Source organism: Amphiura filiformis, chromosome 14, assembly GCF_039555335.1.
Source record: "Amphiura filiformis chromosome 14, Afil_fr2py, whole genome shotgun sequence".
Classification (NCBI taxonomy): domain Eukaryota; kingdom Metazoa; phylum Echinodermata; class Ophiuroidea; order Amphilepidida; family Amphiuridae; genus Amphiura; species Amphiura filiformis.
Genome location: NC_092641.1, coordinates 5,597,614 through 5,669,702, shown reverse-complemented (window position 1 = coordinate 5,669,702; position 72,089 = coordinate 5,597,614). Strand labels below are relative to the sequence as shown.

General features: G+C 36.3%; 2 protein-coding genes across 2 annotated transcripts; one reads left to right on the top strand and one right to left on the bottom strand.

The window, feature by feature from the left end:
• Positions 1-49,782: 49,782 nt before the first annotated feature.
• Positions 49,783-55,422, top strand: LOC140169136 (coadhesin-like). Its single transcript, XM_072192394.1, has 9 exons — positions 49,783-49,843; positions 50,472-50,744; positions 51,513-51,653; positions 52,499-52,651; positions 52,873-53,025; positions 53,586-53,738; positions 54,016-54,168; positions 54,424-54,576; positions 55,229-55,422. Exons 1-9 carry the CDS (start codon positions 49,783-49,785, stop codon positions 55,420-55,422), a joined length of 1,434 nt encoding a protein of 477 aa, XP_072048495.1.
• A 9,374-nt stretch (positions 55,423-64,796) lies between these two features.
• Positions 64,797-68,783, bottom strand: LOC140169135 (uncharacterized). Its single transcript, XM_072192393.1, has one exon. The coding sequence runs from the start codon at positions 68,781-68,783 to the stop codon at positions 64,797-64,799; it is 3,987 nt and encodes a 1,328-aa protein (XP_072048494.1).
• Positions 68,784-72,089: the final 3,306 nt, after the last annotated feature.

Here is a 72,089-nt window from a genome sequence, read left to right as displayed (position 1 = left end):
GTGGTCTAATCAATGAAAACACTGCGCTAGTACGTTATCGTGCTTATCAATTGAAGCACGACGCTATTTCTCTTGTTCGAGAACGCTTTGTGTTCAAATAAATAGGGCATGCAATGGAGCAAACTGCAACTTTTGAAATTGCATCTTCCTTATGTTTTAAAATAGTTGTGTCTCTATTTCTTGAACGATTTCAATAAATGATTTTTTTTTTTTATGCGATGGGACAGTACTAGTTGTAGCGGTGACTCCTCTGATCGTGACTGTTCATGCACCGTTTTAGGATGACCTATGTTAATTAAACCCTTTTTAAATAATTTAAATGGACCTTAAGTTGTTGAGTATAGTTTTTTTTATAAACAAACGCAAATTACAAAAGCTATCAAATACACGGTGTCCTAGAATGATTTGCCCATTTTTTGGTCATTATTGTGTTACGATCTAACCTCTATGTACTTTCAGCTTTCTCACTAATTTCAGATTGTAAGAATTAGACTTTCCTTATGGAAAAATTATCTTAGAATATTGATATTGTCCATGTATGGTCGAAAAAATCACTGTTTTGAAAATCACTGATTTTTTTATGTTGTGTAGGTATTCGCATTGATTTTTTTTTTTCTAAATGCCACTGAAAATGTCGATATCTATGGATTGTTGGGATGTTTACAAAGTACGTGGCATAAAGGATTTACTTCACTTGAGTGACCTTATGCTTTCCTTTTTTTGGATTTTTTATATAATTACCCCTAACGCTACCATGGCTACAAAAGGCGCAAAATGGGTGAAAACCGGACCGAGAAAACAACTTAATGTGATAATTTGGTTCATTATTTGTAATACTGTTAGAGATTATCTAGTTGTATAAAGAAGATGGTTCACATTTGAAATGCTACATGTAGCAGATATTATAAACTGGTAAAAGAAGATTTGTTTATCCTTTTACTTTCGGTGATATCATTTTGGTACAAATAAGAAATGAAGATACATTTGAATAACTATAAACACTAAAAACATTAAATGTCGGGTTGTAAAGAGGTCATGAACACGTTTTTAAAGCGTTTTGTATGATATTGACAACACACTGCAACTGCATTTTAAAAATGTTGTCTAACTGTTGCAAAATATGTTTGCAAATTATTATACCACTACGGTATACTATTTGGGGAAGTTTTCATAAAGTTTGTTTTAAATGTTATGAAAATGTTTGGTACCCTTTATGTCTTTTGTATACTAACCCGGCATTTAATCGTCTCCTAGTAACTTTTTTAACCTTTTGAAAATAATGTCAAAAACGTTTCCTGTTTGCTGGGTTGGCTGTCTGACTTTGGGCGGAATTTAAATCATTAATCCACTCTACATCTCAAACCATGATGAATATTAATGCCTTATTTGCATATTCATTGTATTCACAAACATTTGTTTTGAGGGATACCGTAACTGTGTAATGCGTAAACCTAGTTTTGCCATTTTTGTATAACGGATGGATACAATTTATAGCCCATCCAATCTGAGATGTTGCCACTGATGCTTCAGCTTAATTTAGCAGAAGTGCCTTTCGTAGAGGCTATGATGAGTTAATCGAAGATGCACTAATTTTGTCATATTTATTAGCCCCTTCATCCTTGTTCAGAATGTCCTTGCCCCTCCTTCGAATTCAAATAGATTCAATCCTCAACGGAGTATAGGGTCTGTCCGATTCTCTGTCTATGACTTCACGTGGTGACATTTTTTCTAGAGGACGGTTCCATGGGGTCACTTTTTCACCTTGAATGAGGGATATTATATGGGGGGGGGGTCATAGTTTTAGACTTCCCTTTGGCCTGTTTAATACAAACAAATTCAACTTGATTTTAGGCGCAATTGCCTCGGTAGAGTCGAGTCCAGCATGTCCACTCTAAATATTTGCCCTGTCTGTGTAGGGGAAGGGGCGTGGATCAAAGCAATAAACTAATAAAAAGAGGGGATCATAAAATTGTGAAGTATCATATAGTGGGTCATAACATCTTTAATTCTGTGTGATGTTTGATACCATGCAAAATTAATGTGGAAGTTAAAAAAAATGCATTACAATTTCTACGAAATATTCCGAAAACTTTGAGAAATCCTTTTAAATCAGCTGGAATTTTTTTAAGCAATAATTCGTTATGCAACATTTATATCAACATGAAACTGAGTATTGTCTTACTTTAAGCCTTTATTTTTAATATCGTGAAGGTTTTCAAATTTGAACAAAACCTAATTAAATGTTTTGCAAGAAACATATTGTTTAAAAAGAACGAAAGGATTTCATAAAACAAAACATGAAGCCCGTTGACAGTTAACCACTATAGTGCGCATTGTGTTGAATGACCTTTCTTTCAAACTTGGAATGAAGTGAATTGACGCATGCGTTATGTAATCGCTCATTTGTTCGTGATCAGTCAAACGATTCCAGTAATATTGGCGTATATGATGCAAAATAAGATGGGCTACACGCTGATGTTTAGATTTTGGGATTTTGATGTCTATTTCTCAACTTACGTCCAAGTTCATTCACCCGGTATTTTTATGGGACACCCTGTATTTGTAAACATGTTACACGATTTGCTGATGATGTGTTTATGGTTATGTCAGCTTACACTCTTAGGAAAAAGGTTTTAAGTAGAACACAAACTCACTTCTTAGCTGTCATATGTAGAACATTAGAGAGTTATGTGAAGAACTAAAAGAACTAGAAGGTTCTTCAAAGATCAGAAAGAACCATTTTATTCATGAAAAAGGCTCTTTAAATGTTAGAAGAACCAATTTGGGTTCTTGCAATTTTATGGAACCCTTTCTCTTGCGCTGTCCTGTATGTAGAACCTTTTTTTTCTTTACTTCAAGTAACAAGCAATTTTTGACAAGCCGAGAGAAGGGGGAAGCGATTTTTGGCACACATTCTTGGGGCGCCTTTTAAATAAAACGCTCTAAAAAGGAAAGCAGTACGGAAACGCTTAAATATGCAAATTTTCCTGCTCGCGGCGCTAGCAACATGTATCTAGACCAGGTTTGTAAATTGATATCCGAAAAATTGGCATGCGCATGGGGGAGGGGGCAATGAATTTTTGGCAGACCGAGAGGGGGCAAGCGATTTTTGGCGGACCGGGGGGACAAGCGATTTTTGGCGAGCCGTTTGGAAATTTTACCACCCCGGGCTCATAATTATTGCACAGCCCCTTAAGATATTGAGGTCAAAGGTCACACACGGGGATAAAATTTTAACTGCTTTAATCAAGTATATGATTTCACAAATGTTCGTTTGATCCTAATTTAAGCAATAAAAATGTAGATGATCATGTCTCTTCAGGATACCTAATAATGGGCTGTACGTCAAAATACTAAGGAGGTCCCCAAATGGGTTGTAGGTCAAAAAGGGTACGAAGAAAATAGTACAGAGGTAACATTTTCAAACTGTTCCAGTTACAATAAAAAATATTATATTTTAAGTCAATTTGGATCATTTGGAGAAAATTTGACACATGTTTATTGTTATTAATAGAGAGCTTGCGATTTCAAAACGTACGTATCATACGCCCGTGCATCTATTTAAAATCACTCTCATGTGACGGGATTTTGAATAGATGCATGGGCGTATGATAAGTACGTTTGGAAATCGCAAGCTCTCGATTACCTTACCAAATTGACCTTTTTATTTCTTGGGACCATACCTGTGATATTTTATAACTTTTAAACTTAAAGTTTAATCCACGTGTGTGACTTTTGAACTGTTAAACTTAATAACTCGGTTTACCCAAAGGTTCCCTCTTGGCACCCGGATATATGAAAACTACATGTAATATCTGATGCGATTGCGATCAAGCAAAATGAGTCTGATGTCGATCAAAATCAAACTTCAGTTTTCAATTTTATTACGTGAGTCATTTTCAGAGCTTTATTTTGCATCATAAATTAATTTACGGTTCTAGAGATATGGCCATTTTTATTGTTGCTCATAACAATAAACAAAAATAAATACTATTGTTGGCTATATCTCAAAATCAATATTATAGGCCACAATGATAATTTCATCTATTAGTCCTGCATTTTATCATTATTTGTAAGTCATGTGGAGTAGAATGAATAAATAAATATATATATATAAATGTCCATTATTTTGTCACTTGATGTAATTTATTGGTGTGATGAGAGATTTATTATACTATAGGTGAATAATATGATACAAAATCCTGCATTGCACACAATGATAATTGCATTTATTAGTCCTGCAAGTTCACTATTTGTAAGTCATGTGGAGTAGAATAAATATATCAATGCACATTGTAAATGTCTCTTGATGTGATTTATCGATATGATGACAGACTAGAGTACACGTATATTATAAAACTTGTTAGTTTATATACCATTCTTAAACACTTGAGAACGTTCCAGCAATCCTATTGGTTCTTACCCGTGTACTCGCTATTTGAACCAATCGGAGGCGCATAGCAACAACTAGACTTTGTAGCAGTCAAGTTAGCTCAATCGATAAGGCGTTCGACTATGGTGCGAGAGGTTACGGGTTCGAATCCTGGCGGTGCCTATGGAAAATTTGAGTTAGCTTGAAATTCCCTCGGACAAGGAACTCACTGCTAATTTGTCTCGTTGTAACCTGTACGAAACTCGGTGAGCTGATCCTGGTTGCGAAGGTTATTTGTGGAATGTCTAAGGTGTGCGCTCTTGAAGCAGCAAAGTCCCTGATTTGTTGTTTAATGGTTTGTGGAATGTGCTGAGGCTTGTGGATCAACGTCTAGGCGTTGTGCCTGTGTGTAGCGCACTATAAATCACTGCGCTTTTATTTTAGACTGATCGATTTTAAGCCTTAGGTAGTTCCTTGTAAAGTGTAGGATTTTAATTGATTAATACTTAAGATATTTCTATTTAAATTGAAGTGTTTCAGAATGAGAATAAAGGTATTGTTTTAGCCGCTGTCGTACATCTATCCTCTCATATGACATCATTATTTTTGGCGTAAAACAACTCGGCTTCGTCTCGTTGTTTTACTTAAAATAATGATGTCGCCCCGTGTTAAATGAGACGATAGATGCACTCCAGTGGCTAAAAACAATACCTTTATTCTCTAATTCAAGTCCTGTAAGTTCATTTGTAAGTCACGTTTGGAGTAGAATAAATATATAAATGTGCATTATTTTTACCTCTTGATGTGATTTATCTGTGAGGTGATTTATTTCACTGTGAAGAATAGAATGCACACTTTATAGCATACTTGATGTTGGTGATTCCACCTACTGCTTGTGTAAAGAAAATCAATAAATATTTTGAAAGTTATGTGGTGTATAGGTTTATATGTTTTATTTACATCGTAAATAAAATGAATTGATATTATTATTATGTGCATGTGCATTGTACATTTTCATACGGGGGATAGATTTCCGATATCAATCATGATAATAATTATGTTAGCACAATAGGCTATTGTATACGTCTGGTTATATACCCTATACTCTGTCCTCCCAGCATAATAGTGTTATGATTGCAGACCAGATCAGCTCTACTTTTTAATCCCTTGATTTTTGGTTTCTGAACAAAAGAGAAACCAAAACTAAAGATTTGAAATGAGGGAATCCCTCATTTCGAATCTTTAGTTTTGGACTAGAACTCACGAGTCTAGAACTCACGAGTCTAGAACTCACGAGTTCTAGGCATAGAAATCATATACATGGCCGTATATTGAAGGATGGGGTGGGTGGGGCTTTGTTTGTTTGTATGAAACATAAACGATGCATGGAGATGACTTAATTATGAATTAGTTTAGTATCCCCGGGAAGCACAAACCATAAACACCAACACTCTGAAGCCCCGAGAGCAAGATCGGGTGATTGACCGTGTCAAAGGCCTTTTTCAGGTCTAAAAAAATGGCCCCCACATAACTACCACGATCAATGTGATTTACAATGTAGTATGTTACATCAACAAGAGTGGTGAGTGTTGAGTGTTTGGGCCTGAAACCACCCTGTTCAGGACATAAAATGTTATTTTGTGACAAAAAAACATAAAATTGATCGTAGACAAGTCTTTCAAAGATCGTCATGATCACCGGAATAACAGAGATGGGCATATAGTTGCTGGTGACATTACGGGCCCATCTTTATAGATAGGACTCATCTACTTTGTTTCCAAACTGCAGGAACAACACCTGTCTGAAGGCTGAGATTAAAAATATGAGCAAGAGGTGTAACAAGAGCACTAGCACCCGTTTTGCAGAAATTTAGTATTGACACCATCAAGACCAGTGGCCTTTTCAGTGGGAAGTGATCAAAGAATCTTTGAAATACTTTCTTCCGTAATAATATTAAAATTAAAACTAGCCACACAATTTGTCCTGGTTGGTAAAGGTAAAACATTTGTGTTGGTACCAAAATTATCATCCAATTTCTGCCCAATGGTGGAAAAGAACTTATTCATGACACTGGCAATTTCCATTTTATCACTGACAGTGTTATCTCCGTCAAGCATAGAGGAGATAGTTGACTCTGTGTTCCCAGGAAGCAGGGTTTAATGGTTTTCCACAGCTTACGAGGATTATTCTGGTTGCTGGATATTGTATTACAAAAATAGTTTCTCTTTAAGATATCAGCCATATTATTGAGTCTATTACGCAAAAACCGTGCCTGCTTCCAGTCATCAGGATGACTAAAACTAAACATTAAACTAATGAAAAAAAATGAAAAAAACTAATGAAGGAAACTAAAACTAAACATTTGAAATAAGGGATTGCCTGACTAAAATTGTAGATTTAATTTCTTGCTTTTGACAAGTATCTCCTTCCCTACTATTATAAAACAACACTGAATTTAGTACCACACCCCCTGACGTTGGGGTTAGGTCTCACACAATCAACATTATATTTATCTTTTTTGCTGGCTCTGCTGAATTAAACGTGTAGGCTCTGCCGAATTAAACGTATCTTTTCTCCAATTATACCCAAAGTTGGTCAAAATGTTTTAATAACATTAAATGTTGTGTTATATAAAGTTTATGAAACGTTTTTAAACTGTTTTTTATGAATAAACACAACTATAGTTTAAAAATGTTGCCAAAATGGTCATTGAAAATAACATTATGCCAGAATGCTTTGCAGGATGTTTTCAACAACAACAAAATGTAATTAAAATAATAATAATAATAATGTGTATGAGATGTCACGGTAGATTGCAATCATGTTTTTTTAATGCATTTGAGTAGTCCGCCATACACTCTTATCCCAGAAGTTAAGATTGCGCCGCTGTTTACGACATAAAGTTTACGATTTTAAGCAATATCTGTTTAAATGCACACATTTTCTTTTAAACAATTTTTAACAGGTTAAAACAAGGGTAATAATATAATAATAATAATATCTTTATTTATTCACGGTAAAACATGTTCAATATAAAAGTCATTGTTCTTCCACATGTCCGTCGTGGCATATACACATTAAAGTAACAGAATTATAAATTAGTACGTACACTTATTAAAACATTATTAAAACAATAGTCAGTATATTACAAAATTATGAAAGCATAAAAACATATAATATTTAAAAAAAATTTTAAACCCAGTAAAACTCATTTCAGTATGACATCAAAATCTAAGAAAACAGGCAAGAAGATAAATATAATCACCAGAATAAATAAAAGTTCTGGACCTTATATTGCAACATATATATCTGAATACCACTTACACATTCACTAAGTTCACACTCGCACTACAAACGCCTATACACACTCCAAGTACACCCCAACTCCAGCACACCCCTAAATAACCACACACCCCTAGGCTTGCACCCACATCTTACTCCCATAGCGCACCTTCATCCTAAATCCACAAGCATGCATCCATAACACAATGACACGGTTTTTAAAATATAACATAGGTTATAAGCTATATTATAATGTACAACAATATTAATTAAAAGAAAAGCACCAGCAATATAGGAAAATTAAAGCACATTGACAAAAGTCTATATCAAATCCAGAATTACGGCTATTTTACAAATTGCACTAAACTAATACACATTTAAGGAACATCATATTGTACAGGAGCAAGAAGTCAAGATTGAATTTCTATGACACATAAATAAAAAAACATTCATATAATACTATCAACATGGTTAAAGCAGTATTTAAAATGTTTAACATTATTGGCAGCTTTTAGATGGTCATCTAGCGCATTCCAAGAAACAGCACCCCGGTAACTTAGACTTCTCTTCTTAAAATTTGTATTAGGTTTAGGAATGCTTAGCGCCCGATAGCCACGAAGGTTATATCTCTCATTATTTCTCATATTAAAACGATCACTTAGATAGGGTGCCGTGTCGTTATTCATAATTTTGAACATTGTAACAACATCATGATAATCACACCTTTGCTTAATACAATCCCAACCTAGAACTGACAGTGCGTTTGAACTAGAATCAGACCATTTAGCGCCAGTGATAATTTTGGCAGCTCTGTTCTGGAGTTTTTGAACAATATCCATATCATTAACATTACAAATATTACATCACAGTAGTCTATGTGAGGTGCAATAATACTTTTAAAAATAAGAGACATTGTTTCTGATGGTAATACATTTTTACATTTTCTGAGCATGTATAGACCTGAAAGAACTTTCTTCCTGATGTTGTTTACCTGGTCATGCCAGGTCATACTATCATCTACAATGACACCAAGATGTTTACAGTTGTGTACCTGACGAAGTTTAACACCATTTATGTTGACATTGATGTCGTGGTCTTTGACTACAGCAAGACGTTGTCTTGACCCCATTAACATGAATTCTGTTTTCGACACATTCAAACTTAATTTATTACATGCAAGCCAATCACTGACATTTACTAAGTCTTTATTAATAATGTCAACTAAGTCATCAATATTGTTACTAACAGCATACAATGCAGTGTCGTCAGCGTACATACTAACATTAACATGTGAAGTACAAAGAGGTAGATCATTGATATACATAATGAACAACATTGGTCCCAAAATGGAACCTTGAGGTATGCCACAAACACGATTTGCTGGCACAGACATATTACCATTAATTACAGTGTTATGACTTCTTCCAGTCAGATAACTATTAAACCAATTTATGCTTGTCTCGTGAACATTAAAAGCTTTCAACTTCTGGAGTAATATTCCATGATTAACCGTATCGGAAGCCTTTTTTAAATCAATCATGACAAGGCCAACATATTTACCTTTGTCAATGGCTTCATACCAGTCCTCAGTAATATTAATTAAGGCAGATAGAGTGGAGTGCTGGGGTCTAAAACCAGACTGCTTATCATAAATCATGCCATTAGTATTAAGGAAAGGGTATATTTGATCAAACACCGCTCTCTCAATAACCTTGGAAATTACAGGCAAAATGGAGATGGGTCTGTAATTACCTGGATCCGTAGCGTCACCACCTTTGTAAATAGGACAAATCCGGGCATTTTTCCAGGCATCAGGAAAAATCCCGCTTTCCAAAGATAAATTGATCAAATAGGCAATGGGTTCAACGATTGATGCAGACGCCATTTTGATGAGTTTAGAAGGAAGATCATCTGTGCCTGTAGCCTTTCCCTCCGTTTGGAATCTTAGCAGCAAGATCAGGACCTATATTGGCAAAGAATGTATTTACCAGGAATAATCTGTCTAATTGTATTCCACACTTGCTTAGTGTTGTTACTATTTGTTTGAATACTATTAGCAACATATGATTTTTTACTATGCTTGATTTCATAGTGAACCCTATTTTTCAGTGAACTGAGGTCAGACCAATCTTTACTTAGTCCAGTCTTAATAGCTTTCTTTTTCAGACAATCGCGCTCACGCATTAGCTTAATGATATCATCGGTGAGCCATGGTTAGACATAAAAGATTAAGATCCGTTAACTTTTGGCAAGTTAAGGGCTGGGGTATGAACGTTTGGACAGTATTTATTGTGGGACATTAGAGCACATCAGACATATCGAATTGCATTCTGAATACGAAGAATGTCATTATGATATCAAATAATTTTGATTTTTTGAAATTCGCAATTTAATACACATTTTATGGCAAATCATTAAAAATTGATATTTTTGATATTTAAGAGTACTTGAAGTAAACTTTGTAAATCTGATGATGTATACTTAAAGTGTATGTAGGTGGGATGAAAAGCCGACGATCAATTGAAAATTTTGACCTTTCGTATTGAAGATATGGATTTTTTCCCAAAACACCAACAAAAATTAGGTCTTTTTGGGAAAAAATCCATATCTTCAATATGAAAGGTCAAAATTTTCAATTGACGTCGGCTTTTCCTCCTGCTACATACACTTTAAGAATATGTCATTAGATTTATATAATTTACTTCGAGGACTGTTATATATCCAAAATTTGAAAAATATCAAATTTTTATAATTTGTCATAAAATTTGTATTATATTGTGTTTTAAAAAAAATTAAAATTATTTGATATCAGAAAGACATGCTTCGTATTCAGAATGCAATTCGATAGGTCTGAGGTGCTCTCATGTCCCACAAAAAATACTGTCGAAAAGCAATAAACGCTCATTTTAGATCCCCTAAAGCATCGCGTGTCGCGTAATTTAACCAATTATTGTTTAAAATGACAAAATGCGATGGCGAACACACATGTGAAACTCTTGATACTCCAAAGGTAGGTTTTGGGTCATTCAAGCTTGAACCAAAGTCGAGATTCGTTTGATAGGATATGCATGGGCTTCTTTAGGACATTAAAGATGGATATTTATGGGTTCATTAGCTAGATTTTGCCGGGCAACATTGGAATTACTAAGCCAAAAAAGAAACTTAAAATTTTTCACAAGGTCGTATCTTAAAATCCTGTCCATCAAAATTAACCAAAATGACACACATGATTACCTCAATACTCCACTCTAAACACATGTCAATAACCAAGCAGTTGTCCAACTGACACAATAGCAAAATGCAGTGATATGGAACAGCTTCCTGGACCACATTCACAGCCCTATTGGTACTCAGCAAACGAAATCTGTGAGAACGGCATCTTGAAGCACAGGTCACAAACTTACCAGGATCATCATGTCACATGTCCAAGCAAATAATGAAGTCCTTTAGTAACGGGTATGTCCACCGTGCGCTTGCACGCATGCTGTGCACCTGCTTCTCATGCTTCCAACCAAGTTCCTGATGATATCCTGGGGAAGATTGCCCCACGCTTCCCGTTACTAAAGGACTTCATTATTTGTTTGGACATGTGACATGATGATCCTGGTAAGTTTATTTTGACTCTCTTTAATGTTTTTAACTTAATGTTGTTAAAATTGTTGGCTGTGACCTGTGATTCAAGATCATTCTCACAGATTTCTTTTGCTGAGTGCCAATAGGGCTGTGAATGTGATCCAGGAAGTTGTTCCATATCAGTGCATTTTGCGGTTGTGTCAGTTGGCCAACTGATTGGTTGCTGACATGTGTTTTGAGTAGATTATTGAGGCAATCATGTGTGTAATTTTAGTTAATTTTGATAGACAGGATTTTAAGATATGACCTTGTGAAAAATTATAAGTTTCTTTTTTGGCTTAGTGTATATACAATACGTGTATCAGTCAGTGCATAATGTTAGAACATGTCGAGATAGCGATGTTCAGTATACAATGGTATTATGCCAATAGTATTAGCTCATATAGCCAAAAAGGTGGAAATGTTTTGTAACAAGCTGGTTTTTCTCAGGAATAGGTGTAGAAACATGTTTACTATCACTGACAAAAAGTCCCCCCCCCCCAATCCCCTGTGGGCGTTTTTCAAAATCCAAGATGGTGTCCAAAATGGCCGCCATTTACATGTTATTATCATAATTTCCAAACCATACTAGCTAGAAACACAAGTAAGGTATCTACACATATGTTTTGAGCTATGATGAATCTTTATAAATCCACATTAAGATGATTCAACACATGCAAGTATCCAAAATTCAAAATTTGTCGCCGTTCCAAATCCCGGATCTGGATTTTCAAAATCAACAAAAGTCAATTTGAGATCAAACTACGGCATTCTGGGGATAGCAACTTTTCAGACAGACCATAGAGCAGTTCTTGGTGCGGACACTGAAAACATCAGGAGGAGGAATGACATATGGACGGGGCATTACAGACAGCACATTGACCAAGTGGGTTCATGCTCTTCCTCGATGTGCTCCTATCTGTGACGCATTAGAGCAGTTCACTAGAGTTCATACTGGCACACCAGGGCAACACAAAGATCTACGACAGAGTTCACAGGCAAAAGACACTAAGGATCGCGGCATTTTTGAAAAATGGTTAAATGCTCATCTACTGTTTGCTGGTTATGATGCTAATTAGCTCGTGTCTGTGTCAACTACGATCGTTGCAGCTGAATCTGTAAACGGTGACAGAGCTGTTGAAATTGGTAGTAAGGCAGCATCAGATAGGACGGGCAAGAAGTTCAGAAATGTTTCACTACGCCGAAATGACAAGGTTACAACAATGGGGTCAAAGGAAAAACGGTGACCGTCAGAGGACAACAGGTAGAGGTGAATCCAAGTCTCTTGTTTAACAGAATCACCTGTGTGCTAAACAGCAGCACTGAGATAAGGGTATTTCTGGCATATGAACTCGCTCCTCAGCCACCTTCTTTGTTTGAAGGAGGACTGATGCGCAAACCCCCTAAGAGTGCCTTGGGTCTTCTGCTGAAATCGTTCACAGAACGCTATGACTTGCCACATAATAATAGTGCCTCTTCGTAGTAGACGATGGTCACCTACTTCGACATGCAATTTGGTCTAAGCCATCCACATATGCTGGTGTTTGTCTAACTTACACTTCACATATCCTTTATATAAGTATATATAAATGTACCTTTTTGTCTCTTGATGTGATTTGTCGGTGTGATGACAGGCAAGTGCATAGGTTCATTATAAACATGAGGTGACCCAGTTATTGTACTACGGTATTTGGATAACGATACCAGTCAATGATGAAAGTACCAAGTTGAAAGTACTATCGGGCCGTGATGTGTCAGATATGACAACCACATTGAGCTACTCATCACGGTTTCTTGCTGCTAAATACGTAGCGAGTCCATATGTACATTTTGTTATCACACGGAGCTTCCACAAGCTCCTTCAAATATCATTTCAAGAGCAATTTGCTTTCTAAACCGGTTTACCAGTAATTATTCTTTGACTCCTGTTCACATCTTATTTTTTGTTGTAATATCTTGTCTTGTCCTGTTTGTATTTGTATTTTCGTTTGTACTGTTTGCCGGCAACCCGCACCCACGAGCTTGCTCCCAGCGTGTTGCCCCACAACTTTATTTTAGGTTTTTTATTGATGCCCCTCATAATCTTGTCTCAGGCCCACTCTTGTCCTGTCTCTTGCCTTTTAATAGGTTGTTTGTTCTTACGTGATCGCATTTGACTGTCATCAGTGGGCCTGTGATCGGATTCACTACTTTGCTTTGTATATAATTGGTTTGGAAATTATGGCATTTGTCATTTATACTATGTATTTTTGAAGTTGTGAAATAAATGTTTCTTGAATTGAATTGAATTGAATTGTGTGTATGCAGAGAATATTTCTTAATCTTCTCAAAATCCTTTGCAACATGATACATCACCTAGTTTCATCACACTCCCATTTCATTTGTACAGATTCCCTTTCTTTTCGCCAGCCCATAGGGCTGGTACCTAATTCTGAGATGGGGATTGTGTACACTAAAGATTAGCTAAGATTATAGCCTTCTTCTATTGGTATGAATTTTTTTTTTACTTCTCGTGGTGGAAATGTTTTTGATGTCTGCTAATTCGATTTGCAAGGAAAAGAAAGTATGTTTTGCCGTTTCAACGAACGAAAACGATTGAGTATTGCCAAAGTTATGTTTGAATTAATTATGACTTAAAAAGTTATCATAGGTTAGGCCTACACATATAAACATAAACTTGTTCAGCAATCAGCATATCAAAAAAATGACATGGTCAACATGGTCAAAGCGGGGGAATGATCACGAGGTCATATCAGTGGACTACTGAGCATAGCATAATGTTTGGTTGCCTGTGAGTGCATAATTGATATGTTGATAACAGATCTAATAATGTTGTAGAATCAAAATCTTCATTATATGGACCACATTGAAGTCAAAGTAATTATCTATCCTATCCTGTATCGTTTTATGGATAAAATTGACTCAAAATGTTATTGATGATATTATTGCTATCTTTAACATCAGTTTTGTCTTTTCAACGGGAAAAATCCGATTGAAAATAAAGTTTTTAGGGCTAGCTATAATATTGAACAATATATCCCATATTTTGACATGCACTTATAGAAAATAAATAAATTATTGTCTTACTTTATAAATTATAAATACTGTAAATTGACACATAACTAAAGTGAGGCCACTTTCTACATGTTCTATCTTTTTTATTTGATTCATAAAATTACATTCAACAAAATGATTGAAGACTGAGAAAACACACAATGCAGACTATTACAGAATGGAGTAGGTAAGATGCCATGTCCATAGCTTTGCAGGAGTTTCGGACTAACAATCAACACATTCAAAAAATACAGTTTAAAAGTGAAGATTGTAGTGAATGATCAGTCCTTTATCATGTGCTTGCCACTATCTACTTTATACATGTAGTAAACTATACATTGCGAAATAATATAAAATTATTTTAAAATAAAATGTGCATGTAAGTTGAGTTAACATAGCGAATTAACTAACAACTGCAGTGTATTTCTTGATTTTAATAATAAGCATGGGTAAAAAGCAGTAAAGACAAAAATACATAACAATTTGGAGTAATGAATTAAAGAGTTGACAGGAGTTATAGGAGTTAATGTTTTTGCTGTTTCAGTGTGCATGTTCTCACCATTGATGGTTTGGTGAACTGTCATGTAACATGGATGTAAGCGTGATCCTAAAAATGCCTTTCACGGTGACCCAAACTATTTACAAGACCTCTTCTGCATTGAGGCTGGCCTTCCCTTTTAAAGGGTATTTTTTTTCATTTTAATAATAGCTTGCTAAACATGGGCCAATAGGCACGATATAAACATATTTTTGCAAGTTCTGGATGTGCGCTGTTCATTGAGGTAAATTTTGTCAATATCGACCCATGTTGCACTGGATTTTCATATTATCATTATCTCATAACCTACCAATTTTGCAAATTAAACCCATTCTTGGTCGTAACACTGTACGCATGCGTTGGTGTTCATAGCAACGGATTACTTTGCTAACAGCGTCGTTTTGGTCGTACTTACACTAGGCTTTTTGACAATTCACATCAAAACCTGTTTTGTCTCAATTCGGAATGAGGACTGGAGGAATACATGCTAATTAAATGGAGTAGATCTTACAAAAAGGTAAGTTTTGTTATTTATTGTTTGTTTTTTTCATTTATGATCCACCAGCACACAAGTTAGTAAATTAAATTTACTTAAAGCCTTACAGCGGAGTGCACCAAATCCGCGTAACTTACTAGTTCAGTACGTTATTTCTTTAGTAGTTACTCCACATTATTTTTTGGGACTTGTTCTCAAGCTTAGCTGGCGATTGGCTATTTCTTAGACCGTATTAGCCCCTTTAGTATTAAGTTTTTAACTAAGCGGTCTTAGGTCGGCACTTTTTATTCAATGCTAACAATAGGTAGTGTTTTGCCACCAAAATCAGTAAGCTATTATTGTATTTTGCGTGCCTTCTGATTTCACAGTACTATATGGTAGGCCTATAATATGTTTATGGTTATATCTATCTGCCCCACCATGGCATAAGGGCACAAGCCGCATGGAGGAGTGTGGTCTTTGTAAAAATCCTTCGTGGTGTCCAAGTGTGTTCAGGCGTATCAGGGTCAGTTGTTTGAGAGGACAAAGTTTCAATTGTACACTATTTTTGCCTAAAATAAAGGTAACATCTTGTGTTTACTGGGCCAATTGTAAATTCTACACTATGAGAGGGTGCAATGGTTGCCTTTTTACTCTTCGGGGTTACTTTTAGTTGTTGAAATTTTCTTTGGGGGTTGAGTTAGCAAACCAACTCATTTAAAGGGGCTGAACCCCGCAGTCCAAATGACCATACGTCATAATGAGCCGCAAATATGAGTCTCATTTTGCGGCTCCTTGTATAACAATGACGGTTATGCCCCCCTTTTTATATACAAAATTGTATTTTTCAAAAATATCACAAATTTCACCTAAATGGAGCGTAATTATTTTTTAATGATTTTGTAACAATGTCGCGATTTAAATTTAAATTTGGCCAAGATATCTTACTTTTACGGGCCGTAATAGCCTTTTCAAGTACCTTTCTCTCTGGCTCTCTGTGATAGTAAGCAGAGATTGCATTAACCAGTTGGTAGAATGGTGGTGTGTAGAGTTTTGTGACATTATGTGATTTCCAGACCCTGCAAAAAAGGAGAATTGGCAATGGTAGAAACAACATGATAATGGGGCACATAATTCCCCAGGGTTCGGGAAATATACTTAAAAATAAAATTCCCATCAGTCCAATCGTATTGGGACAGCATAGATCTGCCGTTATCAGGTTAAAATATTATTAATGATTTTTTATTAATGGAGGGAAGAAAAACTAATTTCTGTGATTGTTTACAGCCATGTGGAGGGAATATTTATTATTAATTAATGAATAATTAATGAGATCCAGCTAGGTTGCCACTACATTAGAAATACACATTATCATCCTGAGTAAGTGGTGTCATCATTACTTATTCTGGGAGAGGGAACAATTAATTATTTACTTAATTACTTAATTAATTACTTAATATAATCCTGAAGTAGTCAGAGTTACACCTGACGAAAACTTAAAACGCGGTATCGTAATAACTAAAGCGTATAATGAATGTATATGACCAAATAGAGCCGTTTTAGCGATCTCAATTTTGAACTAGCGAACCCTTTACTACCGAACCTTAATTTCGAACTAGCAAACCTTAGGACTAAGTATACAGTCCCTGTTTCATTATGATAAGAGCAGAAATAAACGTACATTATTACTGATTCTTATACTTTCAGCTCGTTTATCATGTGGGTGTTCAACCGGCATAACACCTTACTGATGATTCAACTGTTGTATGTTATGACAGGTAAGTAAGCATAGCCTACAAAAACAGGCACACATACATGGGCAGTCAAGTTAAGGGGTGGGGTATGAACGTTTGGACAGTATTTATTGTGGGACATTAGAGCACATCAGACATATCGAATTGCATTTTGAATACGAAGAATGTCCTTCTGAAATCAAATAATTTAGATTTTTTGAAATTCGCAATGTAATAAACATTTTATTGCAAATGATTAAAAATTGATATTTTTGATATTTAACAGTACTCGAATTAAACTTTATAAATCTGATGATTTATACTTAAAGTGTATGTAGGTGAGATGAAAAGCCGACGATCAAATGAAAATTTTGATGATTTTATTTTCAATCTATAAGTCGTTCGAATATGGTACGAGAGCTTGCGGGTTCGAACCATGGCGATGGTTAGAACGTTCTCGTGGAAAATTGGGTTAGCTGGGGCTTTTCAAGCACCTTTTGTTTCAAATTCATCATGATTTAACCCATTCAACTCACCATTTATTTGTCCAAAGGCCGAGACCAAATTCCGGACTTGACCATTCTTGTGGCGTCAACTTCGACCATGCCTCGACTTAAAATTGTATTTCTTACCTTCGTCCTCATACTGTAATTGCTTGATGCTTCAAATCACTTGTGAAACAGCATTTAACATTGTAACTTTTAACATAATAATGATGTTCTTAAAATGTGTATATTTCCATCCTGGGCTTGAGGAATGCCCCGTTGTTTTTATTCTATTTCATTGTATTTTGTATGCATTTTGTATATACTTTTTGTATACATTATAGTATAGTTTGTATAGTGTTGAAATGAATGTAATGAGTCTCGTTAAATTAGTTTCTATTTGAGATTCCCTTTCTGCATTGAATTGTAGTTTTTTATCTAGGTAGACACATGCAATAAATAAATAACTGCTTGTCGCTAGAATATTTCCACTATAACAATAGAAGGTCGTTGGTAATGGTAACGGAAATGACAAAAACCTAAAAATATTTTACTCTAATCAAGCTAATTGAAGCAATAATAAAACCGACGCATGAAACATTTTATCAAATAATTTATTTATTATTCATGTAATATTCATAACAAGAAAATAACCACATAGGCAGTACTCTACTTGAAGCAATTTTAAACATGTTAAACATTTTAAGCAGACGCCTACAATTAAAATGACACTTCCCCTATATTTCCACTTTGTTTACAAGTTGAAATTCCCCGGGAAATCCTTGTGTTCTTCGTTTATTTATTTATTTTATTCATTTGGCAATAAACATCAAAGCAAGAAAAAACATAAGAAGGCCTCCTGAGCTGCCAGGGAGCACTGAGAAGCACAGGAAAGCACTGTCACCAAAAGGCGCAGTGCCCCCCTACTCAGCAAACCTCAAAATAAGCTTACACATAAGTTATATACAATTAAACACAGGGTACAAGATAAAATTGCTACAGTGATGGAAAAATTGTGTGAGCCCTGAGTTGTTTTTTAAATGTGGTAAATGTTGTTTAAATCACCACTGTTTCAACTTCAATAACACGGTTTTCTTTGTCATCATACTGCTTGATTGGGACACATACTATGCTGTCTGTACAGAAGATGAAAAAGGTGCAAAAGAGATTTTAAAGCACCGGATGACATTTCCATTATACAATTATTTTGAGCAATATGTGATTTTCATCGCCAGCTCAGCTGCTGAGCCTATGAGTCCTCAATTACATTGTCATCTTAAAGCTATGACCTACCCTCTCTGAGGTGTAATCAACAGCAGAGCCGGATTTACCATAGGGCCAGATGGGCCCGGGCCCAGTGCCCCCAAATTGTTGGGCCCCCAAAAATTGCCCTGTGTGTTGCCCTATAGCGATCCTATATGACTTGTGTCACATTTGAGTGCTCATTCGGATGATCGTAAAAATCATCAAAACTCATGGTGTTGCACTTTTGTTCGTAGCATAGGTCTAGATGTAGCTATTATATTAATTTTCAATTTTTTTAATGTTCTATCGGAAGCAATGAAAACAATATTTCCGGAGCTGTTCAACGCTAATTGTAACATCTCATCATTTTTTATTCATACCTTAATTATGTACGCTAGCAATTTCATTTGTGCCTAATATTGTCAAATATGAGTGCGTGGTGTCTAAGTACATCATAACAAGATAAGTAGGTAATGGGGCTACTCATCCTGCACAAGAACAAATAAACACAATATGAAACGATTGCTCGCTACACGAGAAAACTGAATATAATTTATAAGAAAGAAAGAACAGTTTATAAACCCAAAGTGTTATAATTAAGCAAGACAACAAATAATCACAAATCCCGACTAGCAAACAACACATCTTGAAAAAAAGCAAGGGCATGTGTGGCATGGGACTCGAACCCATGACCTCCCGATCTCTAGACGGACGCTCTGTCTATTAGCCTACCAGCTCCCACTGATAAACGGTGGTTAAGAATTGGGTCTAATGTAAGCTGTCGAGGTATACAATACATACAAACAAATACAAGTACAAGACTCTTAAGGGGGTACTACACCCCTGCCCAATTGTGAGCCTTTTTTTTGCATTTTTCTCAAAAATTATAACATATTGGTGACAAGTAAGATATGTATATTATAGGGGCAATGACTACAATTACTGCACTGGAATTTTTATTTCAGCACAGACAACAGTTGTGGAGTTACAGTCAAAATGAGGGAAAACTAATATTTGATCAATAAGTCAATAACTACTTGCCTTGAGTTGCTGAATTTTCAGTGCAGTAGTTGTAGTCCTTGTCCCTATAATATACATATCTTACTTGTCACCAATGTGCTATAATGTTTGAGAAAAATGCAAAAATGGGCACAACATTGGCTAGGGGTGTAGTACCCCCTCAATCGTTTCCCCAGCATAATACAAATACAAATAAAGTAGGCTACAGGGCTGCGCATCCCGCACAAGAACAAACAAACACAACGGGGAACGATTGCTCGCTACAAAAAAAAAAAAAGGGGGGGGAGAGGGTTGTACTGTTCTATTTGGTACCACTGGATTCACTGTGGGTCTCCACTATTTAGCGATACCAAAATAAGTACCAACATTCCCTGTGTAATATCGCTATGACGTTATAACCTAAGTGCACCCGCATAAAGTGTAAGGCATCTCCAGGGAGCCAAAATAGATTTTTGGCTAAAAGATCTTAACACAGGTGATTGTCACTTAAAAGAACACGGTGTATTGTTGGTCGAAGCAGACAAAAAAAAATATTCATGATCTTAATCAATATATTATTGAAATTTCTTAAGGGGGTACTACACCCCTGCCCAATTTTGTGCCTATTTTGCATTTTTCTCAAAAATTATAGCCCATTGGTGACAAGTAAGATATGTATATTATAGGGGCAAGGACTACAACTACTGCACTGGAAATTTTATTTCAGCACAGACAACAGTTGTGGAGTTACAGTCAAAAGGAGGAAAACCAATATTTGATCAATAAATTAATAACTACTTGCCTTGAGTTGCTGAATTTTTAGTGTAGTAATTGTAGTCCTTGCCCCTATAATATAGCCTACATATCTTACTTGTCACTAATGCGCTATAATTTTTGCGAAAAATGCAAAATTAGGCACAAAATTGGCCAGGGGTGTAGTACCCCCTTAAACACTTGAGAACGTTCCTGCAATATTATTGTTTCTTTCCCGTGTGATATGACACGATATCACACACTTTACTGCGTGTGCATCGCGATACGCGTACTCGCTATTTGAACCAATCGGAGGCGAATAGGAACATTAGGACTGATCGATTTTAAGCCCGGGGTAGTTTCTTGTAAAATGTAGGATTTAATTTGTATTACTTATGATATTTTCATTTGAATTGAAGTGTTTCGCCTCGTTGTTTTACTTAAAATAACGATGTCACCCGTGTTTATGAGACGATAGGTGCACTCCACCGGCTAAAAACAATACCTTTATTCTCTAAATAACACTTTGATGTTTTACGAAATTTTTGTTGTTTCAGCCCTCTTTGAAACATAACTCAATATTAAACCACAGGACCTACAAAACTATAATCTGTGATATTTGAATTCTTCTACACACTCGCTATGAAATGATCAAGACAATTTTTGCCAAAGCTCACTACCATTCGCAAGATACTGTGAACTACCAAATCGCAACTGTTTAAAATAGTTGCTAACCTTAATCGCTAAATATGAAAGAAAACACATACTTAAAACAGTCAAAATCACTAAGAATATTTTTATAAGAGCAAGAATAAATACATATTTCGGTTTCAACAACCCCGTCATCTAAGATTACTCTTTAATAAATTTCATGTGGGGGGGTGATTGAACTTGTCAATTATGAGTCATAATTTGGAGGCAAAAAAAAAATTGGAATTGAATGAAGGCGTATCAGGGAGCCAGACTTGACTGCATATGCCACCCAGGCTGGTAGGTCAGTGAGGGCAAGGGATGTTAGCCATTGAATCATTTGAGCGCTTATTTGTGCGTTTTACCAGAAAAAAATGGGTGTATAAACCATTATTTACAAAAATTGGAAAATTATATCCAACAGTATTTCGGTATAAAAATGTTATAAACATACCTTGTACTACATCGTAGTACTTTCTCAAATTGACTGATCAACTCTCACACTCATAGTCTGTTTCCTGTTGGAACTCGACGTTGGTGGCGTTTTGGAGTGGAGTAATTGGTCGTAAATGTGGGGTAGGAAGTGGTTGCCCTCGTCTCGGTTGAATGTGTTGGCCTCCTTTTGCCGGATCAAGATGGCTTCCTTGTTTTTATTGTAAATAGGCCTACATCAGTCCAAATTCAAATTTAACCATGCACGTCTATGCAGTGGGCGGGCAGTGGTGTCATGTTCACTCACACAGCTGTGCTAACCGCAAGACTTTCTGGGTAGTGCTTAAATCATCCTCTGACTTAAATCCAAGCCAAAATAAAAAAATAGAACCCTGCAACTCCATAAAAAAGGATATTGCACATGATATCGTAATATAAACAGCATGAAATGCGCTAGAACAAAGCAATTTAAAAACACTCCTAAAAATCTGGCAAGTCAATGTTTAAAGACAAAAATACATCGGAAATACGGTAGTTGTGATTAAGAAGTATTAACAATTAATAACATTTGATTTCAGTGCATTTATTTACATTTGAGGTTTACAAATTCAACGCGAGTTTTAGATAATAATTTAAGAGTATACGCTACCATTTTACTTGTGCCTAATGTTGTCAAATGTCACTAAGTGCTGTCTACGTCATAAAAAGATGACAATTAGTTATCGCAATTCCGGACTGAATATCAGATTAAATTTAAGTCTGATGAAAATAAATATTAAAATCTTGTCTTGCCAAGGTTTATGTTGGTAACACGCTTTATTAAAAGTGGCAGGAGGGGATTAGTTGGTCCAGTAATATCCAGTAATACCAAATAAGTACAAACACTCCCCACGTAATATCGCTATGACGTTATAGCATAAGTGCACTGTAACCCAACACCTTGCGGGAGCCATAAATTGATTTTTGACTAAAACACCTGGGATTATGTACTAAATGAATACCGAGCTATTAATCAATATGACAGGCGGATGATCCGATTAATAACCTCATCCCCTCCACGTTACCTCATCAATGTAGTATCAGGTGGAAGTTCATTACTTTTCTCATAATTCCAGTGAGAATTTAGGCGTGAAATGTGTTTCGCTGTTTAACTGCAAGTTCCTGAATAGTTTCGTGAGTCTTGAGCCACAGTGTAGTCTCGGTTCAAGCCCGTATTAGACTGCGGAATTCAGTCTTCAATGATAGTCATTTATCTACTGATCGTTATATGACTATCATAAGGCTTTTTGATCTCTCTCTGTGTTTAAATTTCAGACCACACAATTCCTGTTCGAGGACACGTATGCGAAGTTGGTCGAGAAAAAGATAGAGATGATGTTTGGCGATGGGTTTTGCCTTATGAAGATCCGTGCCGATGTGAGAGCATCAGGTTTGGTGGGTCGAATCCACAAACACCTGTACGACCATTTGAGCCCAAGTACGTTGACAGACCATGGGTTGGTGATGACTTAGTGAAGATCTGGGATCATTACAACTTGACTTGCAATGGTAAGAATCTATTAAACCTGTAAATCTGTTCTAAATGATACTCCGTTATTAGTTTGTATCTCTTTCTATTGCGATTTTGATTTGAATATACTGATTAGTCCTGACGAATATTTGTAGGTGTACAGGTGAACTTTGGCATAAACTACTGGTTAAATTATGATTTTAAGACGATGTTTGACACTATGTTGCTAGACATGTTTTGTTTTATTTTCACAAATAAGAGCACACTTTCATTGATGTATTTAGTTTTTAGCTTTGAAAGTAAGGTGTAAATTATATGTTCATTTAGGGAGAGTACATAAATACCTTGACGGGGGAGGGGGCGGACAAAGTACATGTGGGACAAAATTGTGTTTGACAACTTGAAGGGGGAAAAGTTTTCAACTTGCATATGCAATGCCGTATCTGCATTTTTGCCACAATTATTTGTTTTCAATATGTTTTTGTTAACTTTAAATTTGTTATTTTTGTGGGTGTGGAGAAAATATCTGGAATAGTACAGGTATATCCCATTGTCATCGATAGATATTTGACTCCGTCATGTCCGTGGAACGGGTTGAAAATGAAGTAGTTCCGTAAAATACTTTTATTTCATAAAAGGAGCGGTCAATTGTCAAAATTCAAAAAGTATGTGATAGCTGACATATTCCTCAATCACATCAATAATTTAGTTTTGTTTGGTTTATGTGTTAAAATACTAAAAAAACCATATCCCGAATATAAATCAGTCATTGTACGTGGATGTTGCGTTTGCGCAGTTTGATCGGGACGCACGTGACCATTCAATAGTTCATTACCATGACCGGACAATAGTTCATTTTGAGGGCATAGTTAATTTAATGACCACACTTTCAACTGATCAGATGACTATAATCTATATATGAGGTATGTAAAAACTTATATGAGCATATCGTTTTCTCCAGAAATCGTTGTATATATTAATTTTCTTGTATAGCTTGGACATTATGGGGAGCATGGGGTACATGTTCTGCATCATGTTGTGGTGGTGAGCAATATCGCACCAGAACATGCCTTTCAAGTGATGATTCGTCAACCGATTGTGTAGGTGAAGAAAGTGAAAAGCAGGCATGCAACACGCATGGATGTGCAGGTATGATAAAGGTCTAAATATTAGGATGTTTCTGCTGAGGTTTTGTCAGAAAATTCGCCAAATACACTTTCTTGATAAATAGTGCCTACGCGTGTGCCATGTTATGTACGTTTTTTTGGGTAATTTATGGTTGAATCTTGCAAACACTCAGTACCTCATAATGTAATAGAGTGGTACGGCCATTCTAAAGGGTTAAAAAATTACTTCCCCCTAAAATTACAAACCATGTCTTCGCCTGACTTTACATACATGATACATTTTGTTGATTTGATTTTTTTTAAACCTGTGAATAGATGAAACATTTTTCAACCCTCCCAAAGTTGTCCCTTTCTTTGTCAAAAATAATCACATTTTTCAAAAATAGCTTTCAGAAACAGTTGCACTTGTCAACATCCTATGCCCGTAATGTACAAAAACGTTCTCGATATGATCAACGTGATCAATGTTTTGATTGAATTGTATGTATGTTTGTTTTCTTTAATTCCATGTATCCGATAACTTAGTCACCAATGCAATAATCTTTCAGTATAAAACAATGATTCATACAGGAATTTGGCAGACGTTTCAAACATGGTAAGATCACTATACAATAGGAGGAGAGCAGTAGAAAGTTTGTAGTGTGATACTTAGTTCTTTCGTTGATGAGAAAAGAATAAATTTACTTGTAAACGGTAGACTAAAACAGATACAACGTTCTAGAGGAATGCACTCTTGGATAAAGACTTACCCAGTGAAAGAAGAAATGACCATTAGAGATTGGTGGAATAATGAGGTTAGATGTCAGCATACGACTCTCTAACTGCAACCAATCTCTTGTGGCCAACTTATGATTGCTACGCATTCATCCAAAAAAGACATCATTTTAGTATAAGATACAAAATTCAAGATGCTTCAGCCTACCCATTACAGATAAGTGTTCACCCTTTTGGTCAACTGTATGCGTGAAGAACACCTATTCTTCCTTAGCGATTTTATCATTGTGAAACAACGGCTAATTAAGAACTTCAAAGAAAACCTCATTTGAACAAATCATTGTTTTGTACTGAATGATTGTTGCATGGGAAATTGAGGGATCAGAGACAAAAAGGTGAAGGAAAAATTTAATAATTAAATCAATCATAACATGTATGGGATGTTGAAAAGTGCAACTATTTTGAAGTATGATAATGGTATGATAATGGTCTAAATTATTTGAGTGCGGAAAAAGGGACATTTCTGTTGAGTATTAATCAGAAAGGTTTATGACAGACCTTCTTAATAAAACATTAAGGAGACCCTTTTCAATCAGATATATTTCCGTTTCCAAAACATCAAAATATGTCGACCTTTACCAACTAAATTATATTACGAGATTTGTCAAATTGCTGTGATAAATGATTGATTGTGGTGTGGTAAATTAGCACGTCAACTGGCTGCTCTGGGTCTAATAATACCACCTGCAATCCTGGTACGAGGACTGTCCTGGTACGAACCTGACATAGTTCCTAACGAATTCACTAAAATATTTTAATTTAGGTTAAGTAGCACTTTCGCAGTAAATTAAACAAAATATGAACAAATTATGCAGTATGTTGCCTGCGCAGGCAACATGATATCCCGCAATACAATGCTCTAACGCTATCAAATAGAGCATCCTCTAACAGACTGTTATTTCTGGTTTAGAGTATAAAAGAAATAGGTACGTAGAATATATATCAATGGATGAACAATCAGTGGTATTTTTTTCATCAATTTTAATTGAAATAAAGGCAATGTGCATATCTAAATCAAATTGTCAAAAAAGTTAAGTTAGAAATTGTTTTGTTATTTGAAATATTTTCATCCTCGTGAAATAGGGTTTTTTTTTGCCCGGTGGAAAATAATTCAAAGAAATCTTTGTAATATCCAAAAAAATATCAGAAAGACAAGAATGACAAATAAGTAGATATGCTTTCACGACGGGTACCCTAAATCGTGCCATAGCTGTACATAGCTGACTATTTTATATTTATTTGCCCAATCCATCTCAACTAGGCAATCTAAATTGTACTCACCATTTACATCCAAAGGTATTTTAGTATATCCACCTCACACATTTCCATTATATATCCAGTAACAGACAAAATATCAAAATTGATGCCTCATTATGACATGTATGATATCAAAGACTATCACGTGTATTCAAAATTGATGCCTGAATTTGACCTGAACCAATTGACCTATAACCTGACCTTTGATGAACTTATAGCCTTTTTTAATCTCTTTTCCTAACAACACATTATAGAAGATACATACATGGTGTAGTATTAAATTGTCTATGTGGAAGAAATTAGGCCTATTTAATTTATTCAGTGTTATAATCAGTAAGTACATTTCTATAGACAGTATAACAAAGGATTTAATGTATTCTATTCATGTATTCTACTTGGACATGTTCAATAGAATAAATTATGGTTTGTTATGAAACACACACCTCAGTTACTAGGATACAGTAAACAAAAAAATATATGGGGCTAAAATGATTTTCTAAAATGGTTTAAAAGCACTTTGTATGTAGAGATATTTTATAAGTTCAGGACATGAGATGATGAACATATTTATATACTTAATAAATTTGCAACAAAAAAAGAAGATGGGTACTGATGAAAATCAGGGTATTATACACCCTTAAAGGAGAATTTATGCTGAGGCTATGTCAGAAAAATTTGCAGGCTGACCTTTTTGATAAAACATTTATCAGGGATTTGTCCGTATTCGATATATCAAAAAAATGTCTAAGCTCGACCTTCGATAAAAGAAAAGCATTACAAGAATATTCCCATATTAGTAAAATTGTTTACAAATTGTTAATTATCAAATTTGAATATTTTTTTTAATTCATTCGTTTTCTTGTATAGCTTGGACATCATGGGGAGCATGGGCTACCTGTTCTGCATCATGCTGTGGTGGCCAATCCCGCACAAGAACATGTCTTTCATGTGGTGACCCGTCAACTGATTGTGTCGGTGCTGAAAGTGACGAACAAAAATGCAATACACAGGAATGTCCAGGTATGATATTTAGGGTCAACAAATTAGGCTGTGGTTAAAGGAGAATTTCTGCTGAGGATCTGTCAGAAAAATTTGCCGGCAGACCTTTTTGATAAAACATTTAACATATATTTATAAGGGATTTGTCCGTATTCGATATATCAAAAAAATGTCTGAGCTCGACCTTCGATAAAAGAAAAGCATTACAAGAATGTTCCCATATTCGTAAAATTGTTTACAAATTGTTAATTATCAAATTTGAATATTTTTTTAATTCATTCGTTTTCTTGTATAGCTTGGACATCATGGGGAGCATGGGCTACCTGTTCTGCATCATGCTGTGGTGACCAATCTCGCACAAGAACATGTCTTTCATGTGGTGACCCGTCAACTGATTGTGTCGGTGCTGAAAGTGACGAACAAACATGCAATACACAGGAATGTCCAGGTATGATATTAAGGGTCAACAAATTAGGCTGTGGTTAAAGGAGAATTTCTGCTGAGGCTCTGTCAGAAAAAAATTGCCGGCAGACCTTTTCGATAAAACATTTAACATATATTTATCAGAGATTTGTCCGTATTCAATACATTAAATATAAGTCTAAGCTTGACCTTCGATAAAAAAAAAAAGATTACAAGAATACTCCCATTAATAAATTTTCTTGTGGTAACTCGTCAACTGGTTGTAAAGGGGCAGAAAATGATAAGGAAACATTCAATACACAGCGATGTCCAGGTTTAATAGTTCGGGTCTAAAAATTAGGTAGTGGATAAAGGAAACTTACTGTTGAGGCTTTATAGTAAAAGGTTTAACCGTTCTGTTAAAACATTAAACGTTTTATCATAGATGTGAACGTATTCGATAAACAAAAATAGGTCAAAGCTTGACCCTCCATAAAAAATATATTTCAAGAAATTTCTCATCTCATATCGTGTGTGTCAAATTATTTTACAAATTATTGATTCCAAAATTAAAATATATTTTTAAATTGACCACTTTTCGCATATAGCTTGGACATTGTGGGGAGCATGGGGTACCTGTTCTGCATCATGTTGTGGTGAACAGTCTCGCACCAGAACATGTCTTTCATGTGGTGACCCGTCAACTGATTGTGTCGGTGCTGAAAGTGACGAACAAAAATGCAATACACAGGAATGTCCAGGTATGATGATGAAAATCAGGGTATTATACACCCTTAAAGGAGAATTTATGCTGAGGCTATGTCAGAAAAATTTGCAGGCTGACCTTTTTGATAAAACATTTATCAGGGATTTGTCCGTATTCGATATATCAAAAAATGTCTAAGCTCGACCTTCGATAAAAGAAAAGCATTACAAGAATATTCCCATATTAGTAAAATTGTTTACAAATTGTTAATTATCAAATTTGAATATTTTTTTTTAATTCATTCGTTTTCTTGTATAGCTTGGACATCATGGGGAGCATGGGCTACCTGTTCTGCATCATGCTGTGGTGACCAATCCCGCACAAGAACATGTCTTTCATGTGGTGACCCGTCAACTGATTGTGTCGGTGCTGAAAGTGACGAACAAAAATGCAATACACAGGAATGTCCAGGTATGATATTAAGGGTCAACAAATTAGGCTGTGGTTAAAGGAGAATTTCTGCTGAGGCTCTGTCAGAAAAATTTGCCGACAGACCTTTTTGATAAAACATTTAACATATATTTATCAGTCTCGCACCAGAACATGTCTTTCATGTGGTGACCCGTCAACTGGTTGTGTCGGTGCTGAAAGTGACGAACAAAAATGCAATACACAGGAATGTCCAGGTATGATATTAAGAGTCAACAAATTAGGCTGTGGTTAAAGGAGAATTTCTGCTGAGGCTCTGTCAGAAAAATTTGCCGGCAGACCTTTTTGATAAAACATTTAACATATATTTATCAGGGATTTGTCCGTATTCGATATATCAAAAAATGTCTGAACTCGACCTTCGTTAAAAGAAAAGCATTACAAGAATATTCCCATATTCGTAAAATTGTTTACAAATGTTAATTATCAAATTTGAATAATTTTTTAATTCATTCGTTTTCTTGTATAGCTTGGACATCATGGGGAGCATGGGCTACCTGTTCTGCATCATGCTGTGGTGACCAATCCCGCACAAGAACATGTCTTTCATGTGGTGACCCGTCAACTGATTGTGTCGGTGCTGAAAGTGACGAACAAAAATGCAATACACAGGAATGTCCAGGTATGATATTAAGGGTCAACAAATTAGGCTGTGGTTAAAGGAGAATTTCTGCTGAGGCTCTGTCAGAAAAATTTGCCGACAGACCTTTTTGATAAAACATTTAACATATATTTATCAGATATTTGTCCGTATTAAAAACATTAAATATAAGTCTAAGCTTGACCTTCGATAAAAAAATAATAATTACAAGAATACTCCCATTAATAAATTTTCTTGTGGTAACTCGTCAACTGGTTGTAAAGGGGCAGAAAATGATAAGGAAACATTCAATACACAGCGATGTCCAGGTTTAATAGTTAGGGTCTAAAAATTAGGTTGTGGATAAAGGAAACTTTTTCCGTATATATAGCTTGGACATTGTGGGGAGCATGGACTACCTGTTCTGCATCATGCTGTGGTGACCAATCCCGCACAAGAACATGTCTGTCATGTGGTGACCCGTCAACTGATTGTGTCGGTGCTGAAAGTGACGAACAAACATGCAATACACAGGAATGTCCAGGTATGATATTAAGGGTCAACAAATTAGGCTGTTGTTAAAGGATAATTTCTGGTGAGGCTCTGTCAGAAAAATTTGCCAACAGACCTTTTTGATAAAACATTTAACATATATTTATCAGAGATTTGTCCGTATTCAATACATTAAATATAAGTCTAAGCTTGACCTTTGATAAAAAAATAATGATTACAAGAATACTCCCATTGATAAATTTTCTTGTGGTAACCCGTCAACTGGTTGTAAAGGGGCAGAAAATGATAAGGAAACATTCAATACACAGCGATGTCCAGGTTTAATAGTTAGGGTCTAAAAATTAGGTAGTGGATAAAGGAAACTTTCTGTTGAGGCTTTATAGTGAAAGGTTTAACCGTTCTGATGAAACATTGAACGTTTTATCATAGATGTGAACGTATTCGATAAAACAAAAACAGGTCAAAGCTTGACCCTCCATAAAAAATATATTTCAAGAAATTTCTCATCTCATATTTTGTGTGTCAAATTATTTTACAAATTATTGATTCCAAAATTAAAATATATTTTAAATTGACCACTTTTCCCGTATAGCTTGGACATTATGGGGAGCATGGGGTACCTGTTCTGCATCATGCTGTGGTGAACAGTCTCGCAACAGAACATGCCTTTCATGTGGAAAACTGTCTACTGGTTGTGTCGGTTCTGAAAGTAGCGAACAAGCATGCAATACACAGGAATGTCCAGGTATAATATTAAAATATTAAAAAAACAAAATTTTTATCTAGGATTTGCCCGTATTCGATATATCAAAATATCGTCGGCCATCACATTCCGGCCTTTTTTGACATTTTTAACATTTTTGAGAAAATTGGTATATTCGTTTGTTACGTTATATTCTGTATATTCACCAAAATCATGCCTGAAAGTGGCTTAATTAGTAACATATTAATTAATTTAATTATGTCGTATTTACAAAACATTGAAATGTCTGTATCACATAACGACGTATGTCGTATCTGCAATTTGAAGAATTTGCCGTTTCACATGCTGACGTATTTGTGCTACGGTTTTGCTGTTTTGTCCTTTTCACATACTGACGTATTTGCGCAACTGTATCACATAGTGACGTATTTTATTTAATATTGTTGTTTTTTTTTTTTTTTTTTTGCAGAATAAGATATGCTCTGATAGTGATAAGTGATTATATTTAAAATATAGTATATTAGAATTACTGTTAACCTGGTTTTAATCTACAATAATGTTTTAATCAAGATTATGCAGGAAATGAAAATCGCTAGATTTTTAAGTTCGATTTTCTCGAAATGCGTATGTTGCAAATGCGTCAGTATGTGATACGGCCGACGATATGTTTAAGCTCGACTTTCGGTAAAGAAAAAGTATTGCACGAATATAATATTTGTGTGTTAAGGTGGTACTACACCCCTGATAAATTGTGTGACAAATTTTTCATTTTTCTCAAAAAATAACTAAACACTGGTAACAAAAGTTTTGTATATTATAGGGGCAAGGAATGAAATACCTTCACTTAAATTTCAGTGGATTCAAGACAAATGGTTCATTATATATGTTAAGAAATGAGGTACATTCTAGCGTACCTCTTTTCTTATCATAAATAACGTACCGATTGTCTTGGGTCAATGAAATTCCATTGTAGTAACTGTTTTCCTTGCCCCTATAATATAAATAACCAATAACTATTACCAGTGCGTTATTATTTTTTGAAAAAAACCAAAAATAATCACAAATTTATCAAGGGGTGTAGTACCACTTTAAATTGTTTTCCAAATCATTAATTTTGAAATAATCTTTTTTTTTCAATTGATTCATTTTCCTGTATAGCTTGGGAATTATGGGGTGGATGGGGTACCTGTTCTGCATCATGCTGTGGTGAACAATCTCGCACCAGAACATGTCTTTCATGTGGTGACCCGTCAACTGATTGTGTCGGTGCTGAAAGTGACAAACAAACATGCAATACACAGGAATGTCCAGGTATGATATTAAAACATAATCTCGACCTTTGATTAAAAAAAATCATTGGAAGAATATATCCACATTTGTCAAATTGTTTTCCAAAGCATTAATTGTCAAATGTAAACATTTTTTAAAATAATGAATTTTCATGTACACACAGAGAAATTTGTACCTATCGTAATGTAAGTATTAGTACGTCATAAAAATTAAGTAAAAAATCTGGGGTAAATTTTACTTAATTATTATGTAGTTTATGTAACAATTTATCTGTGCGTATAGCTTGGACATTGTGGGGAGCTTGGGGTAGCTGTTCTGCATCATGTTGTGGTGAACAGTCTCGCACCAGAACATGTTTTTCATGCGGTGACGCATCAACTGGCAGAAAGTATGGAACAATACAGCCTGTCTCAAAACAATTGTGCAAGTGAAAAGCACCCTCTATGGCAATTAGAAAGTACCGTTGTGATGTGATGCTTACATCAACGTCAAGGGCGCAGTCTTAGCTCTCAAATGCCTGTTGTTCTGTTCAATTTACTTGTTTTTAATCTCGAGACATGTTTAAATTTTAACGAATCTAAGTATGGAACAATACAGCCTGTCTCAAAACAAATTGTGCAAGTGAAAAGCGCCCTCTCTGTTCTGTTCAATTTGCTTTTTTTAATCTCGAGATATGATTAGTTAACAAAGAAAGACAATCAGAGCAATATTGTCTATGCTATTGAATGCAAGGTCAACAATTGCCAGAACGTGTACATTGTTGAAACAAAACATACCTTTGCTAAGCGCATGTACCAACACAGACGTGCCAGCACACGTTGTGGGGATTCTGCAGTATATACGCATTTGGACAGCACGAATCACACCTTCGACAACAAGGACGTTGTGATCTTAGACAGGGAACGCAGGTAGTACGACAGGGGAGTAAAGGAACCGATCTATGTTAAGAAAAAGAACAGCCTTTACTCAACAGGGAAGGCGGCCTTGGTCACAACTTGGCTGAGGCCTACAATTCCGTTATTAAGAACATTCCAAAGAAGTTTGGCTCTAAATCTACGACCTTTGGCAACACCACATCGCCACTGGTCAGTGACCAATTGCCGACAGACCAACAGACGGCCTGAACATGCACCTAGGATAAGGTGTGAAACAGAACAACGGCACCAGTCATGAATAACACCCCCATTATTTCTGATAATGGTCTGTTTCTCACCCTTTATCTAATACATCATGCAATACACATGGATGTCCAAGTATGATAAGTGTTCTAAAATAGGAATAAAGATAAAAGTTTTGTTAATAGTTTAACATAGCCTGATATCAATTCAATTCAATTCAATTCAATTCAATTCAATTTTATTAAAAAATAACCTCGTGGCCCAAATTACGTATTTTTACATGGTATAAAACATACAGAATCAATACATGCATACTCAAATTACAACAGTAATAGAAAAACACTTATTAATAAAATAAATAAAAAAATATTGCACAAGAATCAAGCACTGATATTGCCACAACATACCAAACTTATTTAAAATTATTCACGCCGCAAAAAACGCAAAATAGAAAACCTCATTAACTTATTTACCTAATTCAAGCATTTACTACCTACAGGCAAACGAGCAACATACAAAATTACACTCACAATCATCAGCAAGCATGCGGTCTCATATATCCAAACGTACACTCCTAAAAAACTCAGCTAAACTTACACACATAAAAACTTGAACAGAAACATTACACTCACTTCCCATCAGCCTCTCTGGAACATGAATATATATTGCACTTTAAAAACATGCTAAACATTTAGAAATACACATTAAATACAAGCAGAAAATATATATCCTGAAAACAAACTTAAAAAGGAAAAAAATATATAAAACCAATAATATTACTCAAAAGTCAAGGAATCAGGAGCAATTTTAGTGAAAGCAGCCAGAAAAAAATGCCTTTTAGTTAGTATTCAAAAGATTCACAAAATAAGGCATAGGGCTTTGCTGGAAAAGGTTTGTTTTGAAGCCAATTGAGAAATATTTTGGCTATTTCTAAGTTTCTACCATGGATGGCGAAGCTGGTGGGCGGCAATAAATGATTGTTCTTTCATTGTCACCAAGGCTTTTGGCAAATTTAAGGCAGTGATCCCTCATTCTTTCTTGCAAAGAATTAAGCCCACATGTATTTAATGCATCAGAATATGATTTGTAATTATTGAAGCCCACTATGGTCTTACAAGCTCTCTTTTGAATTATTTCCAGCTCATATGTTTGCTTTATAGATAAACCAGAATACCACAATGCATCTCCACCCATTTGAATGATCTTATTTATGAGCAGTGTGGTTCACAAGGTCAAATGCCTTTGAAAAATCAGTCAATACTACCGTCCGAACATTGTGACTCTTTCCAGCACCTACATGAAGATAGTGGAGTAAATTTTGTCAAATGGGATTCAAATCAATGGGATTCAATTTAAATAAATGGGATTCTTATATATTCTATCAAAGGGGACTTGTCAAACATGTAAGAAAAAGATAGAAGTGGCATTGTAGTGACTCCTCAAGATATTGCTTTTTTTTTAAATTTTTCTATTCTAATTCGTTTTTTATTGGGGGCAAGTATAGAAGCACTCTTTTTATGTTACATTTTAAGAAAACGAACTTAGACATGCATACATTTCTTAAAAGAATATTTTTGTCTTTTGAATTAATAAATCCTTACAGCTTGGACATCATGGGGATCATGGAGTACCTGCTCTAAGTCATGCTGCGGTGTAGAAGTTCGCACCAGAACATGTCTTTCATGTGGTAACTCGTCTACAGGTTGTGAAGGTTCAGGAAGTGTCACACGGGCATGCAATACACATGGATGTCCAGGTATGGTATGATTTATAATAGTAATCTGAAATAAAGATGAAGAAAATATAACAGTTTAGTGAATGGTTTATCAGAGCTGATATAACTTTGATAAAAAGCTTTGTAATACAGCTAATACAAATTATATTAGAAGTGAAAACTGAACAAAGTGTTGTAATATTGAGGCGTTAACGAAGTAAGAACTGAAAACTGTACAAAGCGTTATTTTAGTTTCTATAGACCAATTAAGTCTGAGTTAAGTCCCAGTATAGAGCCTAAGGGCTAGTCTTTTAAAGCCGAGTCAAATATTGAGTCCAATCTGAACTGTAACCAGAGTCTGTAATCCACCATCACCACCATCAAAATATGGTCTTGTGAGATGAACCACAATGCAAAGTTTAAAAAAGCCAAAACATTGATTGCATTACCAGATATGTGAATAACAAAAACAATAACATGCGGATCAGGTCAATGCAATTCACTGGTACATTTAAGCCTTTGTTTGTCTTTTTACAGCATGGGGACAGTGGTCACAATGGGGGACATGTCAGAACCGTGTCATCCCTTGTTCGCTTGCTAAACCTAGAAAACATTCTAGGACCAGGAAGTGTTTTTCGTGCGATGGGACAGTTACTACCACTACTAGATGTGGCAGTAAATCCTCTGACAGTGAATGTGGATGCTAAATATTTGCCTGGTCTGTGTAGGGGGATGGATCATAACTATAAACTAATGAGAAGAGGAGTCATACCATTATGAAGTATCAGACAAGGGTTCATTGCAAAGAGGTCCTGTATAATCACGTTATTAGGAATAAACATTCTAAAGAAAACTGTAGATCCCTCCCAATTGATTGAATGAATGATAGAGGCAGCAAATTCGAGGGAGTAGAGCAAGAAGGTCTTATCTGCAATAACTGCCCTATAGATGTATATTTGATCATTTAATTTCTGCATTCTATATTGCACATATCTAAAAATATGGCTCATGGCAGCTATAATTAAAGACCCAATTAAAATGACTAATTTGCGTCTGACGTCATGACAAAGGCGCGCCGTGATTGGTTGCTGACCTGCGCAGTATGGTATTTTTGGTCTGATTGACAGGACGTCATACGCAAACTAGTCTTTTAATTCGGTCTTCATTTATATTGCAGACAGCGCCTTCTTACCCTAAAATACCATGTGCCTGAACAAGGATGCCTTTATGTAGGAATAGTCACATTTTATACAGGGATGACAATTTCTTTAAGGAATAAAGTGTGATTTACACCAACAATATATTTTTTATTTGTGCTCTTTTAATTATGGGCCGAACAAATGAGGTCAAACAGATGAGATAAAACTTGCTATTTCAGTGCAATGTATTGGCGAATAAACCTCCTAATTTTATTATAATTAAAGAATGTTTAGCTTAGTCTTTCATAAAGAAGATCATTTTGTATTACAATGGTGCAAAAAGAAGTCGCTGTCAGGAAATGGCACATTATAGCTTTCAATGCTTAGTTGTGTTGTATTCCTTACTGCTATTGTCATCGGAATTGAGATAATTATAAACTGCTTTATATACGACTTACGGTTCCAGTTACAAGAAAAACAATACAGCAGGAGGCAAAATAGACAATAATAATTTGCTCTAATTTATAAAGAAATTGTAGTCTCGAATTCTAATTCCTGTCAAAATAATTCCAATAAATAATAGTTTCTACTAGCTACAATGACACTATGTAGTTTTTGAAGGTGACCCAAGGTTTTGATGAATCTATATACATCACTGTCATCTTCGTGCACATGTCGATATATTAAGTGCATGTATGGTCTAGGTGGGTGTGTTTGTGTGTTTAGGGTGGTTTGTTTGTTTGTAATATAATAGTCATCGGATTGTAAGTTTTGTACATGTATTTTTGCAAGTCAATCCGAAGTGTGGAAAATCTACATTAGTAGCATACTTGTAAACATTTTATGTGATTTGCTGTTGATGTGTTTTTGCTTATGTCATCTAACAAGCAATGGTTTATTTTTTATGAATAAACTCAACAACTATATTTTGAACTTGATGTCAAACTGGTTATTGGAAACATTTTTATTTGTCAAAATTTAAATAAGCATTGTCAAATTGCTTTGCAGGAAGTTTTCAACAACAACAACACAAAATGTGATGTTATTAAAACCATAATGTACGATTTCTAATGTTGATTTGGTTATTCTTTAACTAAAATGGTGAAATAATATCAATAATAACTGCCAGAAAGGGTTTCTGTCCATTTTAAGCTGAAATAACACGGTAAAGTGAAAAAAAAAACACTGGTTATTTTGGCCGTTTATCGTGGAGTTCTATGGGGATATATTATGACCGTCAAAAGGGCTGGTTCCATTTAGGTTTTAGTTGGGAGATGTGTACACGTTACAAATATGCCAACAATTCAGGTTTAAAATATCAAGTAATTTCGTTATTATACGATTATCTACCCTTATATAACCCAACATTTTTAAATTTAAAAGTTTTCTTTGGAACGTGGTTTGTTCGCTCACTCGTTAGGGTAAAGGCCATTTTTAAAAGTCTTGTAAGTTCATTTGTAACTCATGTGGAGTAGAAAATAAAATCTATAAATGTACACTATTTTGTCTCTTGATGTGATTTGTTGGTGTGATGAGAGGATAGCGTACAGGATGATTATAAACATGAGGTGACCCAGTTATTGTACTACGGTATTTGGATAACGATACCAGTCAATGATGAAAGTACCAAGCTGAAAGTACTATCGGGCCGTGATGTGTCAGATATGATAACCAAATTTGAGCTACTCATCACGGTTTCTTGCTGCTAAATATGTAGCGAGTCCCTATGTTCATTTTGTTATCACACGGTGTGTATGCAGAGAATATTTTCTTACTCTTCTCAAAATCCTTTGCAACATAATACCTCACCTAATTTCATCACATTCCCATTACATTTGTTCAGGTTCCCTTGCTTTTCATTTTGATAATAGCTTGCTAAACATGGGCCAATAGGCAAGATATAAACATATTTTGCAAGTTCTGGATGTGCGCTGTTCATTGAGGTAAATTTTGTCAATATCGACCCATGGAGGAGTGTGGTCTTTGTAAAAATCCTTCGTGGAGTTCAAGTATGTTCAGGCGTATCAGGGTCAGTTGTTTGAGAGGACAAATTTTCAATTGTACACTATTTTTGCCCAAAATAAAGGTAACATCTTGTAAATTTTACACTATGAGAGGGTGTAATTGTTGACATTTTTCTCTTCGGGGTTACTTTTAGTTGTTGAAATTTTCTTTGGGGGTTGATCAACTCATCTAAAGGGGCTGAACCCCACAGTCCAAATGACCATACGTCATAATGAGACGCAAATATGAGTCTCATTTTGCGGCTCCTTGTATAACAATGACGGTTATGCCCCCCCCCTTTTTTTTTTTTTTTTATACAAAAGTGTATTTTTCAAAAATATCACAAATTTCACCTAAATGGAGCGCAATTATTTTTTAATGATTTTGTAATAATGTCGTGATTTAAATTTAAATTTGGCCAAGATATCTTACTTTTACGGGCCTAATAGCCTGTTCAAGTACTTTTCTCTCTGGCTCTCTCTGATAGCAGATGATGATTTAATTAAGGAAGCCCCATCATGCACTGTAAAAGTGTTATCACTAGAGTTTCAACTGCCACTTTACTTTTCAAATCCCATTGAACTCTGTGCAAAAGATGTTGTTTTAGAATTGCCCGTGTGTCGTCATTACTTGGTCGATTTCAGATCTAAAGTGATGTATGCATGAAGGATAATTCACACCTTCTGTAGATAACATAAAATGTGAAATCGACCAACTTTTTGAAGGTGTTTTTATTGTATAATATATCTGTCCATATAATATATCTGTCCACATTCAAATTTAACCATGTACGTGTGTATGCAGTGGGCGGGCAGTGGTGTCATGTTTACTCACACAGCTGTGCTAACCGCAAGACTTGCTGGGAAGTGCTTAAATCATCCTTTGCTGTGATAGTAAGCAGAGATTGCATTAACCAGTTGGTGTATGTGACCCAGGGGTAGAATGGTGGTGTGTAGAGTTTTGTAACATGGTGTGATTTCCAGACCCTGCAAAAAGGAGAATTGGCAATGGTAGAAACAACAAGATAATGGGGCACATAATTCCCCAGGTGTTCAGTGAGCATAGTGAGTGGACAGACTTTGCTGACATTGGCCATAATAATAATAATAATAATGGCCTAAAACGGACAAAAGAAAGATAACTGTCACAAATTATGACAATTTTGTCTGGTATTTTATAGGCCAGTACTAGTAATAGGGCCAACTCTTTAGGCGTCCGTCGAACGGGATGGTTAGGAAAATAGCATGTCCTAAGACAAAGTAGCCCGTCTCGGACTCGGCTCTATGTTACCCACTGATACCATGCTTAACGCTTAATTAACGCTCATATCTGGCAATATCTGGCAACCCCTCTCTGACATTGCAAAATCCACTGGTGCTTCGCGGCCATGCACACACCCCCTCGAGGAACTAGAACTAGTTTTAGGCTATGGTAGACACCGATCTAAATACAGTCGTTATTTGGTCGTGGTCTGCATTGCAACATCACTATTTCAAAAAAGTACTCGTCTAATGTACTCGAACAAAAGTATTATTGTCAGACCCAGTCGTGCCTCTATCGCCTGATATAACTGAGATAGGATTAGTTTAAGTGTTTCGTTCAAAAAGTGCAACTCTTTGCTCCTAGGATGGAAGCAAACAAGGTATGGTTTTTCTAGCACTTTTTGTTTCAAATTCATCATGATTTAACCCATTCATCTCACAATTTATTTGTCCAAAAACCGAGACTAAATTCCAGACTTGATTCTTGTGGCGTCAATTTCGCCCATGTCTCGACTCAAAATTTTATTTCTTACCTTCCTCCTTATAAGTGTGATAGCTCCATCGGTACCATGCTTCAAGTCACATGTGAAACAGCATTTAAAATTAAACATAATAATGATGTTCTTAAAATGTGTATATTTCAATCCTTGTGGATTGCGCCATTGCTTTTATTGTATTTAATTGTATTTTTGATGCATTTTGTATGTACCTTTTGTATACATACAGTTTTTATGTTTTTGTTGTTTTATTTGTGAAATCTTTATTAAGGGATTTAAAGTACTTCAGTGGCAAACACTGCTTTCCAATCAGACCCTCATACAATGATATTTACAACATTTTTACAGAATATTTACAAAAAAACATTAATAATAAGTATGAAAGAAAATAAATGTATCTAAAATACATGAACGATATAAGTCTAAAAGTTAATTCATACAATATAGTAGTAATGATGCTTGTCTTAAATTAATGCAAAGACAGAGTTGTGGTTGTCATAAATGTAAGGAGTCTCGTTAAATTAGTTTCTAATTGAGATTCCCTTTCTGCATTGAATTTTTTTATCTAGGCAGACACCTGTAATACATAATTAACTACACTGCTCGTCACTATAACAAAAGAAAGCTCGTTGGTAATGGTAACGGAAATGACAAAAACCTAATATTGTACTCTAATTGAAGCAATAATAAAACCGACGCATGAAACATTTTATTATACATTTTTCCATCATTCATGTAATATTCAGGAACCAAATAGACAGTACTCTATTTGAAGCAACTTTAAACATGTTAAACATATTTGCTTAAAAAGTTACCTTTTTCAGAGTCTACGTTAGCAGCGACGTAGCTTGCGACACCATCACGGCGTCTTCATTCAGCGTACTGTTTACAATCCTCCGGTCACATGACCACCCGATGGGTGATGGTGTCGCAAGCTACGTCGCTGCTAACCAAGACTCTGAAAAAGGTAACTTTTTAAGCAAATGTCAAGAATGACAGAGTCCAATATCAGTATCCATGCTGCTATGTTAAACATACATAGCAGACGCATACAATTGAAATGCCACTTCCCCCATATATATGCTCACTTATATTACCTCTCGGACTTTAGGCTTTCTCTATTTAAAAAAAAGAATCAAGTGATTTTATTTATTTACAACATAATTTTCACTGTCCTGTTGATTACACCTCAGAGAGGGTAGGTCATAGTTTTAAGATGACAATTTAATTAAGGCTCAGAAGCTGAGCTAGCGATGAAAAAAAATAATGCTCAAAATATGACCTCACTGATGTTAATTCTTTGTATAATGGAAGTGTCACTCGGTGTTGAACAATCTCTTTTACAGCTTTCTCGTGTTCTGTCTAAATAGTATAGTATGTGTCACGAGCAAGCAGATTGAAGACAGAGAGGTCTTAAACAAAATGTGCCAAATCTGTCATTGTCTGCGCCATTTGCATTGATAAACATAAGTAGGGAATATCATATGCACACTTTCATTAGTCCACGGTTTTGAAGTGCTGGCAGCCTGATGTACCGGTCTTCTGCAGCCGTTGCTTTTTCTAGGGCGGCCACTTTATGGTCGATCTTTGACATCTCCGGTCTGACGAAACTGGGCTTTTAGCGTAGAGATCATACTGCAGGAAACTCCAAAAGTTGTCGCAACTTGATTCTGAGATATGCCAGCCTGATAATCGAACAATGGCTGATTAGAACTTTCTTTGCAAATGACCACTATAGAGAACTGTTAATCCCATCCTGGCCATTTTTATTAAAAATGATATACTACAAACAACTTTTCATTCATTCTTTAATTCAATCATTTATTCATTCATTCAAAGCAATGATATGAGCTTTTTTGAGGAATTTAGTTGAAACAGTGGTGATTTAAACAATGAAAAAAAACCCAGGGATTTGTCGGGTGATTTCAACTTTAAAAAGGTCATCATGATTATGACACTGCTGATTGGTTCATACGATTAGGCATAGAAGGGGAAGTCACATAACATCAGCGATCAGAGGGTTTGCGACTCAGTCGTTAGACTTTCCTTAGACTTATGTCTTATCTGAGTGCCCAATATAAAATCCCATTCAGCGATTTGCTTATTTGGATGATCGTAAAAATCATCAAAACTCATATTGTTGCACTTTTGTTCGTAGCATAGGTCTAGATGTAGCTACAATATTAATTTTCCAATTTTTTCCATGTTCTAGCGGAGGCAATGAAAAAAAAATCCGGAGCTATCAACGCTAATTGCAACGTCTCATCATTTTTTATTCATACCTAAATAATGTACGCTAGCAATATTTTATTTGTGCCTAATATTTTCAATATCAGTACGTGCTGTTTAAGTGCATCATAACAAGATTAGTATGTAGGTAATGGGGCTACGCATCCTGCACAAGAACAAATAAGCACAATGTGAAACGATTGATCGCTACAAGAGGAAACTAAATACAATTAATAAGAAAGAAAGAACAGCGTGCTGCAATTAAAGTCATATTATAACATTTGCTGAGGAAGACGCCCTCAATATTTTTTCAAAATTCAGTTTTTTACAAAATTATAATGTACTTTATTAAGCTAACATACCCTGAAAAATAAGACTTTAGGTGCTGTAGTTTAGTCACAATCCGAGATTTTGAATAAAACGCAGGAACCGTCGTTTTATTATTACGATGGAAATATTAGTCGAACGCGTACTCGATGTTCATCCACAGCATGTACATGTACATGGAGGCACATAAAGGATCGTGTGGTAGCACAACCGAATGGAGTGAAACGCATTGACGACATCGGCGCTGGTAGTAAATTTCAATTTTCTTTGCTTTACCTCAGTTGTTCAGCTTAAAATTAAAAGGGGACATATCTGACAGTAAAAGCTAACATTTTATAGAAAAGAAATACTAATCTATTTTGTATGGAAATGTTATAATACAGGGTGTCCCAGAAAAAAATACCGAGTGAATAAAATTGAACGTAAGTCGAGAAATAAACATCAGATTCAAAACAATTAAAATGTAGCGCATATAGCCTATTTTATTGCACCACATACGAATAATTTGTTTGATTCGGTTGACTGGTTGCGAAGAAATTAACGATTATATAATGCGCGCATTACTGCAGTTCATTCCAAGTTTGATCAACGGGTGCTTTTTTCATACTCGCTCACCCCTTCCTAAAGTGTGTGCATCTCATCAAATTTAGTCGACATTATCTGTTTTATAATCCGACGGTGTTATGTTATTAACTGTTATTCATGCTTTTACTGAAGATGAATAACTGTGTGTCTGAGAAAACCTTGATTTCTGCAATTGGAAGCTTTCCAACTTTAACTCTTTAGGTCATGCAAATTTATTATATTTTAACTTTCGAAAGAACATTTGAACCAAATATGACAAAGATCAAGTGCTTACAGCTTTACGTGTGATTTTTGATACCAACATTAATGTTGAAGTTTAAAATTTCTTTGAAATATTCCAAAAACATTAATGTACGTGGGAAATTTTTTAAGCCAGTTGGAATTCTTTCTGCAATAATTCGTTATGCAACATTTATATCAACATGAACGAAACAAATTGTGGGATAGGCTTTTACGACGGGAATTCTTAACAATTATTAGTGGGTTTTTTAGCGGGATCGCCGTCGGACAAGTTTAGAACTGTCAAGCTTTCGTCAGGAGTAGCTCTGACTTCTTCAGGACAAAGTACCTAAAAATGAGACATGTAGACTGTCCCTTGCCTACTGATGACTCTGAAAAGAGCCGTTCACTGAAGACTGCCCCTTGTCTACAGAAACAAGCAGACCTCGCCTATCTGCTGATTTTTAAGGTTTTGGTGGCTATGAAAAGAGCCGTTCATTGAAGACTGCCCCTTGTCAACAGAAAATCAAATGTGATGCCCTTTTCTTATCAACCTTGTTCTGTTCCTTCAACTCAGAGATGACCTTTCCTATCTTGCGTTCAAGAGATAGGGTGGGATCTTTCTTCATGACCTGATAAGTATCGCCTTCAGACAGTAAGTTGTTCATTTTCTCTTGTCTGCTGGAAGGACAATTATGGAATCATCATTCTTGAGTGAATTCAACACAATAATTTGCTCAAGTATTTTAATTGATATGACTTTTGAGTACATGATCAATCAATGTTATAATACCATGTAATTGACTTTTGACTTTGTTCATTTTGATCTTAAGTGCATTTATCAATGAGCATTTATCAACGAACTAATGTTTAGACGCTATAATTGGATTGTGATTTCCATGCCTAACTGATCATGCACTTGTTATGTAATATTATATTACAATTCCTTTGTTATGTGGTTTTAAGTGCAGCCATCCACCTTTTTTGACTGTAGTGAATAAACATGGAGTAAATTTACACATTGTCTGTTATAATTAATATATATATGTATACATTTATTTTTAAGCAATAATGCGCGATTTGCATTGAAATATAGTTTTTATTTGTCGTTTTTACCAAATGAGGTAAAACAGAGAATATTGCTACTTCATTCCAGTGCAATATAGTGGCAAATAAAACCAGAATTCTGGTTTTATTGCCAAAAAACTCCTAATTTTACTCTAATTAAAGCATTGTAAGCTTAGCCTTGAGTACATCATTGAGTATTAAAATCGCGCAAAAAGTCGAAAGTTAAGAAATATTGAGGGCGTCGCGGATTGAGATAATAACTGCTTTATATACGACATATGGTTCCAGCAAAACAATACAGCAGAAGAAAATCTTGAAAAATGCTCTGATTTGGAAAGAAATAATAGTCTCAAATTGTAATAACTTAGTTATTATAAAAAATTAAAAGAATCTACTACCCACAGTAAATGACAATAACACGACTACGTTGTGTAGTTTTGCGAGATAAATCTACATTGCTATCAAATTCGTCACTGATTGGGGGTATAGGCCTTTGTATAATAGGGTTGTTTGTTTGTAATAATAGTCATAGGAAACAAAGTTTTGTACATGTATTTTTGCAAGGCAATCTGTAGTATCATATTAGTAAACATGCTATGTGATTTGCTGATGATGTGTTGGTGGTTATGTTATCTTAGAAAAAAAGTTGTAAGTAGAACCTAACATAGTTCTTAAGTTAGCTGTCATAGACCCTCAAATAGTTACATAATACGAAGAACTGAAAATATTCTGCATAGGTCAGAAAGAACCAATTTACACATGAAAATTGTACAGAGAGTAAAGTCAGTTAAAAACGTAAATAACTGAATTAATTAATAAATTAATTAATGTCATCCGAGGTCAAGGGTCATCAGAGGTCAAAGGTCATATGGGGTCAACCGGATAGGCTTAATTCGGTCCACCAGTTTGCGGTGCAATAACCGCTGTTGTTGGTTTTTATTTCTTGGGATCAGACATGTGATATTTTATAACTTTTACCTTAATGTTTAATCAACGTGTGTGACTATTGAACTTCATAGCTCGGTTATCTCAAGAGCTCCCTCTTGGCACCCGGATATATAAAACTATATATTCTTATATTGCTTCGCAGTCATACTCTGAAACACAAAATCCAGCGCCCCCTCCAAGGTGAAAGTCTCAATTTTTGCACACTTCTATTTGAGCGTATTTCAACATACTATTAAATAGTAATTTGAAAGACCGTTTTATGACCAACATTTAATTTGATTATAACCAAATTAGTAGTATTTGTGCAAATGTAATGCGATCCGCGTGTAATTATTTCAGGGAGTGGGGGTACCGTTAAGTATCCTTGCCCACTGGCGCCACTACCCTACCTACGACACTGGCCTTGAATACAATATATTTTTTTCTGCTGGCGTTGCTAATGGAACAACCGTGAATTTAGTGTGACCCCGACACATGCTTGCTTCACAGTTGTCTTTCTAATAATTGCCTGCTTACTCGTTAGTATACTAGTACTACGTTCATTATCATTTTTGTAAGTTATATGGAGTAGTATAATTTATAAATGTACATTATTTTGTTTCTTGGTGTAATTTATCGGTGTGATGAGAGATTTATTATACTAAAAGTAAAGAATATGATAACAAATCCTGCATTACACACGATAATCGCAGATTAGTCCTGCAAGTTCATTATTTGCAAGTTATGTGGAGAAGAATAAATCTATAAAGGTACATTATTTTTTCCCTTGATGTGATTTATCGGTGTGATGACAGGCTAGTGTACAGGTTTATTGTAAACCTGAGGTGACTCGAACATTTATAAGCCATTTAAATACTGTAAGTTAATTTGTAAGTCATATGAAGTTGAATAAATGTGCATTATTTTGTCTCTTGGTGTGATTTGTTGGTGTGATGAGAGATTAAATTCCCTGTGAAGAATAGGATACACAATTCTGCGTAACACGCATTTTTGCGTAAATGCCTGTTACATATTTAGCACATTTGATGTTAATGGTTACACCTACTGCTTGTGTAAAGCAAATCAATAAATACTTTGAAAGTCACGTGGATCTGTAGACTGCCTCAAAGCCTGATTTTGTTACTTTTTCCGACTCAATGTCAATGAAAAACAGACGATGATGGCGCTCTATCCAGCGTCAGCTCCCATCCGATAACCGCAGCATTAGAGTGATAAAATAATTTAGAGGCTGTGCAAATAGTATGTGCCGTGGGGGTAAATTGTCAATTGCATTCCAAAAATTGCTCCACCCCCTTCGCCTGCCAAAAATCGCTCCCCACCCCATCGGCCTGTCAAAAAATCTTTTTGATGATCCAAATTTGCAAACCTTAAATGATCAGTGAGCAGGAAAATTTCGATAATTAAGCATTTCCTTACTGTTTTCCTAAGCCTTATCGCTTTCCATCCTCTTGCCAAAACATGCTTACCCCCCTTTCAGGCTCGCCAAAATTTCTCAACCACCCCCCCAATATTACTCTCTAACCAGGGCCCATGATCCAGGCTGATTCTCCCTTACCCATTCATTTCTTGTATCTCAAAGATCATTGAGTGAATGGCTGCTAACACACTCCACTGCAACTAAATCAAGGCAATACAGACTTCATTGTTTTTCAAGCAACCGTGTGTTTTACCACCCCTTGTCATTCTATAGCTCATACTTCGCGATGTCTGAATGTATCCCTCCTGAATATCTAAGAACCTGGGCATTGCAATAACCTATGCGTTATTATCGATGCCCCCTCAACATGTCAGAGCAATTCAGCTCCCTCTGTATAGATCTATCAACTTTCAAAGGAATCTTTGGAGGACACGGTTGTTTGATGTGATCCTTTATTAATTGTTCTAACAAAGCATTATATAACTTTCAATCCTAGACCTGGACAATACTAATATACGGATATATTTTTTAGCTATTTTTAACGATTTTCCTTTCATTATCAAAATTTTCACCTTTTTCTGCTGCCCTTATGTGCTAATTTTGTATACATTGTATATTTGCGTGACAATTGAAGGCGCTATTAACATGCATTTTAAGTTTAATTTAGCCCAATAATATGAGTTGTTTCTTTTATTTCATGATAATAAAATTTGTAGAAAAATTCCTTGCTATTTGTTCCTCAACTTAGCTTACAAATGAATACAGTATGCATGCCATCAAACATCTGTGAGGGTTGTCACAATGCTATCAGGGATTACTGGCCTTCTCGTGCTTTGATTACCATGATTGCACAAACGTGACCATCCAGCACAACTGAGCCCTGAAGTCGCCAATCATCATTTTTGAGATATTCTGCTTGAAATTAGCCTTAAAATGATGTATATCATGTCTATAGTACTTGACATTTAAGTAGTGAAAAAACAGTCAATAAATCCTTTGTTTCCTATTGTCAATGGAGCATATCTCAATAGTGGCACTGGCGACATCCGGGCTCAGTTGTGGTGGATGGTCACATTAACTTGCTTGACGCGCGTGTTCGGCTTTTTGCTCCCATTGGCTCCCTGTACTATAAAAGAGAGAATTCAGTACAAAATCCTGTTGTAGATTTACGAATGTCTCCATGAGGAAGCTCTTTCTTATTTGGAAGACCTTATCTGTTTATTGAGAAGTACTGATACTCATCGACTCCGCTCGACTGCATCTGCCTATTCACTCAAAGATCTCATAGATAGGCCGGTGATTCCTAATTTGCTGTCGGTCTTCTTAGTGTTAGTAATAACAGATCCATAGACATTGCCAACCTATACAACGCCCTCATTCGAAAAAAAGTCACCAATGGTCAACAAAAGGGCAAATCCATCACAACATCGTATGACTTCTTCTGATGAGGATGTGTCTCACACATCGAAAATTCAAGGTTAGTTGAATTTTTGTGCTTAAAGTCAGATTCGTGAAGTAGAGTCTCTATCTATTATTTTGAGCTTTTTAAAATCGACTCAGTCATTTTACCATGTGAGTTTTCAAGGAGTCCATACCAATCAATGATGAGAGTGCCAAGCTGAAAGTATCAGGCCGATATGTGCTGTGAAGCAGCAGCCATAGGCTTTATACGCGTGGATAAACTCAATTTTGACCCTTTGACTTAAAACTGCCGCCACATTTGTCATTTAAATTTTTTTCATTCACTTTTTCACCAAATACTCTGAGAAAGATGGTCGTTAAAACAGCCCTTTTTAATTTTAAGATATGACACTTTGAAATTGGGTAAAGTGAAATCATGAAATCATGAAAGTACTAAAAATATCTGTGACCCCAAATGTCAAAGTTTATGGGTCAAATGTCAAATTTTAAGGTTGGTCCAATTGAGTTCAAATTCAACAGGAATGATCCTTACGACATCATTAACATGTCAAAAATATTTATGACGCCAAAAGTCAAAGTTTAGGAGTCAAAAGTCCAATTTAAAAAGGGGCCAATCAAGCTCAAATTCAACAGGAATGGTCTTACCACATTCTAAACATGTTAAAAATATTCATGACTCGAAAGGTAAAAGTTCATGAGTCATTTCGTCTAAGTTCATTTAGGGGTCGATTTTGCTAAACGGCTACGGCTAGGTTCAGATCTATACCTAGATCTAGTATCTTTAGCAAATCGTTAAACATCGTAAATAAAATGAATTGATATTATTATTTATGTGCATGTGCATTGTACATTTTAATACACATCTTCAAGATGTCATCTTGCATACGGCCGCCTGGTATCCTTTCAACTGTCTTCCGTTAATGCTATCCGTATTCCAAGTTCTCATTATCTCATAGCCTACCAATTATGCAAATTAAACCCGTTTTATGGTCGTAATGCTATACGCATGCGTTGGGGTTCATATCAACGGATCATTTCGCTAAAAGCGTCGTTTTGGTCGCACTTACACCTTCTGTCAATTCATAACCAAACCTGTTTTAACTCAATTCGGAAGGAGGACTGGAAGATAGAAGACATATGAAATGGAGTAGATGTTACAAAAATGTAAGTAATGTAATGGCTTTTCTTTTCTTTTATTACCCACTAACTTAAAGCCATAATTTATTAAATTGATTTTAAAAAATTCAAACCTGGTTTTTGGGCATATCATTTGTAATGTTTACACTTCTCCCAGTTTGCACCTAATTGGAATTAGCAACTTTTGTTGTGTTTGTAGGATACAAGCAATTGTGAATTAGTATAACTATTATAACATTGAAATATGCGATAGAGCTTCACGTTAAGCGGTCCCTTTTCTCATTTTGCCTCATTATTTCTGCTTTAAATAAATAAATAAATAAATAAATAAATAAATAAATAAATAAATAAATAAATAAATAAAATAATAAATAAATAAATAAATAAATAAATAAATAAATAAATAAATAAATAAATAAATAAATAAATAAATAAATACGGTGGCAGTAACATGCGTAATGCGTAATGATTATATAACTTTTCAGATCACAGACGATTTTCAAATTACACAACAGAAAATTACGGACTCTTTTTTTTCGGACTAGCGAACCCTTTTTTTTTGCTACCAAACTTTATTTTCGGACTGACACACTAAAGGCTAGCGGTCAGATTGTGATATGAACAGATGAAGTAAATATACATTATTATTGATTCTTGTATTTTCAGCTCTTTTATCATGTGGGTGTTCAACCGGCCTAACACCTTACTGATTATTCAACTGCTGTTTGTTATGACAGGTAAGTTGATATACAAAAACACATTAAGATATACGTTATCGTATTAGAAAAAAATTAAGAACCGAAGAAATTATTTTATGCAAGCAGCCAGGAAAATCCCCGAAGGGGGGCACTCAACATTGGAGGTGATGCGTATGTAGGGCTGTTAAGACCCCTTTTTCAGCATCGCTGTCACCCAAAGACCCCATATTTTTTTACGAACACATGCTCTGTCACCCGAAGACCCTCATTTTTTCATTTGATGCTCTCACCGAATACCAAAACTCATGCTCTCACCCAATGACCCCATATTTTTTACATTTTGCTCTCACCGAATGGCCCTTAGTGCAAAAGTGCCAACTCTAGTACACCTATATCCATTTCAAATTGAAGTGCCCCCCGGAAAATCCCGTGAACTTTTTGTGATTAAGGTCCAGAATCGGCTTTATAGTAAACTAACCTCAAAAATATATAATTCTATAGGAGTCAAATTTCAGAATTGCTCAGATCTTGCTATATACTACGCTAAAGAATTAATCTGATCATTAACGATGCAGAAATCTTGAGATACATCGAAGGTCGCGTGTTTGACTACGCTCAACAATATAATAAGGTTCTATTATAATTTTGTTTTTAAATATATTTTCAGCTCATCTAGCTGTGGTGCAGAGTTATGTTTGTATTCTTAAAGAAAGGCCAGACCCTTCTAGAGGCGGTGCCTTGAGATGGTCGCTTCCATATAAGGAAATATGTTTTTGCCAGGGTGTGGTAGCACCTAAAAATGCCCAAACGTGTCCAAGAAGTGAAGTGGAATATGAAGATGGCGACTTGTGGTTCATAGATGACCCACGTTTATTGGTTATGAGACAAAATTGGGAGAAGGACATACTTGATGAACTTATGAACCGTGCTACATATTGTGGTAAGAAATTATGCAATATTATAATAATTAGGCCTATTATTGTTATTACTTTACCCCCGTTAGTTGTGCAAACAGGAGCGAACACTAAATGCAAGGGGTGACACTAGATTCACGGTTGTTTCTTTTAGCAACACAAACTTATGACAAATTCCGTTGGTTTGCAAAGTGAGGCAAGCTGTCGATCGGTTATAAATAATTCACACTGACACCGAACTCTTACTCGGCCCTTGTGTTAAGGTCACCATAATGGTGTCGTTAGTGTAGCGAAACTTACGTATTGAGAGTAAGAGAGTAAAAAACCCTCAAGAAAGGTAAACAGGTCAACTACTATGATTCCATCTGAAAATCTACTAACTTGATAGTGGAATGACTTTTTGCCACAGTAATATCGCAAATTTAGGACATGTTACAAAACTATATTTTCTAGAATTTTAGAGAATACTTTTAATATTGGCCGGTTATTTTTTACACAGTGAGGTTAACTAGGCAATTGCCTATTACTTCTAACATACACTATTTGTAAGGTCACGCGTCAATTGTGAGAGCACTGTGTATTGTGTATAGGAAAACGAACAGTAACTGCAGTATGACAGACACACCCCCCAGACAGAGTTTAGACCTAAATATTAACAGAGATATTCAAAGACACTCTCGCGGGCATGGTGTTTTATTATACATATACATTTACCTTGTGTATATTATGCATGTATGAAAGAACAAATCGTTGTCTTCTGAAATCATTGAATTTATTTATATTTTGCTATATAGCTTGGGCATCATGGGGAGTATGGAGTACATGTTCTGCATCATGTTGTGGCGGTAAACAATATCGCACCAGGACATGTCCGTCAACTCATTGTACAGGTGCAACAAGTGACACACAAACTTGTAATACACAGGGATGTCCAGGTATGATAAGGAAGAAAAAAAAAGAAGGTTTTATTTCAAATTCTAATGGTGACCCGCAGGTCAAATTGCTAGAAATGTACATTAAATACACCTAAACAGACACAATGCAATTTTCAGGCAGCAGCTTAATCAGCGCCAATATTGCAACATTGAAATAAACAACTATACAAACATCCAATCCAACCCAACCACATCCCCCAGTAGGCAATGAGGATAAAGTGCCTTGCCCAGGACACAACACGTTGGCACGGGCGGGGCTCGAACTCACAACATATGTAGTATGAGTCGGGCGCCTTATCCACTCGGCCACACGTGCTCCCAAGGGTCTAAAATATTGGGATGGAGACAAAGGGACATTTCTGTTGGTTTGTCTGACAGAACATTTGTCTGTAAAACATTAAACATAACTTTTTATCAGAGATTTGTCCGTATTCAATACACCAAGTATAAGTCTAAAATATAATGATTACAAGAATACTCCCATTAATAAATTTTCTTGTGGTAACCCGTCAACTGGTTGCAAAGGGGCAGAAATTGATAAGGAAACATTCAATACACAGTGATGTCCAGGTTTAATAGTAAGGGTCTATAAATTAGGTAGTAGATAAAGGAAACGTTCTGTTGAGGCTTTATAGTGAAAGGTATAACCTTTCTGATAAAACATTAAACGTTTTATCATAGATGTGTACGTATTCAATAAAACAAAAACTGGTCAAAGCTTGACTCCCCATAAAAAATATATTTCAAGAAATTTCTCATCTCATATTTTGTGTGTCAAATTATTTTACAAATTATTGATTCCGAAATTAAGATATATTTTTTAATTGATCACATTTCCCGTATAGCTTGGACATTGTGGGGAGCATGGGGTACCTGTTCTGCATCTTGCTGTGGTGAACAGTCTCGCACCAGAACATGTCTTTCATGTGGTGACCCGTCAACTGGTTGTGTCGGTGCTGAAAGTGACGAACAAACATGCAATACACAGGAATGTCCAGGTATGATATTAAGGGTCAACGAATCAGCTGTGGTTAAAGAATTTCTGCTGAGGCTCTGTCAGAAAAATTTGCAGGCTGACCTTTTTGATAAAACATTTAACATATATTTATCAGGATTTGTCCGTATTCAATATATCAAAAAATGTCTAAGCTCGACCTTCGATAAAATTGTTAATTATCAAATTTGAATATTTTTTTTTTTCATTCCTTTTCTTGTATAGCTTGGACATCATGGGGAGCATGGGCTACCTGTTCTGCATCATGCTGTGGTGACCAATCCCGCACAAGAACATGTCTTTCATGCGGTGACCCGTCAACTGATTGTGTCGGTGCTGAAAGTGACGAACAAACATGCAATACACAGGAATGTCCAGGTATGATATTAAGGGTCAACAAATTAGGCTGTGGTTAAAGGAGAATTTCTGCTGAGGCTCTGTCAGAAACATTTGCCGGCAGACCTTTTGATAAAACATTTAACATATATTTATCAGAGATTTGTCCGTATTCAATACATTAAATATAAGTCTAAGCTTGACTTTTGATAAAAAATAATGATTACAAGAACACTCCCATTAATAAATTTTCTTGTGGTAACCCGTCAACTGGTTGTAAAGGGGTAGAAAATGATAAGGAAACATTCAATACACAGTGATGTCCAGGTTTAATAGTTAGGGTCTAAAAATTAGGTAGTGGATAAAGGAAACTTTCTGTTGAGGCTTTATAGTGAAAGGTTTAACCGTTCTGATAAAATATTAAACGTTTTATCATAGATATGAACGTATTCGATAAAACAAAAACAGGTCAAAGCTTGACCCTCCATAAAATATATATTTCAAGAAATTTCTCATCTCATATTTTGTGTGTCAAATTATTTTACAAATTATTGATTCCAAAATTAAAATATATTTTTAAATTGATCACTTTTCCCGTATAGCTTGGACATTGTGGGGAGCATGGGGTACCTGTTCTGCATCATGTTGTGGTGAACAGTCTCGCACCAGAACATGTCTTTCATGTGGTGACCCGTCAACTGGTTGTGTCGGTGCTGAAAGTGACGAACAAACATGTAATACACAGGAATGTCCAGGTATGATATTAAGGATCAACGAATTAGGCTGTGGTTAAAGGATAATTTCTGATGAGTGCTCTGTCAGAAAAATTTGCCGGCAGACTTTTTTGATAAAACATTTAACATAATATTTATCAGGGATTTGTCCGTATTCGATATATCAAAAAAATGTCTCAGCTCGACCTTCGATAAAAGAAAAGCATTACAAGAATATTCCCATATTCGTAAAATTGTTTACAAATTGTTAATTATCAAATTTGAATATATTTTTTAATTCATTCGTTTTCTTGTATAGCTTGGACATCATGGGGAGCATGGGCTACCTGTTCTGCATCATGCTGTGGTGACCAATCTCGCACAAGAACATGTCTTTCATGTGGTGAGCCGTCAACTGATTGTGTCGGTGCTGAAAGTGACGAACAAGGGTGCAATACACAGGAATGTCCAGGTATGATATTAAGGGTCAACAAATTAGGTTGTGGAAAACGAGCATTTCTGCTTAGACTTTTTCAGAATGATTTACCTGGCAAAGCTTTTTGATAAAGCATTAAACATATATTTATCACGGATTTGTCCGTATTCGATACATTAAAAATATGTCTACGCTCGACCTTCGATTAACAAAAAGTATTGCAAGAATATTCCCATATTTGTCAAATTGTTTCAAATTTCCAAATATTAATTGATTCGTTTTCCTGTATAGCTTGGACATCATGGGGAGCTTGGGGTAGCTGTTCTGCATCATGCTGTGGTGAACAGTCTCGCACCAGAAGATGTCTTTCATGTGGTGACCCTTCAACTGGCTGTGTCGGTGCTGAAAGTGACGAACAACCATGCAATACACAGGAATGTCCAGGTATGATATTAAAGATCAACGAATTCTCGCTATTCGCAATAAGGGCGCCGCCAGCGGTTGCGATGTAATCGTGATGTATCATGGGAAAATCGTGATGTATCATGGGAAAAGGTCGACATCCAAGTCCGCGCAATACGAATATTACCATGTTATTACATAGGAACACGTGACAATATTTTTTAGTTTGTCAATATAACGGTATTACACGCAAATCGATAGAGAAAAAATTAATTGTGCACATTTCAAATCACATTATTAAGTATTATTGAGTATCGATTCGGGTGTAACACCTTTATTTTGACAAACTAAAAAAAATATTGTCACGTGTTCCTATGTAATAGCATGGTAATATTCGTATTCCGCGGACTTGGATGTCGACCTTTTCCCATGATACATCACGATTACATCGCAAACCGCTGGCGGCGCCCTTATTGCGAATAGCGAGAATTAGGCTGTGGTTAAAGGAGAATTTCTGATGAGTGCTCTGTCAGAAAAATTTGCCGGCAGACCTTTTTGATAAAACATTTAACATATATTTATCAGGGATTTGTCCGTATTCGATATATCAAAAAAATGTCTAAAGCATTACAAGAATATTCCCATATTCGTAAAATTGTTTACAAATTGTTAATTCATTCGTTTTCTTGTATAGCTTGGACATCATGGGGAGCATGGGCTACCTGTTCTGCATCATGCTGTGGTGACCAATCCCGCACAAGAACATGTCTTTCATGTGGTAACCCGTCAACTGATTGTGTCGGTGCTGAAAGTGACGAACAAGGGTGCAATACACAGGAATGTCCAGGTATGATATTAAGGGTCAACAAATTAGATGTGGAAAACTAACATTTCTGCTCAGACTTTGTCAGAAAGATTTACCTGGCAAAGCTTTTTGATAAAGAATTAAACATATGTTTATCACGGATTTGTCGGTATTCGATACATTAAAAATATGTCTACGCTCGACCTTCGATTAACAAAAAGTATTGCAAGAATATTCCCATATTCGTAAAATTGTTTTCAATTTCCAAAAAATAATTGATTCGTTTTCCTGTATAGCTTGGACACCATGGGGAGCTTGGGGTAGCTGTTCTGAATCATGCTGTGGTGAACAATCTCGCACAAGAATATGTCTTTCATGCGGTTACCCGTCAACTGGTTGTGTCGGTGCTGAAAGTGACGACCAACCATGCAATACACAGGAATGTCCAGGTATGATATTTAGGTTCTAAAAAATACGGTTGTGGTTAGGGAGTGTTCAGAAATACTTTGGTGGGGGGCTGGTAAAAAGGGAGGGATTCGAAATATTAGGTTGTAGATAAAGGAAAATTTCTTTTCAGACTCTGTCAGAAAGATTTGCGCAAACAGACCTTTTGATAAAACATTAACATAACTTTTTAATAATAGATTTATTCGTATTCGATACATAAAAAATATGTCTATATTCCCATGTGTCAAATTGTTTTCCAACAACGGTGCGGAAAATGATGAAAAAGCATGCAATACAGAAATTATCATTTTTGATAAAACATTAAACATAATTTATTGGGGGTTTGTCAGTATTTGATACATCAAAAATATGACCGACCTTCGATGTGGAAAACTAACATTTCTGTTCAGACTTTGTCAGAAAGATTTACCTGGCAAAGCTTTTTGATAAAGAATTAAACATATGTTTATCACGGATTTGTCGGTATTCGATACATTAAAAATATGTCTACGCTCGACCTTCGATTAACAAAAAGTATTGCAAGAATATTACCATTTCGTCAAATTGTTTCCAAATTATTAATTGCCCAATTCAAATATTATTTTAATGATTAATTTTCCTGTATAGCTTGGACATCATGGGGAGCTTGGGGTAGCTGTTCTGCATCATGCTGTGGTGAACAATCTAGCACAAGAACATGTCGTTCATGCGGTTACCCGTCAACTGGCTGTAGTGGTTCAGGAAGGATCTACCAATCATGCAATACTCATGGATGTCCAGGTGTGATAAGTGATCTAAAATAGGAATAAAGATAAAAGTTTCGTTAATAGTTTATCAGAGCCGATATCAATTGGTAATAGTATAGAATTGTAACGCTCTTTGAATTAAAAACAAACAAAAAACATCTTAACAGAACTTACCTTTATTCAGAGAGGACTGGACATAATGTAAAAAATAAATCAAAATGTCAATGTAGTGACTCGTGAAATGATTGTACACGTTCAGGAAATGACAAACTTGAATTATGCCTGTCCAGGTATATGAAATGTGTTTGGTACATCAAGAGCGAGAAGCAAATTTTGGTTGGCAAATCTTGGCATGCGGAGAGGGGTAAAAAGCAAATATTAGCCAGCGTTCCTTAGTCCATTTTAACATTTGCCCCCCACAACCCCTTACACACACATAATGATACTTAGTCCAACGGATAATTAAACATGAATCAGTGTAACTTCCAATGTGTACTACATGTTGGTTGTGAGCGAAGGTATTTAAACATTATTTTGATAACAGACACCTCTCTGTAGAATAAATGCGTTTTAACACTATGTTTATTTGTTTCTATTCCTTTCATAGCTGATGCATATCCATATAAACTTCTGTAACAGTTAGGAATACGTGTTAGAAAGTCAAGGTTTATATTCGCTACAAAAATATGTTCCTGCAACATTGAGAGACAGTATATGGTCGAATCCAACGAAAAGTGTACACGGCATGTTCAGGGCCATAACTTAAAAGTATTAATCAATTGACATTCGTTTTTATATTATGTTTATTCGCCTTGATCATACGCTTCGCGCCATATATAATAAGACCCCCTTCTGTGAAAAATTTAGACACAGAGACCCCAAAACCTGCTATTTTTACCCATTTTTTCAAAATATTTCTTAAGGTATTTTTAAAACATCTAAATCAGTTATGAAAAGAAGTCATTGGATTGAATCTAAATTGATTTCCTGAAAGGCGTATATTCAAAAATTGCCTGTTCAATTTTTCACATATTTGTACAAAATTATGAATTTTTTGTGATCATTTTTTGAGTGGTATTTTTTTACATTACCTACGAATACAATTGTTCATAGCTCTAGATATAGCTTTAAAAAATGGAAATCACTAATAAATGCGCAATTGATACAAGCTTTGATATGTCCAATACTGAAATGCATTGTATTCGGACATCTTTATTATTGTGTTTAGCTGCCAGAAATTCTAAATGGCACAAAGGTAGGTTTGGTAAAAAATATGCATTACCTCCGAATACATGTTAAAAGCTGTGTCATTTCCACAAAGTGAGAGAATAGTAAACAATAGTTAAGGAATAGGTGCAGGGTAATACACTCTTTATTTCTACCAAGTTTCAATAGCCTGCGTTTAAATATTTCTGAGATGTCAACAATAAAAGCAAGTATTCGTAGGTAAATTTCGGTAACCGAATATTACCTACGAATACAATTTGACATCATGACAGTATTGTGAAACACCGCCATTCATGCCAATGCCCATATTGGTACATAACGAAAGCCTGTATGTGTGCTATCAAATTATATGTCAATGAAAGTTGCGAATTCACATACATGCCCACCATGCAAAACCGAATACGGCTTAATTGTTGAAAAATATGTACTGAAATAGACGACGGTCTGCTCATTTGAAAGAAAAATCAGATTCAAAGAAGATTAGAAGGGGATAAATACTTGGATTTGTCAACTGTCATGTGTGCTTCATTTTAAATGTTTACCGACCTTCTGGTTTCTGAGTAATTTGTGTCCAAATTCATTTATTCGAAGGTAACTTTTGACGTTTTCGCTAAGGTTACCTACGAATACCATGGAAAAAAACGACTGTTCTCATTGTCTAATGATCTAGACAACACAGTGATGGACCCTGGTATAAAGCTAATTGTAGTTGCCCTCAAAAGAAAGGCCACAAGACGTAACTGACTCCAAGATGGACTTCACAAGTCTGCAATAACGGTTTTAAGCGATTTGTGTGCAATTAATCAAATTAAAGTCACTTTAGTGCCTTTGTTTCTTACTTCAATCCTCTTTCAACCGCTGTGAACCGACATTATTAATACATGATAGGGTCTTAAGTATCAATAAACGCACATAAAGAAAATATTACATTCAAAGTGCTTTATAAAATGAAGTTTTGATTGCGATATCTACCAAAAGTCTAATTCTTACTTACAAATACTGAAATGTTACTTACGAATACAGCATAATACATGACATGTGTAATGAAGTGTCCCTACCAATGGAAATTAATTGTCAAAAACTTTAAGCGGTACCCCAGGACACTATTATTACCCATATACGGATTCATTCAACAATTATTTATTATGTAAAATTGCTGATTAACTACTTGTATATCAAAATGAAGTGGTCAAAATCTTGCTAAAAGCATCAAAAAATTTTGATCTAAGGTAATAGCATTTATTCATTTGGACGTACCATCTGAAAGAGATCTAAAAACTACCATTTTATTAATTTATTACCATAATAGCCAAATTTAAACCTCTATGCTCAATATCGATATTGTTAAATCGCTCATGTTACCTACGAATACCCGGGTTTCTTCACCTTTTCATTGTATAAAGCGTTAGGTGTATGCGTATAATTCCTAATATTCTTGAAAACATATATCCTACTCGTTCTTATACAATGTGTAAATTGATTCATACTCATTTGATAAATAAAATACAGAAACTGACTTAAACTTCATTTTCAAAAATAAACTAGCATAAATTGACAAAGATCATATTGATCGCGTTATAAAAATAAAACAAATATTTTCTGGTTGAGCTAGCATTTTCCTGACACCCTGTGGTCTACATTACACGAAAAAAGCGTTAATGGGAATATTCCATTTGTTTTAGGTTGATTAGTATTGCGATAGTGAAAGCATCCTAGTGGTATTCGTAGGTAACATTGGGTTTTGATATCACATTTACTATCACACGTCCTGGATTTATTTTTCAAGATTAGGAATGGCACTTTTGGTTCCTATAAGGCCAATATGTCATCAATCAATGGGCAAAAGGAAAAAATTGTGGAGACATTTTTATTTCGGACTTTTATTTTTGGCCCGTGGACACTTTTGGTTGGATTCGACCATATAAGAGGCAATTATGTCGAGTTGATCAGTAGTCGAGTCACAGGCTAAGTCGAATTTTCAAGGAACATTCTAATTACATAATATTCGTTTTTTGTTTGTTTGTTTGTTTGTTTGTTGTTGTGTTTTCTTTTAAGAATGGGCGTCGTGGGGATCATGGGGCAGCTGTTCAGCGGAGTGTTGTGGTGGTACACGAACTAGAAGAAGAACGTGTTATTCGTGCGGTGGTGGCACGTCAAGTGGCTGTTCTGGGTCTAGTAGTACATCCGGAGACTGCAACACCCAAGCCTGTAGTTGGACTAATCCTGGGTGTTGGGGGTAAATTCAGTTTTTATTACGGCAGGTGTAAAAGATTGATTGCTGATTACACTTGTAGGTTTTATTACATGTAAAATAAACACAAATGGCAGAGGATTAGGTTACACTTAAAGGTAGTCTAAATGCAGAAACATTTTAAAATTTAACGTTTTAATTATTAAAACATTTCATTTCCTGTGATGTACATTTGGCTTCTTTTTCCTATGAGCAATAAATTTGTCAAGCTTAAATAAACACTCCGGAAATCACAACATTATGCCTTATATGTTCGGAAAATAATTATCGCTATTAAGCACGAATCACGTAGTTTTATTTAAAATAAACTCATATTGACCTTAAAAACAAATAAAAAACATCCGTCTCTTCAAATTTCCTGGGCACTGAAATTGCCTGTGGTAATGACGTCCCAGTAACACAATGAAGGGTGACGACAATTAAGCACACAAATAATAACCATGACGTCATTGACACAGGCAACTTCGGCGCGGGGATTTTGGATATCGCGTGTTGAGAGCTGGCTGTTTTTATTCGCTTTTATGGTCAAATTCGTTGGTTTTGTTAACATATTAACATATCAATATATAAGGTATAATGTTGTGATTGCCGGAGTGTTCCTTTAAAAGTGTCGTGCACTTATTAAACCTCCACCTTCATAATTATGCCTCAAAAATGATCTTAACTTAAGGGATTGGATAGCGAGGTTTGCACAGTTTTTTGAGGGACCTGAGAGCGCATCAGACACACCGAATTGCATTCTGAATATGAGTAATGTCCTCCTGACATTTTAATGCTGATATTTTGAAATTCGCAATATAATGCAAACTTTATGAAAAATTATTGAACATTTATATTTTTGGCATTTAACAGTCCTACTTTATAAACCTAATGACATGTACTGAAAGTGTATGTAACGGTGAGGAAAAGCCGACCACCATTTGACCTTTCTTATTGTAGATATGTTTTTCCACAAAGAGCTACAAATTTTAGGTCTTTTGGTGAAAAATGTATACTTCAATACGAAAGGTCCCAGTTTTCAAATGATGGTTGTTTTTTTCTTAGCGAGCATATTACAACGTTTCTCTACTGTTTTCTTGCGCCTTTTTAAAGCATGCTTTTTAAAAGGTGTCCCGTAAATGTGTGCCAAAAATTGCGTGCGCAACATTTGAGCTGCCAAACATTGCTTCCCCACCATTTTGACTTGCCAAAAAAGCCTCCCCCCCCCCCCCAATTTTACCCTTCCTGCGGCTCAAATATTTTTATTATTTTTATTTATTATAAACTAGCCCGATCATAAAATTATGAAGCTATCAGACAGGGGTCACAGCAAACACAAAACCGGTTTTAAAACGTTTTAAACGGGGTTGTATTGTGGGTTTTCTTTTAGATAAAAACGTTTTAATAATGTTAAATGTCGGGTTATATAAAGGTCATGAAAACGTTTTAAAACGAAAACACACTACAACAATTCTTTTCAAATGTTTTCAAAATGTTATTTTAAAATATTTTTTGCAAACATTTTTTTCCAAATATTTTGTCAACACTTATATAACATTTATGTTAGAATATTTGCTGTAGGTTATGGACAAATGTTTTTGAATCGTATTAACACGTTTTATACACTTTATATGCCCTTTATATAACATTTAAACGTTTTCTGACAACCATTTTTAAGCTTTTGCGAATGATGTCCAAAAATTTTGTGTTTGCTGGGGTCGTCATAACAATAAAGCGTGTTATTTAAAAGGTGTCCCCTAAATGTGTGCCAAACACTGCTTGCCCGCTTCCATTTTCCCGATCTTGCTCCGAATTTTACCCATTCCCCGTCTCATAATTATTGCACATCCCCTCTATAAATGCAGACACAGTCATGTGGCGTATAATAAATATATAAATGTACATTATTTTGTCTCTTGGTGTGATTTATCGGGGTGATGAGAGTTTTTTCAAAAATGAAAGCACCTCGAGACGGTGTTATTTCGTTCAATGTGTTTTGTGAAATTAAATCAAACAGAATTGATCCCAACCCATCCTAATCCAGTCAATCCACTAGCGGTCCCATTCCACTCGATAATAAATAATAATTAATATTATAATTTATATTATAATATAAATTTACAATAAACATGATAATAACATATACTAATCTATACAGGGAAAGTAAATATATAAAATACACTGGTTTAAAACTATGTACATATAAAACCAATTAAGAACAAGATTAAAACCTATACCAAAACACTGCTTAAAAATAAGCCAACATTGCATATTGAAACGAGCCAAAAATAAACAATATGTGCACGGTAAACCTTAAAGAGAGCCTTATTCTTGTCTTATTCCATTGTTATCAAAATAATCATGAATATGTAAATAGTTCGAAGGTCAAGTTAGCACAGTGAGTGTTATACCAGAGAAGATGTAAGAAAGATCCAGCTGTCCTCAAATAAAATATGTGTGAGACCGCCCATTCAAAGTAAATGACGAATCACCCTATTTAGCCGCTTAACAATATAATACCACAATGGGGTTCGAACCCTTGACGTGTGTGATACACAACTTACAGAGAACTACTTTAAGGGACAGGTCAGTGCCACTCCTCCCTACGTCATACATAAATTCTCCCAGCCACATTCCCCTTATATGAATTTCCCCCTAATATGAAATTAAAAAAAGGAGGAAATTTAAGTTGGCCAGAGGTGGGACCCGCACATAGAATTTTCAGCGTTTTTTGTGTCGTCGTTCTCACTAAATTAAAAAATATTTTGGCGTATATAAAATTAAAATTAAATTCTCTGCCTCCTAAACCACATAAAGTATAACACGCTTGGGTATCACGAATCGTTATATATGATATACAGTTAATGTTCATATATATATTCTTTTATACATAGGATGCTTCAGCTTTTACACAAATATAGGGTCTAATTTCTGACTCGTTCTTGAGTCTATCGCTGCACATTAGCGAACCCTTTTGTTCTATTCTTGACATCACAAATTTGGTTTGACATGACTCGAATGACCATTTTCCCAATACACGCAAGATTTGCATATAATATAACAGCTAGGAAACACAATAGTACTTATCCGTTCTTGTTGGATCTCAGACTACAAGTGATTTATTTCCTGGCACAACATAATATCCATCCACTTATGCAATAATACGTAATCTTTACGTAATCTTTACGGTAGAAAAGGTAAATCTACTCCGAGATGGTCAAACAATTGTGTGACTTTTATCTTATGATTTAGTGCATCTAGCTGGTAATCCAAAATAGAGGGCGCCAGTCAGGTAAATTTCCAAGACAGAAGGTGGTGGCTACATACCGGCCCCTTAATTGCCATGTGTCAAACATGCAATTACTAAGCACTTCTTTTTAATTAACAAACAATAAATTTTGATCCAAAAATGGCAAACTAAATTTGGGCCAAAACATTGCCAAAATTTAACACTAATCTTTTATCTCCAACTTTACTGAACATGCTTTCTGGAGATTATTTACTGTCTATAATGATTTCTCCACTAATATACTAAATAATGCAGAGTTCACACTGTAGCAGCGCTATAGTCACATTTCACAGTCATAATATTGTTCAAATGATGCTTTATAGTTCTTTGACTGTGGTATCAAACAATTTAGCAAATTTCACTAAGAATCACTGGTTCCATGAGTTATCTTAAATCCTAATCAAAAGTTTTCATGTCCTAATCACAAAATGTCCATTGTCCAAATAACATAATCCACATCGGTTCGGCACTCCAGATGAAACATTGAAAGAAGATCATGCGCTGCTGGCTTACTGCTCCAACGCTGCTCCTTACTGCGGGGTTCCCTGGAATCCGACGGTCCATGATGAACTTGATGAATTACAAACTCGCTGGGTCCATTGATCAGCAATTCCGAAGCTCATGCTCCAACATGAGTGGTACAAACGTTTGCTGATCCTCAAATTATGGTCGGTAGTTCCGAAGCAAATGGCTCCATACAGCCATAGGTGGCACAAACGATTACCGACGCTATTACTATATTCAAAAAATATTTTTTTGTTATAGTAATTTCTTGTTTATTCAATCTATCTTTCATACAATAATATTTGTTTTTTGTTGGTGTTTATGGGTGTTTCGTGTCAGTATGATTTTTTTCTTCTTTTCTTGAATCAAACCGAACAACGACATGGCAACTGGAAAACAACATGGTTGCCAATTACAAGTACAAGTACAAATACAAGGAATGCTCTATTTCCATGTTAGGCAATCAAATGTTCACGGATGACTTCCATCAAAGAATCAAACCTTTGAATCATACATTTCCATTACAAACCATATCCTCTCTTATCAATCCAATGCCTTTCAAAACATTCCACAAACAAATTGCACAACAATTGTCCATGTCCTGGCCAGAATACACAGACAAGGTTGTGCACCATTGAAATTAGACAAATTCAAACGTTCCAAAAAGGCTCTTCACCAAATCCTTAATAATCTTACTCCGACAAACCCATTAGATTTGTGTTACCGTGTTCGCATCTGCGCGAGTGCTGCATCGCGTACCTACGCACTGCGCAAGTGTCTCCTAATGAATAAATTTGTATTGCCTGCGCAGATGTCTTTTGCATCGAAGACCTACGCACTGCGCAAGTGTCACCTAGTGAAGTCTACTGTTATCAATAAGCCATAATTTTGATTTTTAACAACAAGACACCTGAGACATTCCCTACCGGATACATCAAGACAAAGTCAATCTAACAAACATAAAAGACATAGGCTCTGGACTTCAAGTCTCCAGAAACCATGGAAACAGACAGCTTATTCTTCTGTCTCCAACAACAGGCACAACTTGCTGATGGGCCTCCGTAGGGTGGATGATTTGGTTCGCACATCAACCTGTCGCACTCGACCATTCTTGTCTGGCAGAGTTGTGACGATCTTTCCCATCAACCAGGAATTCCTAGGAGCTGACTCATCTACTATGAGAACAACGTCTCCCGTCTTCAGATTCCTCTGTGGCTGCAGCCAGCGTTGTCTGCGCTGAAGTTCAGGTAAATATTCCTTCAGCCACCTTTGCCAAAACAGATCGGCCAGGTATTGGATCTGACGCCAACGTCTACGAGCGTAGATGTCCTTCTCGACAAAGCACCCTGGTGGCATGTCCGCCCTCGGTCTCAGCAACAAGAGGTCCCGGGGCGCGATGACATCCAAGTCATCCGGATCATCCGACACTCTTGTGAGTGGCCTGCTGTTCAACGTCGATTCTATCTCACACATGAAGGTATGAAGTTGCTCATCCGACCTGCATGTCTTCAGGTGTTGTTCATTGAGGATGGCACACATTAACTTCCTTACAGTACGAATTTGCCTTTCCCATACTCCACCGTGGTGGGAGGCTGCTGGTGGATTGTATCGCCATTCAAATGTGTGGGATGTTGAGAAGTTCTGTATTTGGTCTTGGTCTAGTTCTTGCAGAGCGCGCTGTAACTCATTGTCCGCACCGACCAAGTTGGTTCCGTTGTCAGAGTGAATTACTTTGACTGGTCCACGCCTTGCTATAAATCGCCTAATCCCATCAATACAGGAACTAGTGTCCAGGGTGTGAGCGACTTCAATGTGGACTGCTCTGCTATTCATGCACGTGAACAGCATACCGTATCTCTTCCTTGTTACTCTGCCCTGCTTTATATAGAAGGGTCCAAAGTAATCTAATCCAGTGACTGTAAAGGCTGGATCATCACTCTTTACTCGGTAGGCGGGAAGATCAGCCATCTTCTGTTTGCTAACTGGCATTCTGTGTTTTCTGCAGATTATGCACTTCCCTAAGACTGACTTCACCTTAGCTCGAGCCTTCACAATCCAGTATTTCTGTCGTAATTCGGCGAGAACGTGGTTACTACCCTGGTGATGAATCTCTCCATGAATATGACGGACTATGAGAGTCGCTATGTGGTGATCTTTCGGAATGATGAGTTGATGCTTCGCATTCTGCGGTATCTTGGCGTTTTTCAGTCTACCGCCTACTCTTACCATCCCATCCATCACCTGTGGGTCCAAATTGGTAATCTTTGAGTCAAGTTGCAGAGATTTCTGTGCATGTTTTATGATTGCACACTCTGCCTCTTCCAACTCCTGCACAGTAAGTGCGTCTGTGAAGTTGTGACTCTGTCTCTGTTTGGTTCTAAGAATCTTCTTAAGTCTCAGCCACCAGGCGGCTGCTCTTCTGAGCCTTGTCCAGCTGGAGTAGTGCTCTATCAGCTGGTCTAGAGCATTATCTGTATCGCTCTGGTCTTCAGCTGTGACAGCGTGGACTTCCACGTCTGTGGACTCCGGAGATTCTTCTGATACTGCCGGTTCTGCTCCCGGCCACTCTTCCTCTGGTTCTGACAAGAACGCCGGCCCCTTTATCCAGTCTGGTCTTTCTATCAGCTGCTTGACTGACAGGCCTCTGGATGCATGGTCAGCGGGATTGCATGCACTGGGCACGTACCTCCACTGTTTTGGGCTGGACCCGTCTCTGATTACAGCAATCCTATTAGCCACAAAGACTGGAAATCGGGCTGTCTCGTTCTTGATATATTTAAGTACCGTCTGGCTATCTGACCAGAAAATGGTGGTAGCTTGAATGTCCAACTCTCTTTTAATCATATTGTCCACTTTCACAGCCAATGTTGCCGCAGATAACTCCATGCGGGGAATGGACACCTGCTTTATTGGTGCCACACGAGCCTTACTAAGGATGAGGTTGCATTCTACGTCACCAGCTTCATTCAAAAGTCTCAGGTAAGAAGCTGTTCCGTATCCACGGTCACTTGCATCTGCAAAGTGATGTACTTGGACTTCAGCATTCTCAAATCCATCTGGCTTCCAACATCTTTGGATCTTGAAGTGTTCTAACTCTGGAATGCTTGTCCACCACTTGTGCCACTTTCTCTTCATTTCATCGGGCACCTCATCGTCCCAACCATATTTCAACCGACACAACTCTTGCAGCATCTGTTTGGCTGGCAGAATCACTGGACTTGCAAATCCAAGAGGGTCGTAGAGCGAGCAAAGTGTCGACATCATGCCGCGTCTTGTCATAGGGTTGGACTTCTGCTCAATCTTGAAACCAAACTGGTCGGACTCCACATGCCACCACATGCCCAAAGTTTTGTGGCTCATCTTCTGGCTTTCAAGGTCTAAGTTCTTTGTGCTAGGTGACCGTTCTTCTTCTGGGATAGCATCCATGACATTCTGATGGTTGCTAGCCCACTTAGTAAGGTGAAATCCACCCATACTGCAGATTGTCCTAAGGTCTTGGCTCAACTTCACAGCTTTTTCTTCTGTGGGTACTGAGGTCAGTAAGTCATCTACATAAAAGTTGTGACATACTGTATCTGTTACTAACTCATCAAACTGATTTCTGTTGTCCTTGGCTGTCTGCTTTAAGGCAAAGCTGGCACAGGCGGGTGACGACGTGGCCCCAAACAAATGTACCACCATCCGATACTCTCTAAGTGGTAGTTCCACGTTGCCTCCTGGCCACCAAAGAAAGCGCAGGTAGTTGCGGTCATGTACAGGTACCTTAACCTGACAGAACATCGCCTCAATGTCTGCTACCAAGGCAACTTGTGCCTGACGAAATCTCAACAGCACGCCGACCAGGGTATTGGTTAAATCCGGCCCTTGTAGGAGCTCCTTGTTCAGACACCTGCCTTGGCATGTAATGGCGCAGTCAAAGACTACCCTCAATTTCTGTTTCTCAGCATTGTACACTCCATGGTGGGGTATGTACCAGGTGGAACCATCTGTCTGGTTAATCACATCATCTGGCACTGGCTCTGCGTAGCCCTTGGCTATAATTTGTTCCATGGCCTTTGTGTACTCTGTTTTGAATTGTTCATTCTTTATGAATTTCCTCTTAAGGAAGTGTGTTCTACTCTCTACCACTGCTCTGTTGTCTGGCATCTGTGGGTTTCCATCTCTAAACGGCAGTCCAATCTCATAATGCCCATCAACAGTTTTTACACTACCAGTCACCATATTCAGGAAACGTTGGTCTTCTGCTGACATCGCCAACCGACCATCACTCATACGTTCGTTGAACTCATGGTTCACATACGACTGGAACTGGGTCTCCAAATTTTCCAGGCTATCTTCTATTACACTGCAGAAGTAGGTTTGAACTTGCTTGTTAAACCTTCCTGGAATACCGTACACTGCCCATCCCAGGGGTGTGAGTACAGCGTATGGCTCACCAATTGCTCCTGTGGCCAATTCCAGCGGCATGGTGGCTGCCGGAGTGTTGCTTCCAATCATCATTGTTACCTCTGGAATACATGGGTACTCGCTTGGTATTACTGGCAACTGTATATCGCAAAGGTGTGCCCATCTTCTCAGATCTTCTTGAGTCGGTGCGTCCTTTGCGGAGACTGGAATCTTGTCTTCGATATACACCTGTGGTAACGGGATGAAATTCTTCTGATTTAAATCACCCACTTTTTTCTTCGAGGTCAAAGTTCCTATTAGCAGTTTTCTTTTTTGAGTCCTCAGGTTCATTCGCTGTTGTAGTAGCGAAGAGGCGAAAACCGCATCACAACCGTTGTCCAAGAAAGCATATGTGGCTATGAAACTATCGCTAAGTTCATGCTTCACCAATACTGGTATTATGGTCATTAATGGTGAGGTATCACTACTTGTAGCTGCTGAAGCTAGAGTCTTGGTGCAACCAGTCACTACATTACCGCCACGAGCAGTTGCCTCTTCTTGAGACTTGTTTTGTTTAGGTGGTTGAGATTCTTGCTCTCGTTTGTCTCTATGCATCGCAGTTGGATGCGTTTTCTGACATTTACTGCACTTCAACAGATCCTTACACTGCTTCTTAGGATGTCCTGCTTCCAAACAACCAAAGCACAATTTTTGTCAAAACAGAAGGCTGATTTCTCCTTAGGTTGCAACTTGGAGAATTTTCTGCATTCCATGATCTTGTGCTTGGTGCCATCTCCACAGTAGGTGCATGACTTGTTTAAAGCTTTCTTCTCTGTGACCTCTTGAGCAGTTGTAGTGAAGGCTTTCTTCTTGTTGCTACTGAAGGATTCTGAGTTCCCTATTCTACCAAACACTGGATTCGCAATTATTCTCGCCTGTCTGTCGACAAACTGAACAAGATCGCTGAACTTTACTGTATTTCCTTGTTCTTCTTCAATAGCGTATACTTTATTTCTCCATAGATTCCTGTGTCGGTATGGCAGTTTCGCAACAAGAATCTTCAGGGTGTTAGAATGATCTAACTCACTTAACGCATCCACTGTCTGCATCATGTTCTTACACTCGGTAAGAAATAGTGAAAAGGCATTTAAGCTTTTATCTTCATCTTTAACTTCTTGCCAGGATTTGGCCTTCTTCAGCATTGCTTGTGCAATTTTATGGCCACTTCCAAACTTCTTGGCTAAAGTTTCTTTAGCTTTCTCAAAGCCTTCCTTTGGATCCTCATAATGAAGATAGCTCTCCACATATTTCTTGGCATCTCCATCTGTATGCTGACATAAGAACTCCAGTCTTTCTTTCTCATCATCTGTCTTGTCCTCGACACCAAATGCGAAGGCTCTCATAAATGATGTATACTTTAACGGATCTCCATCGAAAGTCTGGATCTTCGTCTCTGGCAATAAAGCTCGCAACTGCTGTTTTATCAGCAATCTGGTTAATTCACTAAGCTGCTCAGCTTGATCTGCAGAATGATCTGCCTGTCTTTGCTGTTGAGGCTCTGTTGGTACACTAGTTGTTGGAACATGTGGGGGCCAACAGGCTGTGTGGGTACACTAGCTATTGGAACATGTGGGGGTCCAACAGGCTGTGTAGGTACACTATATGGTGGGCCAAAATATGGCTGTTGCTGTGGTCTATAGTCCATGTAATATGGCATATACTGATCATACTGATCTGCAGGTGCTGGTCCCTGCATGTGTCTATATGGCTTCATAGGAGGTGCATCATCATACACATGTCTTGGTCGGAATGTATATTCCTCAGCATAACTATCGTAATCAAGCCGTGGCTGGTTCACATCACGTTCAGATCTGTGGTCATCCAACTTTGGCTGTCTAACTTTCGGCCTGACTACTGGGTCCATATTTCTAGGTTTCAACGAAGCAGGAAGTCTATTTGGTAGCACTGGTACTTCCAAGTTCACCTGTACTTTCTGTGCTGACTCCTGATGATGAGGTATTATATTCCTATCATCACACTGCTTTATATTAGAAGCCAATTCAACATGTACAGCTTCTCTCTGTGGTTCAGGAGATATGTCTTGTCCAGCTGCCATAGACCTGTCTACATGAACATCTAATGTAGGCCTTTGCTTTCTTACATCAGATTTTTGTACAACTGGTTCCTGAATTTCAACTTTTCCAGGACTATCATCTTGGTTATCAAGCCAACTTTGTACGGTTTTTCGGCTGTCTATAGCAGATGGTAGAGGCAAACTCTCCTGACTACTTTCAGATGTACTGAGATTTTCATAAATTTCTAATTTGGTATTTTCTAATTCCAATTCTGCATCTATCTCTATAGACTCCTTTTGTTGTTGCAATTCAAGCTCTTTTTTCTCAATTGCTTGTCTTTTTTGAACTATTGTTTGTTTACTCATTAATTCTGCTTTGCGCAGAGCAGCCTTGGCAAGAGCACTGCTTATACTATGAGTACTATATTTACTCTTTGACTTTCTGCTAACTTTGCTTTTCGCAATACTAGCATTTTCAATATGTTCAATATCCCCTGGATATTTTGCAGCCATAATGAGTCTATTTTACAATAAACTGGCTTGTTTACTATCTCACTAAATCTGAGATGGTCCCTGAATTTAATTCAGAAACTTATTTCAACTTTTGTCAAGGGCAAGGATGAAATCCAGTCAAAACAATGATTAGACTTATCTAAGTCCAAACCCATGCAAGTTAGACCTAGCCTATTTAGGTCCACTAACAGCATGAACGCAAGTCTTGATCAAGTCTAGCGCCAGCGTGTTTCAAGTGAGCTGATTTTCTCACAGCGCTGTGACTGAGCAGATTGCAATTTGCTACACAGTGGCTATACACTGTCACTGTACGTGTGTATTACCAATGCACTGATAATGTACGTACATGCACAATAAACTTTTAGTGAACCTCGGATTCTTTCTCGAAGTTCCTCTTTATGTATGAGATAACGATCAAATACACACTTTTCTACTAATATAGGGTCTAATTTCTGACTCGTTCTTGAGTCTATCGCTGCACATTAGCGAACCCTTTTGTTCTATTCTTGACATCACAAATTTGGTTTGACATGACTCGAATGACCATTTTCCCAATACACGCAAGATTTGCATATAATATAACAGCTAGGAAACACAATAGTACTTATCCGTTCTTGTTGGATCTCAGACTACAAGTGATTTATTTCCTGGCACAACATAATATCCATCCACTTATGCAATAATACGTAATCTTTACGTAATCTTTACGGTAGAAAAGGTAAATCTACTCCGAGATGGTCAAACAATTGTGTGACTTTTATCTTATGATTTAGTGCATCTAGCTGGTAATCCAAAATAGAGGGCGCCAGTCAGGTAAATTTCCAAGACAGAAGGTGGTGGCTACAACAAAAATTATTTCCTTGAAAACCCCTCACTCGGCTATTTCAAAAAGGTAACAGGCTTCCCTAGAATGTGCAATAAATTAGTATTAAACATTTTCTTATTTTAACAGCATTCTGGAAACTCTTGCAGTTTGGCGAAAAGAGGAGTGGGCCAGTGCTTGCATTTCATTATGCCATGCATACCATACATGGATGTCCTGTCATCCAGTAAGATTTCAGATCAAATATGACTGAAGTTCCATGGCAAATTACAGTTTTCGCCGCTTGTTGTCACTTTCAGCCTATATTATTTAAGATAGAGAAGATTTTCAAGTATCAGAATATCTTTATTAGGTTTACAGGAAATGACAGCAAAATACATACAAATTAAAACAGAAATGATCAACAATCAAAAAAATGTCATCTTTAGAAATTTATATCTTTACCAAAAAGGGCGAATTTTTAGGGAAAGTTTACAACACACGATTTCTTTCTTGTATTATACACTTGAGG

Bases quoted from the DNA above. Each gene is read 5' to 3' on its own strand.
- LOC140169136 (XM_072192394.1), top strand. From the start codon at position 49,783: ATGTGGGTGTTCAACCGGCCTAACACCTTACTGATTATTCAACTGCTG. The intron at 51,654-52,498 runs GTATGATAAGGA...TTTCCCGTATAG, and splicing joins TAATACACAGGGATGTCCAG to CTTGGACATTGTGGGGAGCA. The intron at 54,169-54,423 runs GTATGATATTAA...TTTCCTGTATAG, and splicing joins CAATACACAGGAATGTCCAG to CTTGGACATCATGGGGAGCT.
- LOC140169135 (XM_072192393.1), bottom strand. From the start codon at position 68,783: ATGCATAGAGACAAACGAGAGCAAGAATCTCAACCACCTAAACAAAAC.